This window comes from Ranitomeya variabilis, chromosome 1, assembly GCF_051348905.1.
Source record: "Ranitomeya variabilis isolate aRanVar5 chromosome 1, aRanVar5.hap1, whole genome shotgun sequence".
NCBI lineage: Eukaryota > Metazoa > Chordata > Amphibia > Anura > Dendrobatidae > Ranitomeya > Ranitomeya variabilis.
Window position 1 is genome coordinate 763,507,739 of NC_135232.1, and position 59,562 is coordinate 763,567,300.

Consider the following 59,562-nt stretch of genomic DNA (forward strand, 5'->3'; position numbering starts at 1 on the left):
AAAGGGGTTAATCTACCTTGGAGGACACCCTCACAGCACTGCGGGGTGGGTGGGGATCCCTTTTACTGGTTGCTATGGGATTTTACATGGCCACTTTATCCTAGCAACGCCCTGGATACGGTTGGAAAAGGGGTTTATCTACCTTGGGGGCACCCTCACAGCACTGCGGGGAAGCCGGGGAACCCTTTTACTGGTTGCTATGGGATTTTACATGGCCACTTTATCCTAGCAACGCCTTGGATACGCTTGGAAAAGGGGCTTATCTACCTTGGGGGCACTGTCGCAGCATTGCATGGAGGCTGGGGAACTCTTTTCCTGGTTGCTAAGCGATTTCAAATGATCAATCTAAGGTACTTACACCATGTAAAACCCTATAGCAAGCAGGGTGCCCCCAAGGTAGATAAACCCCTTTTCCAAGCATATACAAGGCATTGCTAGGATAAAGTGGTCATGTAAAATCCCATAGCAACCAGTAAAAGGATTCCTCGGTGTAACAGGCCAAAGTAACCCTGTCCCAGATTAACCCCGGGTATAATTTGGTCTATGCCAGAGTATACCCGGGCATAAACTGGCCTAGGCCAAACTATACCCCGGGGTGTAAAATAGCCTAGGCCAAACTATACCCCTCCAGGCCAGATTATGTAACTAATCTGGGGTTAAAGTTGCCTAGCCCAATTTATACCTCTCAGCTCATATTATACCCCAATGAAATCATTTGCATTGAGTGATATACACAAGAATTACTTAATGCTTCAACATTTTATTGAGAAACCAAACTGACAATTCTTAAAGAGTACCTCCCACTATACAAAACTTTTGCCCATGGCAAAAGTAGTTGTAAAGGGGGGTATTTGTAATGCATATGCATTACAAATACCCCCCCATTTTATAGTTACCTTAGGGGGGCTGCCCGATTACCCCCCCTCGCTAACCGCCGCTGCCCGTCTCCTGGTAGACGGGGTCCCCCTCCTGCCGCTAGGTGGCGCTGCCTCTCCATGCGCCGACGTCACAGCCAGGCGCCATAGAGGAGAGCGGCACCTGGCTAGTGCCGTTGGAGCTTGTAGAAGCAGAGCCAGCACCACCTAGCGGTGGGAGGGGGGGCAATAATTTCTCATTAGCTATAAGTCACTTATCATGCAATGCAATTATCTGGGGCAACAAATCGCCCAACAGTCATTCTGTGTATTATGACATTTAGTCTAGCATGTCCTTGCTACCAAATTAACGTTTAAAGCTAAACACTGATAACAACATTGAAATGATCGTGCTTATTTTCAAGATACAGTGCATGTTCAGTTGTTGACTGCAGATTGAAGCTTGCAGGATATGTCAACCAATCCATGGAGTCACCGACGTTTGTGTAGATTATTATGTCGCAACTCAACAGATTCGCCGTGGTCATGATCTCTGCATCAGTTGCCCAGACTCCATCACGAGAGATTCCAGAGATGTTCACATATTCATTCACATTTTGGTTCAAGTAGTCCTGTAGTTTTTTTGTCAAGTCAGTTTTCATATGGTGGATGACTTTATCTCTGAGAAGGGAATGGTTGTCCTCTGTTCCTGTCAAGATGTAGCTGATGGCCCGGAAGAAGCAGTTTCCATCACCTTTGGTTTTATATGTACGCCGTGGTTGTTCAAGGTCTCGTCTGCATCCACAGTATACAACCTTACTAAACGTAAGGCCAAGAGTGGTGCTAAGATACTTCCTTCTTGAACTTGGTAGTAGGTTGAAAGCCTTAGTTTGCTTATTTTTCTGTGTGGCAGAGTCACTGGAATAATCATCATCGGATGGTGGAGAAGCCTCTTTATCCTGGTAAATCTTTAGGTTGCTGGTGTGGTATGTGTTGCTTAATATCTTGCCAGTTTTGTTGTTCTTAAGTTTTACTCGTCCCTTGGTCAAGGATTCCACAACTAAATAAGGTCCAATCCAGCGTGGTTCCATCTTTGAACCTATGCGTTGAATACGGCGCTGATTCTTGATATAAACTATGGTACCAGCAGTGATTTCTTTGTTGCTTTTGTGTCGGCGATCAAAGGCACACTTCTGGTGTTCTTGAGCAGAGTGGATGTTGGTACTGACGTCTGAGTGCAGCTTTTTAAGAATGCTTGACAGTGTATTTAGCACATCAGGGGTGGCATGATCTGAAATGGGCATGGGATCCACCGTATCATCTTTTGAGGGATTAAGGTCCATGGGAAGCTTGGCCTTCCGTCCATACATGACCTCAAATGGAGTAACCTTGGTTGAAGCATGCACAGATGTGTGATAGGCAAACAGAACACCAGGGATGAATTGATCCCAGTTGTTTCCTTGGTCATTGACAAGCTTACTAAGAGCTTCTTTAAGTGTCCGATTATCACGTTCCCGCTGGCCATTTGTTTGTGGGTGGTATGCAGATGAAATACGGTGATCTGTTTGAAAATGTTCCATCAGGTTGTCAATGATCGAGTTTACAAACTCTCGTCCCTGGTCGCTAATCAGAGTCTCCATACAGCCAAGGCGACAGATAACGGAGTACAAAAAATTTGCCACTGACTTGGCACTCTTATCTGGGACAGCTGTTGCTTCAGTCCATTTGGAGAAATGATCAGTGGCAGCAACTATATATTTGTTGCCATTTGATGTTTCCTGAAGAGGGCCAATCATATCAATTACAACTAAGCTCCATACTTTTCCAGGCACTGATATACTGTTGAGTGGTGGAGCTTCCTTTGTGATTTTGGGATTTATAACAAAACATTTTTGACAGGCTTTCACATACTGGTGAACGTCATTTTTCATTCCCTTCCAGTAAAACCGGTCAGAGATTTTGGCTAAAGTTTTATCTCTGCCAAAATGGCCCCCAGATATTGGGTTGTCATGACAGGCCTTCAGGATATTTGGCAGTCGACTTTTAGTAAGAACCTCCTTTTCCCTATGATAAACAATTCCTCCTTGGGCTCGATATGGCTTTGCTGTTTGTCTAAACTGGGACTTGGCATTTGCACGTTTCTCAGGAGGTAGATCGTAGGTATACTGAGGGTACCTTTGTTCTGTTGCAGTGTAGAATCTCAAAAGCTGGTCATACAATTGATCTTCCATGGTTGTCAAAATTGGAAAAGATTTGGTGTCATAGAGAGCAGAGAGGTGTCATAGAGAACATACAAAACAAGTTATCATTAACTATGCACTGACAGGACAGCGCCATCTACTGTCAGTTCAGATCTGCACACTTTTCAACAAATAAGCAATAGGGTGAGAAAAACAGTGAAGTGATAACATTATGGCCTAGAGAAATACTATAAAAACTATTTTATACCCCCTGGTATAAAGTTTATCCCCCGGGGGTATACTATGGCCTAAGTCAGCTTTTGAATTTTTGTGCTGTTTCCTTCCTCAGTAAAAGGGTTCCCCGGCTTCCCCGCAGTGCTGCGAGGGTGCCCCCATGGTAGATAAACCCATTTTTTAAGCGTATCCAAGGCGTTGCTAGGATAGAATGGCCATGTAAAATCCCATAGCAACCAGTAAAAGGGTTCCCCACCCACCCCGCAGTGCTGTGAGGGTGCCCCCAAGGTAGATTAACCCCTTTTCCAAGCGTATACAAGGCGTTGCTAGGATAAATTGGTCATGTAAAATCCCATAGCAACCAGTAAAAGGGTTCCCCGGCTTCCCCACAGTGCTGCAAGGGTGCCCCCAAGGTAGATAAACCCCTTTTCCAAGCGTATACAAGCCGTTGCTAGGATAAAGTGGTCATGTAAAATCCCATAGCAACCACCTAAGGGGTTAACCACCTATCCTTAAGTGCTGCGAGAGTGCCCCCAAGGTAGATAAACCCCTTTTTCAAGCGTATTCAAGGCGTTGCTAGGATAGAGTGATCATGTAAAATCCCATAGCAACCAGTAAAAGGTTTCCCCACCCACCCGCAGTGCTGCAATGGTGCCCCCAAGATAGATAAACCCCTTTTCCAAGCGTATCCAAGGTGTTGCTAGGATAGAGTGATCATGCTATATCCCATAGCAACCAGTAAAGGGGTTCCCCACCCACCCCTCAGTGCTCGTCAGTGCCCCCTAGGTATACAAAGCCCTTTTCCAAGCATATCCAAGGCGCCAAGACAACGAGCTGGCACGAGCAGGGCTGAAGATTTCATGTCACATGTGACTATAGGGAGGGGGTGGGGCTTAGAAAGGGAGATCCCTGGCGTCACCAGAGGTGGAGGAGCTTGAAAAGGAGCAGTGCCCGATGGGAGGGGGAGCTGTGACCTAGAAGAATGAGCAGCTTTCCCTCAGCTTACCCTGGGGGGTATAATCTGGCCTGGAGGGGTATACTTTGGCCTAGGCTATTTTATACCCCGGGGTATAGTTTGGCCTAGGCCAAAGTATACCCGGGGTATAATCTAGCCTAGGCCACTTTAACCCCGGGTATAGTCTGGCCTGGGGGTATAATCTGGCCTGTTACACCGGGTGCAACTCCATAGAAAAACAGATGTGTTCCATAGAATGAAAAGAAGAAAAAGCAGAATGCACTCACCGATCTCAAAAAAACAGCTTTATTCAATTTTCATGGATAAAACTTCATGGCCGGGGGAAGAGGAGTGGAGCTCGGGCGAGCAGGAGGAGACGACGACCGTTTCGCGCAGTGCTTGCTCTTCAACGGGTCTGCAGCCGCACACTCCGGTCCCGAGTGCCAGCGGCAGTGCCGGGTATTGAGGTGCGAGACTCGTGCGAGTTTCTCGCTAGTGTGACCCCGGCCTTAAACGCAATATCTGTTTAATTTTTAAAAAAATGACCCAAAAAAAATGGCGTGGGCTTTTTGCCACTGCACTTGGGGACATTTTCAAAGTTTTCCCAATTTTTCGGACTGACTGACCTTCACTTCTTAAAGTAATGATGGCCACTCATTTTTCTTTACTTAGCTGCTTTTTTCTTGCCATAATACAAATTCTAACAGTCTATTCAGTAGGACTATCAGCTGTGTATCCACCAGACTTCTGCACAACACAACTGATGGTCCCAACACCATTTATAAGGCAAGAAATCCCACTTATTAAACCTGACAGGGCACACCTGTGAAGTGAAAACCATTCCCGGTGACTACCTCTTGAAGCTCATCAAGAGAATGCCAAGAGTGTGCAAAGCAGTCATCAAAGCAAAAGGTGGCTACTTTGAAGAACCTAGAATATAAGACATATTTTCATCTGTTTCACACTTTTTTGTTGAGTATATAATTCCACATGTGTTAATTCATAGTTTTGATGCCTTCAGTGTGAATTTACAATTTTCATAGTCAAGAAAATACAGAGAAATCTTTAAATGAGAGGGTGTGTCCAAACTTTTGGTCTGTACTGTGTATTATATATATATATATATATATATATATATATATATATATATATATATATATATATATATATATATATATATATTAGCTGAAGAGCCCGGCGTTGCCTGGGCATAGTAAATATCTGTGGTTAGTTATAGCACCTCACTTCTCTTATTTTCCCATCACGCCTCTCATTTTCCCCCTCACTCCTCTCATTCCCCCCTAACACTTGTCATTTCGACCTCGCATCTGTCATTTTCCGATCACTCCATTATTTTCCCTCACTCCTCTTATTTTGCACTCACACCTTTTCATTTTCACCTCACACCCCTCATTTTCACCTCACACCTCTCATTTTCCCCTCAGTATATACATGTTTGTCATCTGTCTTATATATAGTATACACCTGTATGTCATCTCCTGTATATAGTATATACCTGTATGTCATCTCCTCCTGTATATAGTATGTACCTGTGTGTCATCTGCTCCTGAATATAGTATATACCTGTGTGTCATCTCCTCCTGTATATAGTATGTACCTGTATGTCATCTCCTCCTGTATATACCTGTGTGTCATCTCCTCCTGTATATAGTATATACCTGTATGTCATCTCCTCCTATACATAGCATATACCTGTGTGTCATCTCCTCCTATATATAGTATATACCTGTATGTCATCTCCTCCTGTATGTAGTATGTACCTGTATGTCATCTCCTCCTCTATATAGTATATACCTGTGTGTCATCTCTCCTGTGTATAGTATATATCTGTGTGTCATCTCCTCCTGTATATAGTATATACCTGTGCGTCATCTCCCCTGTAAATAGTATATACCTGTGTGTCATCTCCTCCTGTATATAGTATATATCTGTATGTCATCTCCTCCTGTATTAGACCTCGTTCACACTTATTTGGTCAGTATTTTTACCTCAGTATTTGTAAGCTAAATTGGCAGCCTGATAAATCCCCAGCCAACAGTAAGCCCACCCCCTAGCAGTATATATTAGCTCACACATACACATAATAGACTGGTCATGTGACTGACAGCTGCCGGATTCCTATATGGTACATTTGTTGCTCTTGTAGTTTGTCTGCTTATTAATCAGATTTTTATTTTTGAAGGATAATACCAGACTTGTGTGTGTTTTAGGGTGAGTTGCGTGTGGCGACATGCATGTAGCGACTTTTGTGAGATGAGTTTTGTGTGGCGACATGCGTGTAGCAACTTTTTGTGTCGAGTTGCATGTGACAGGTTAGTGTGGCGAGTTTTGCGCATGGTGAGTTTCGCGCGTGGCGAGTTTTGTGTGGTGCGTTTTGAGTATGTGCAAGTTTTGTGTGAGGCAACTTTTGCATGTGTTGCAACTTTTGTGCATGTGGCAATTTTTCCGCGTGTGCAAGTTTTGCATGTGGCGAGTTTTCCATGAGGTGAGTTTTGCACGTGTGGCGAGTTTTGCATGTGGAGAGTTTTGCGCGTGGCGAGTTTTGAGCGGCGACTTTTGTGTTTCGACTTTTATGTGGCGAGGTTGGTGTATGTGTGGTGAAATGTGCGCTGAGGGTGGTATATGTGTTCGAGCACGTGGTAGTGTGTGGCGTATTTTGTGTGTGTGTGTTCATATCCCCGTGGTGGTGTGGTGATTATCCCATGTCGGGGCCCCACCTTAGCAACTGTACGGTATATACTCTTTGGCGCCATCGCTCTCATTCTTTAAGTCCCCCTTGTTCACATCTGGCAGCTGTTAATTTGCCTCCAACACTTTTCCTTTCATTTTTTCTCCATTATGTAGATAGGGGCAAAATTGTTTGGTGAATTGGAAAGCGCGGGGTTAAAATTTCACCTCACAACATAGCCTATGACGCTCTCGGGGTCCAGACGTGTGACTGTGCAAAATTTTGTGGCTGTAGCTGCGATGGTTCAGATGCCAATCCCGGACATACACACATACAGCTTTATATATTAGATATATTGTGGTAAAGCGACCCCTGTGGCAGCTAGGGGGCGCTGTGTGTGCTCCTTGAGATATGCATTGAGGCATATATATGGTGTGCAAGGACCTGTGGTGATGTCACGCTCACCTGACTAGCCATGTGACAGGTACCTGGGTGTGGTTACACCTATGTAAAGGAGGTGTGTGGAGCACATGGTGGAATGGGAATGTGAGTGTTAGTGAGTAAGTGTCTGTCAGGGTGGACACACTTCCGTGTGTCCTGACAGGACACTGCAGAGTGGCCTGGGTGCTGGACGGTTCCAGGTGGGGACAGACGTCCTGGAAGCACACAGTGCCCATTCCAGGCTGGAGAGCCTGCGTGCTGGACATAGCACGGACGGTTGGTGTTGGAGGCTCATGCGAGTGGAGTCGTCCTGGAAGCACCTGGAGACTGTAGACCTGGGAGGTCTGTGTTGAGGACCTGGGACTGACCTGAAGTCAGTGTGAGTGTGTGGGACGGATGGAGATCCATGTATGATACTGACCGGGGTCAGTGAGAAACGTCTGATGGATACCTCCGTGGAGGAGTGGTATCCGGGAAACCTGTGCGGCACCAACAGGTAATGGGAAGGAACCGTGTGATACTGACCGGGGTCAGAGTGAGAGACATTGTGTATGGGCACCTCGGAGGCCAAGGGGTGTCCAGGAACCCGTAAAGGTTGCCAACGGGTAATGGTCTGAAAACCGTGTATAATGCTGACCGGGGTAAGAGACGAACTGTGGTAAAGAAGAATATTTGCAGACAGTGTTTAATCTGTTACCAAGTTCCTGTGGATATGGTTTACATTGTGTGAAATAAACCGAAAAGACTGTGTTTTGATAGAAAACCGTGCCCGAGTGCTTTGATTCTGCTGCCAATCGAGTGTTCCCCAAGACACGTAGTAGGCGCTATGCTACAATATATATATATATATATATATAATTATATTTTTACAAACAGGTGCACAGAAGTATGTAATACACATAGATGACAGTAAGTCTGCACACATTTTATTACTTACATATGATGTCGCTCTGGCAGGTGCATTCTCCCATCTTCAGTCCTCCTTCAGCACTTTGGCTATGTTTACACGCTGCGGATTTTGCTGCGGGTCCGCAGCGGTTTCCCATGAGTTTACAGTACAATGTAAACCTATGGGAAACGCAATCCGCAGTGCACATGCTGCGGAAAAAAATGCGCGGAAACGCAGTGGTTTACATTCCGCAGCATGTCAATTCTTTGTGCGGAATCCGCAGCGGTTTTACACCTGCTCCATAATAGAAAACCGCAGTGGAATCCGCACAAAAACCACGATTAATCCGCAGGAAAAACGCAGTGTTTTTGCCCTGCGGATTTATCAAATCCGCTGTGGAAAAATCCGCAGTGGACCATTCTACGCGTGCACATACCATTACTGGCCAGATCTCCAGCTGTCACCACCTCCTTTTGCCTCTTCACTACCTCTGATAGCGGCAGAGAACAGCCTCCCAGCAGTCAGAAGGAAGGAGGAGAAGTGTCAGACTCACTAAGTTCTGGCAGGTATCTGACCCATGTGAACGTCGGCCATCACATCACTCTTCCCTCGGGACTCACTAAAAAGAATTAAGAAAAGGAATAAAGAAAAAGAATGAACATAATAACTTATAGGTCCAAAGAGATGAAGAGGTATTATAGATTTCTTATGGATCTTAGAACCAGCATGAAATGAACATTATTTATATGTAGACAATTAGGAAATCAACACATTCCCCATATAAACAGGTGTATATTATACTCCCTGAGCTTTATAGGTGGGGGATGAGCATAAAATATATGTAGATAATAGGAGAATGAACACATTCCCCATATAAATTATTTTTATATAGCACTAACATATTCCACAGCGCTTTACAGTTTGCACACATTATCATCACTGTCCCCGATGGGGCTCACAATCTAGATTCCCTATCAGTATGTCTTTGGAATGTGGGAGGAAACCGGAGGACCCAGAGGAAACCCACACAAACTCCTTGCAGATGTTGTCCAAGGTGGGATTAGAACCCAGGACTGCAAGCGCTGCTATCCACTGAGCCACCGTGCTGCCCCACCTATAAAGCTCATGGACTGTAATATGCACCTGTATATATGGGGAATGGGTTCACTTCTCTATTATCTACATATATTTCATGTTCATTCCCCACCTATAAAGCTCATGGACTGTAATATACACCTGTATATATGGGGAATGTGTTCACTTCTCTATTATCTACATATATTTCATGTTCATTCCCCACCTATAAAGCACAGGGAATATAATATACACCCGTGTATATGGGATCTGTGTTGATTTCCTAATTGTCTACATATAAGTCATGTTCATTTCATATCCAAGATGCATAAGAAATCTATAATACCTCTTCATGTCTTTTGACCTATAAGTTATGTTTATTCCTTTTCTTCATTCTTTAGTACATCCCGTCATGTACACTATATACTATATTCATACTAGTATATACTCTATATACTGTTACATACGCTATATACTGTATACAGACACTTACCTTCGCTGTCGTCGGTCTTCAGAAGCAGTCGGGGTCTTCACACACCTGCCGCCCCCAGTACAGCAGTCATGAGTGGTCAGCAGGATATTGGGGTGAGAGCTGAGCAGCTTCCTGTCACCTCCTCTGCACACAGCTGCCATGTCCGTCCTCCCTCTCCCTCTGTCCCGACTGCCTGTCTAGTGATGGCCGGAGAGGACGGGCTTATGCACAGCAGCTGTGGAGCAGGGGCCCTGCTCTCCTGGAGGTGGGGAGCCTGTGTACTGGGGAGCCTGTGTACTGGGGAGCTGGCACCTTCCTGCGCCCCATACTGCTGCAGAGTTCTCACAAGTCCAATCTCACAAGCAGCAGCAACTGCAATCTGTGATGGCGCCGCCTGCTGGACATAATGATGTTTTCTCTCAGAGAAGACATGAGGTAATTACTGAGGCTACAGGGGCGGCTCAGGAAGTCCACAAAATGAGCGTCCACCATGAACCTGTCCACTAGGGCCTGGTGTGACTACATGGCAAGGCAGACACCTGTACATCATCAAGTGTCAGCCAATCACAGGAGTGCACATAAAGCAGAGACTGTGATTGGCTGACGAGGTAAGGCACAAGTGTACTGCAGCGCAGTATTAGGGGCCCCTCTCCAGTCTCCCCCTCATAGCTCCCTACTGTCCCTCATTGTGCGGGACTGTCCCGGTTTTGATGCTTTGCCCCGCTGTCCAGCACGGGATCCCGACACGCCCCCTTGTGTTAAGCCACGCCCCCTGCAGTCTCTTTTTCTTCCAGTGTGCGCGGTACAGCTCAGAGGGAGAGAGGAGACATGTTTGAGGTACGTGTCACGCCCCCTTGTGTTAGACCACGCCCCCTTCCTCTCCGGTATGTTCCTGAGTGAGTCTCCATTGCGGTACAGACCTTTAGAGAGGGAGACACGGAGAGGGGACACTTCTGTTCTGAGGTACATAAGTTACAACACAGTCAGTCACCACCTCCAGGGCTTATCTGCCGAACACAGCCCTGGGTGCCGCAATAAGCAGACCAGTGGACTGCTGAGCTAATCATGCCTGGATAGTAAACTAATCGTGCGTGGAATGAGTGGGGCTGAGCATGGTGGGATGGACACTGACAGCCTCCTCTGTTACTGGCCTCTGCTGCTGTCATTGCAGATCGACGTATCAGGTATGGAGAAGTCTGTGCAGTTAGCCGTGTGTGTATGAGGTGTACGGAGCGGAGCCGTGTGTGTATGAGGTGTACGGAGCGGAGCCGTGTGTGTACAAGGTGTACGGAGCAAAGCCGTGTGTGTACGAGGTGTATGGAGCGGAGCCATGTGTGTACGAGGTGTACGGAGCGGAGCCGTGCGTGTACGAGGTGTATGGAGCGGAGCCACGTGTTTATGAGGTGTATGGAGCAGAGCGCGTGTGTACGGAGTGGAGCCGTGTGTGCAAAGTGTACGGAGCGCAGCCGCGTGTGTAGGAGTAGCTATGTGTGGCCATTATATGGTACGAAGTATCATGTGCGGCCAATATACAGTATGGAACATCATGTGCGGTCATTATACAGTATGGAGCATCATGTACGGTCATTATACAGTATGGAGCATCATGTACGGTCATTATACAGTATTGAGCATGTGGAGTTATACAGTATGGAGCATCATATGCGGCCAACATACAGTATGGAGCATCATGTGCGGTCATTATACAGTATGGAGCATCATGTACGGTCATTATACAGTATTGAGCATGTGGAGTTATACAGTATGGAGCATCATGTGCGGCCAACATACAGTATGGAGCATCATGTGCGGTCATTATACAGTATGGAGCATCATGTGTGGCCATTATACAGTATGGAGCATCATGTGCGGTCATTATACAGTATGGAGCATCATGTGCGGTCATTATACAGTATGGAGCATCATGTGCGGTCATTATACAGTATGGAGCATCATGCGTGGTCATTATACAGTATGGAGCATCATGTGTGGTCATTATACAATATGGAGCATCATGTGTGGCCATTATACGGTATGGAGCATTGTGTGGCCATATTTTTTTGTTTATAATTATTGTATATGAAACAGTGTGATCAACAGTGCTAAATGGGTGTGGTTGGGACGTGGATATGGGTGTGACTAATCATGAATGGGTGTCATCAGAGGCGTGGCCTAAAATTTGCCTGAAGGAGGGTCTCCTCTCCTCCAAACCTTGGGTACCATCTGCACATGAAGCACTCACTTTATTCACGGTGGGCATAGCCACATGCGTAAAGTGAGCGTTTCAATGCAATCCTATGGCGGCGGAATCGCCGCGATTCCGTAGTAATAATGAGCATGCTGCGGATTTTACCGCTATGCGATTCCTCATCGCAAAAATGCGCAGCATGGGCACAGCAACTGCGGAATCCCATAAGATTGCATAGGAATGCGTTTTTTAAGCGTCTCTGCTGTGGCAAAAACCACGGCGGAAACACATAAAAAACGCAACGTGGGCACACAGCCTTATAGTGGCTAATGTCTTCACTAAGCACAATTATCCCCCCACTGGCCAGTCACTTACTTTACAGATGGTCATGACAGGAGTTCAAAAAGTCCCCCCCTTCACCTGTAGTATGCATGTAGGCTGATGCTCAGAGTGCAGGGCAACCCCGACACCATAGAGACTCCAGCAGGAGGAGCAGAGGGGCTTCTGTAACACCTCAGGATCCTGGTTGTTACAGTGGCATTGCATTCCTCACGAGGAGAGTGATACCATGCTTGGAAGTGAGGAAGGATCCATTTAACAGGTATTCACATAAATGCAACATGTTCTGACTCCAGGCCAGAAGGGGGAGCACTGAGCCGGTTTCAAGGGAGCTTCCCTAAATATAGATATATGTTCTGGCTTGGAGTTAGTTAGTTGGTGCCAGACAGCAGTCTGGGGTAGTCTGTCAGAGGGACAGAGGAGAGGAGGGGCCGTGCAGACCGAATTCTGCAGCTCCAGGAAAGAGAGAACTGGAGGAGGAGAGAAAGAGAACTGAATAGTTGTAGAAACAGTGAAGGAGCAAAGGCGAGTAAGGAGCTGGAGGAGAGCCGCGATTGTGCTCCCTCCAAACTGAAGCGCAGATACTGGTAGCCGGACGACCGAGGCTGTGGGGGTAACTTCATGCCCCACAGCAGAAACCGGCGGACAGCTAGATTTCAAGTCACCTGTCCACCATTAAGACCTGAAGACACAGAAGCACAGAGAGCCCGGCGTCATCTGAGAGACCCTGTAAAAAGGCTCGAGTTACCTGTCATGCGGATAGTGTCCTACCAACTAGGGGGACAGAGAGAAAACGTGAGGACCTTGTGTGAGGCCTAAGGCAGCAAGGGACTACAACAAAGCGTAGTGGAAGGCTTCCAACCCCACCTGGTTAGGGGGATACCTGAGTCGCTTCCAAGCTGGCCGGACCACACCAGCGCCCGTGATCTGGTACCCTGGACTGTGGCTGCCTGAAATCTACAGTAAAAAGGTTAAGAGACTGCAATCCTGTGTCCTCTGTTTCTTGCTGCACCCTCTACCATCTTTATCTATACACCGGTAGCCCTGGGGACCCAACTCCACCTGTGGGAAGCCATACCACCCCTGCTGCCACAACATCACCCCAGAGGACCCCTTTAAGCAGCGTCGGTCATCCCTGACCGAATTCCACAGGTGGCGTCACGAACAAACTTTATTTCCCATTTCAAATCCCCTTTAATTTGGAAGCCCAAGGCCACGGACCGGGTAACTGCCACCGTGACATATCCCTTTAATTACTGGCCCGGTACCAAGTACCCCACAGCCCTGGTGGGCGCTCCAAACTTGCATCATGAACAGGATGGACCGGCCCATTAAGATAGGTCTTGTGCGCCTAAGAGACTCGAATTTGTTGAACTGCTAATTGCCGCCAAAACTGCCGCCATTATAGCACCATGTGGCGTGCAGGAGGAGAAGGGTGTGTTGTCGTTGGCGGTGCTTGGAGGAACTTTTTGGAAGTGCATTTGAACAGCAAGGTGGATTGCTGTTGAGGGGAGACAGAGAAGACAAAAAACAAAAAAAAAAATCTATAAATCTTCAGCTTAGCGAGTGTGAACGAGCTGAGTGTGACCTGAGCGTAAGTGTGACTTGTGATTCAGTGACTTGTGATTCAGTGACTTGTGATTCAGTGACTTGTGTTACCGTGTTACCGGCTCACACTGTAACCCCTTCATACCAAGAGATTGTCAGCTTTTTTTGTTTTAGCATGTTCCTTCTTTGAAGAGCCATAACTTTTTTATTTTTCCGTCCACATAACTATATGAGAGCTTGTTTTTTGAAGGACGAGTTGTACTTGACATCATTCGTTTTATCATGTGATGCACTTACATTTTTTTTATTTACTATGTTCATTATGTGATAAAACTGACAATATCATTATCCAGGTCAGTGAAATTACTCATTCCAAAAATGTATATATTTTTTTTATTTAAGTGGTGAAAAAGAAAATCTTAGATTTGTAAAAAAAAAACAACCTTTACTTGTGTTGCCATTTTCTGAGATCATGATCATGTCATGGGCCCATTGATGGGAGTATGGAAAAACGCACACCCCCGCCTGCACATGTTAAATGCCATTGTCTGAGATTGACCGCAGGATTTAACAGGTTAACGGACGTAGACAGAGCAGTGTCACACCCGCAGCTGATAAAGGCACATGATGGCTCATTAAATCACCCATCATCTGCCGGAAAATATGAAGGCTCTGCGGGTGAGCCCGCATGAAAGCAGAGACACAACATATATCCGGCATGTCCGCCATATGCCATGAAGGGGTTAAGGAGCTATCTGTGGCATTATGGCTGATAGTATTGAGGTGGCGGCTGGCCTTGTCTAATATACACAGAGCAGCTTAGTCCGATGTACTAGATACAACTGATGCGTGTTATGTAATAAATGTAATAAATGCACATAAAATAACACATTTTCCTGTATCATCATTACACATTTTATTAACCCTTTAGGACATCTATGGTCCGGATAACTCAGCATTACACCTGGTCGGCCATAGTTCTCTGTCCATGTAGACATGTAGCCTGGGAAGAGTAGGAGGCTCTGGTCCTCCCATTTGGTGATTGTGGGGTACATAGCAGTGAAGCCCCCGGAGGTCACACATTTCTCACCTTTTCTGGGGATGGGTGATATTTATAATGAAAATCATTTATAGGGGGTTTCTAATACTTTATATTGATGAGCAGAACAGATCATCAATATAAGAATGGTGGGAGCCAACACCCGGCAGTCCCACTGATTAGCTGTTATCACCTCCGCCGGTGGTATAACCAATACACAGGCGTCACAACTCCCTACACTGGTTAGTGGCCATTGCTGGTACTACAGATTAGTCCCTACTGAAATGAACACGGTCTGATCTGCAGTCCTCAGTACTGACCACTAAACAGTACAGAGGTGCGATGTTCTGCTCTGGTTGCTTCTGTAAGAACAGCTAATCAGTGGGATCGGACCCCCAATGATTTTATATTGATGAACGCGCATAAAGCATAAAGCTAATCAATGTGAAATTACCTGAAAAACCTTTTACCGTATTTTCCGCTTTGTAAGACGCACTTTATTTCCCCCAAATTTGGGGGGGAAATGTGAGTGCGTCTAACAAAGCGGATATACCGCTTACCATTACAGGCTGGGATGAGGGGGTGTCCGCCGCCGCTACCGCCCGCCTCCGCTGTCGTCCGCCGCCGCTGCCGGGGTTGTCCGCTGCTGCCCCGGGTGATGCTGGAGTCATTCGTCCATGCGTTCCAGTATGACTAATTCCGGGAAAATGGCCGCCGGAATCTCGGTAGATGAGATTTCAGCGCTGAGATCTCATCTCTCAAGATTCCGGCGGCCATTTTCCCGGAGTCAGTCATACAGGAACGCATGGACGAACTGCCGGGGGCTCTGGCCTTTCACAGAATGTCGCCAGAGACACCGCAGCACCGGAGACAGCCCTGCAGCACAGGAGCCCCCTGCAGACCCCTCATCCCAGCTTGCAGCACAGGAGCTCCCCTGCAGACCCCTCATCCCAGCTTGCAGCACAGGAGCCCCCCTGCAGCACAAGAGCCCCCTGCAGAACCCCTCATCCCAGCTTGCAGCACAGGAGCTCCCCTGCAGACCCCTCATCCCAGCTTGCAGCACAGGAGCCCCCCTGCAGCACAGGAGCCCCCTGCAGAACCCCTCATCCCAGCCTGCAGCAATGCTCCACTCCTGCCTCCAGCAACGAGCCTGGGACCCTGATCCACCACAGCCACAACCCCTGGTAAGTAATAAGACGCATGGATTATAAGACGCCCCACCAATTTATTAAAAAGTTTTTTCCTATTTTTCTCCTCAAAATTTGGGGTGCGTCTTATAATCCGGAGCGTCTTACAAAGCGAAAAATACGGTATATACAAAAAATAAAAACATTCTATTCTCACCTCAGGAGCCATGTCGCCTATTGTTCCAGCGAATCCGGTGGCTGTTTGGTCTCCGTGCATGTTGTCAAGTGCTAGACCGTAATCCGTGATCTTAATATGGCCCGTCTCAGCCACCAGGATGTTCTCGGGCTTTAGGTCTCTGTAAGAAAAAGAAAAATAACCTGAGTATAAAGTAAGTGTTCTTCTTCTATCTGTGGTCACATGATGACAGATGGGAATAAACCGCTTTTCTCTTCCTGCTGTACTTTGCTCATCTGAGATGACTCCATTACTATGTACCGTACCTGCGCACTGTAGGGATCACTGTATGACATGTGACGGCCGCTCATCTGCAGCTTCCTGTCCGTGACACCAGACAGGACGACTAGACCCCAGGTACAGCGCATCATTCTGTCACTGGGTGACAAAACATCAGATTGCACTCGGACCAATGTTATTCTATGGGGCCGTGTACATGTCTGATTGTTTCCGATTGCAACATGCCCGAGTTGGATCAGATTATCGGATCATGCTTCAATATGCAAGTCAATGAGTCCATGGAAAACATCACACTACACTCGGATGACATCTGAGTGCAGTCTGATTGCAGATGATGGAGACTTTTTTTTCCCATCTTCTCCTCATCCGAAAAAATGAAATCACACTGTGATCACTCTGATCAAATTCTGTTCAGAGTTTAATCAACGTGCGATTTGGATAATCGTCCGGATTCTCTTAGATGAGAGAATATACGCTGGTGTGACCCGGCCTAACACTGACTAGATTACCTGTGGATGACGCCTCTTGAATGGAGGAACTGGATCCCACACACCAGTTCGGCGGTATAGAATCTGACAAAGAGAAAATGAATAAATATCAGATCTCAGAGAGGAAACCTGGCAATCATATCAGTCATTAGAAGCATTATTCTATATTATTCCTCTTAACTTAGAGGGTTTTATAAAAGGGTTGTCCGGTCTCAGAAGAAAAGTCTGCAGTCACTGTATATGACCGCCGAATCGTGACGGTGTAAGAAGTGCACACTATCAGTACTGCAGTCTCGAGAAGGTAGGAATGAATGAATGAATGAATGAATGTATGAAAATTACATATTGGCGATTATGTTCTGACTGTACCCTGCACGTCTCTCAATTCTTTACTACTGAGAGAAGCCGGGTGAGACTAGTCAGCACGTGACCACAAATGTGCAAATTGTACACAGGATCGCCCACCTGATTGGGGAACACAGGGAGGTCGTGACCGTGTGCGCATTGCCCCCTGTCACAATCTGGCAGTCTGCAGTCATGTACAGTGACTGATGACTTTTCTTCTGAGATCGGACAACTCCTTTAACACATTACCTGGCACTGGCGATGTCTAGTGGCCCATTCCTTTCTAGAAGTTGGTGAAAGTCCCCACAGCGCATGTACTCCATTCCAAAGAAAATATTAATCTGTAATATGGAACATTTGCATTTATTATACACTAAAGACAAATACAGATTTTACTACTTAAAGGGGTTTTCTATCCAAGAAAGTTAAATGAAAGCATATTGCTGTGATATGTAGTCACTCATTGAATGAAAAAGGTGTTTTAACTGCTGGGACCCCTAAAATTCGAAACAATTATGTAGAATACTAGATTGTGGCCCGATTCTAACGCATTGGGTATTCTAAAATATGTATGTCCACGTAGTATATTGCCCAGTGACGTAGTATACAGCAGAGCCACGTAGTATATTGCCCAGCCACGTAGTATATTGCCCAGTGACGTAGTATATTGCCCAGTGACGTAGTATATTGCCCAGTGACGTAGTATATTGCCCAGTGACGTAGTATACAGCACTGAGCCACGTAGTATATTGCCCAGTGACGTAGTATACAGCACAGAGCCACGTAGTATATTGCCCAGCCATGTAGTATATTGCCCAGCCACGTAGTATATTGCCCAGCCACGTAGTATATTGCCCAGCCACGTAGTATACAGCACAGAGCCACGTAGTATACAGCACAGAGCCACGTAGTATATTGCCCAGTGACGTAGTATATTGCCCAGCCACGTAGTATACAGCACAGAGCCACGTAGTATACAGCACAGAGCCACGTAGTATATTGCCCAGTGACGTAGTATATTGCCCAGCCACGTAGTATATTGCCCAGCCACGTAGTATACAGCACAGAGCCACGTAGTATACAGCACAGAGCCACGTAGTATACAGCACAGAGCCACGTAGTATACAGCACAGAGCCACGTAGTATACAGCACAGAGCCACGTAGTATATTGCCCAGCCACGTAGTATATTGCCCAGTGACGTAGTATACAGCACAGAGCCACGTAGTATACAGCACAGAGCCACGTAGTATATTGCCCAGCCACGTAGTATATTGCCCAGTGACGTAGTATACAGCACAGAGCCACGTAGTGTATTGCCCAGCCACATAGTATATTGCCCAGTGACGTAGTATACAGCACAGAGCCACGTAGTATATTGCAAAGCCACGTAGTATATTGCCCAGCCACGTAGTATATTGCCCAGTGACGTAGTATACAGCACAGAGCCACGTAGTGTATTGCCCAGCCGCATAGTATATTGCCCAGTGACGTAGTATTCAGCACAGAGCCACGTAGTATATTGCCCAGCCACGTATGACAGGTTAAAAAAATAAAAAATAAACATATACTCACTTTCCGCAGGAGCGTTGTAGCTGGTTTTACCATAATCATAAACACCCCGAGAATAAAGGTAACATAATATGTAAGAGCCGTAAAACCTCAAAAACACTAGCAAGCTGGCTATTGTTTTCAATCCAACCTCAAAAAAATGGATAACTATTAGAGCCATTTTGTTCTGCACATTAATACCTCCTACATCACATCTGTAAAGTTTGTCCCTGGCAGAGGTATTGCCCATTGAGCAGTGAGGCTTGTAGTGCAGCGACAATTGATAAAGGGGTTTTTCACTCTTATAATGAGCCCATCCTCAGAATATGTCATTAAAGGGAACCTGTCACTAGCCCCACTACCTACTAAGGTAAAAGAGCCACCTTCAGCAGCACTAAGGCTGCATTCTGTGGAGGTGGCTCTAAGGTCCAATCAGCTGTTACCGTCTCCTCTAAAAGCCGGATGTGAGCAGTGTACGGAGCACACAAGGTTTAGTGGTCACTCCTGGGTCCTGCAGGACAGCTCCCATTCAGATGAACAGGTTACCAACATCAGAGAAGTGGCCAAATCTTATAGCGCTAAGTAGTCACAATGATACCTTGGTCTGAAATGCGAAGGCTGAGTGGACGAGGAAGGGGCTTCCAGATGCCAGCTGCAGAACTCGCCTCTCCACCATCACATCCAGCCTATCCCCTCCGGCCAGCAGGGCTGTTTTGCCGATGATCTTCACTGCAAATTCTTTGCGGGTTAAAGTATCTTCCGCCATCAGGACCTTTCCAAAGCTTCCAACTCCGATCACATGGTGGAATAATAATCTATCCTTGATGGAATGAGAGATTATGCTGGAGCTGGATGGCCAAACACCGCTGCTTCCTACCAGGGGGGGTGAATGGGAAATGTCAGAATAAATCTAACATTTACAGGACATTATTCACACTGAGGAAATCTTCTGTTCTAAGTAAAGCTTGTTCTTCATTTCATAAATTGTGTTAAAGCGAAGCTGTCACCAGGTTTGGCCAATATGAGATATGACACCACCATTCAGGGCTGATATACAGCCTTCTATAATGCGATATATCGGCCTCAACCTGACCCGTGAGACGAGAAAAAGACCTTTTATTAGTCCCACCTGCGGGGCGGTCCGGTCCGAGGGGTGTCGATGTTCTTGGTCCGGCACCTCCCATCTTCCTACGATCCTTGTCCTCCTTCTTGCTTCGCATGGATGACGTGTCCCTGCGTCATCCACACAGTCTTCTCGGCATAGCGCTCCTGTGCAGTCATACTTCTCTGCCAGATTGAGCGCAGAATAAAGTATTTCAGTGCGCAGGTGCCGGGAAAAGACAAAGAACCTTGACGTACGCGCACTGCAGTACTTCGCTCTCCACTCAAAAGGGCTGAGAAGTATGACTGCACAGGAGCGCGATGCCGAGGAAACTGTGCGGATGATGCAAGGACGTGTCATCCACACAAAGCAAGGAGGACGGCGATCATAAGAAGATGGGAGGTGTCGGATTAAGAACATTGTCACCGTTTGGACCGGACCGCCCTGCAGGTGAGTATAATAAAAGGTCTTTTTCTCTTACAGGTCGGGTTGAGGGCAGATATACCGCACTATAGAATACTGTATATCATCCCTAAAAGGTGGTGGCCGTATCTCACACAGGCCAAACTTGGTGACAGGATCCCTTTAATGGATTTTATTAATAAGCAACTTAGTATTCATGTAATTAATCTTATACGGTTCTGTCTGTTAAAGAGAACCTGTCACTCCCAAAATCGAAGATGAGCTAAGCCCACCGGCATCAGGGGCTTATCTACAGCATTCTGGATTTTACCTGGACATTCGATTTACAGTGAATTTATTCTCAGCTAATTCGATTTCCTTTACTAAGCTCTCAGGTACTGGGGTATGGAAAGACTCCCCAAGCATAATATGCAGGAAAAAATACCCAGAAAATTAATACTCCCCTCACAGCTCCACTTTTCTGCTCTTTGTCATCCACAAGGTCCTTGGCGCTGCTCCTTACTGCCAGCATGCGCTGATGGAACCCGGTCATCTTCACACTAGGCCGGGACTTCTGTCCGTGACTAGGCCTGTGAATTCCCTGCTCATGCAAAGAGATGTCCTGGGGCCTACTTGCAGCTGGAAGTCCCTTGCTAGAGTCATGAAGCAAGTCATCATGTTACGACATGTGCCACAGCCTTACAACGAGTACTGTAGACCAGGACTTCCAGACTCAGGGACACCCAGGGTCTACTCCCAGCCTAGTGTGAAGATGCCTGAGGTTTCATGGCACAGTGATGGTAAGTAGAGGTGTTGAGGACCGTAAGGGGGACAACAAGCAGCAGAGACATTAGTTTTTTAACCTTCGGCCGACTCTGTACAGTTCAACAAAAATTGTGGAAACTATTTTACTGAATTCCTTAGGAGCAAACTACAAAAAATATGGAAAAGAATAGTGATGTTTGTAAAATTGAACTTCACTTGAATACATTTTCCTGACTCTACTTATCACCTATCTTACTCTGGGACTCTCATGATCACTAGAAAAGGACCCCTGCAGTCGTCCATTGACGAGGGTTTTTGTATATGATAGTGGTGAAACATGCATATTGCTATTTTCAACTCAAAATTTATGGGACTGATGGAAACAGCAAAGTGCTACAGTATTGTGCTGGCAGCTCTAGATGGGAGATCTGAAAAGGTGCTTAAAGGGATCCTGTCAGCAGGATTGTGCACAGTAACCTACACACAGTGTCAGGTTGGCGCCGTTATACTGATTAGGCCAAGGTCACTCTTGTGAGTGCAATGTGAGAAACCGGCGCGAGTTTCTCGCCTCAATACCCAGCACTGCTTCCGGCACTTGGGACTGGAGTGTGCGGCTGCATGGATTTCTATACAGCTGAACACTCCGGTCCCAAGTGCCGGCAGCAGTGCCAGGAATTGAGGTGAGGGTCTCGCATTGCACTTGCAAGTGTGACCCCGGCCTTACAATGATACCTTGGGCGATGTGGTTGTTCTTTAATCTGTATTTTCAGTTTTGTGTTAATGAGATTCTCATGCCCTAAGGTGTGTTTGGTGTATATGGTGTCTGATAATATATTAATAATGCCGACTGCTGACAGGTCACTGATCCCTCACTGACCTGCCCACTAGTTTGCATATTGAATATCTGTATATACATAAAAAGTGCTTCTGCAGGAAGGTGCCGGCCGTACCACCTGCACTGCAGCATAATCGCATGTTTACTGTGACACGAATACATTTTATTCATGTTATTCAGCTTGGAGAAAAAAAAAAAAATTGAAAATGGCACTTGCCGCACCTGCGCAGTAGCAGCTACCGGTGTATATAGAGATCCGATAGCTGCTATTGTGCAGGCCCCGGCGGCGCAATCTAGCTGGAGAAGAAAGAAAAGATTTCCTCCTCCAAGATAGTGACGCCAGCGCCTGCGCAATAGCAGCTATGGAATCTATACATACTGATAGCTGCTACTGCGCAGGCATGGCGGGCGCCATTTTCAAATTGACTTGCATCTGGAGGGGCATCTAAACGGGCATCTGGACGAATGCTACAACTGTCACTCCAGAGCAGAGGTGTGGTAAAGCACTTACTGCAGAATGCCAGGGGCATGTCATAGTCACAGAATTCCCAAAACTCGGGAGCAACGTAAATCAGATTAAAGCTACATTTTCTCAGTTATGATGCAGCTAAAAATATAAATTTGCAGACAAACCTGCTGACAGTCTCCTTTTTAGAAAATCGCTCCAGTATATTTTTTCCATATATAAAGATCACTCGCCTTCAGTATTCTAGCTGTTTAACCAGTTTGCAACCAGGCTGCACCCCCCCATTCCTGACCATACACTTTTTTGGGTTTTCTCATACATGCGCTTATAAGTGCTCTAAAAAGAATGTTCTCACTTGGATTTTCAAAAGTTTTGCCTTTTTTTGCCTTACATGGGGCTTACTTTTTATGGCATTTTTTAGATTCCCTTTTCTTGTTCATATGGGGGGAATGTGTTTTTACTGGGTACAATGGTCCATGGGAGACTAGTAGCTGCGATCCTCCGATCACCTGTGCTACACATGGCAGGGCGTTTCTGTAGCTAAAATACTCACAGCAGTTTGGGTGATGACAATGACAGTGGTCTCCGCAGACTCTGGGTTGTCATGCCAATTCATTAGCAGCCCGCGGTCATGTGACGTGGGTGTCGATGGGCAGGGTTTGTGATGCGCTTCCGGCACGATCATGTTACATTCCGCTGTCAGAGATTGACAGCGGCATTAAACATGTTAGGCTACTTTCACACTGGCGTTAACTGCAATCCGCCACAATGCGTCGTTTTGCCGAAAAAAACGCATCCTGCAAAAGTGTTTGCAGGATGCGTTTTTTCCCCATAGACTAACATTACGCGACGTATTGCGACGGATTGACACACGTCGCAACCGTCGTGCGATGGTTGCGCCGTGTTGTGGTGGACCGTCGGGACCAAAAAACGCTACATGTTACGTTTTTTGCTCCCGACGGTCCGCTTTTTCCGTCCGCGCATGCGCGGCCGGAACTCCGCCCCCACCTCCCCGCACTTCCCCGCACCTCACAATGGGGCAGCGGATGCGCTGGAAAAATGCATTCGCTGCCCCCGTTGTGCGTCGGAGACAACGCTAGCGTTGGTGACTTCGGCCTGACGCTAGTGTGAAAGTAGCCTTAACAGCCGCGGGTGGATAGCGATTCCAACCGCAGCTGTTAGGGTCACATGTCAGCTGATAAAATCAGGGGGAGACGACCTTGGACGTACCAACATTTCCACGGTCATAAAGGGGTTAACATTCTTATTAGTGCTAATTTACCCTGTAGCTTAGGCTGGTATATTCTCCCCAGTTACAGGAGAATTTCAGCCTCCGGCCTGCATGGCAGAGCTGACCTGACCTACAGCCAAGCAGCTCCTGGTCCCTCCCTACATCTAGCGTCACATGTTCTCTGGATCTGGAGAAGGAAGCACAGTCCATGTCTTCTAATCTCTTCTTACTCTGTATACAGAAGCGCTGGTTTAGCACAGTGTATTCAACCATGGAGATGGTGAGCATGGTAATAAGCCAGGTTTTACCTACTGTCTGGGAAGTCTGGCTGACAGTCTGCTCGCCACCCCACAGCTTCACCATCTTGTGCAAGCTGCTTACACTCCATTGATGTTTTAGACCGTCAGTGCAGAGTAATGAGTGGACTGCCCAGAAATGTATAATGTAAGGGTCGTCCAGAAGTGCTTTCTTTCATCCCACATCAGTTACATTGACACATCCCCCCTTCATTATAGGGAGTTGGGTCATGTGATCTCCGGTCTGATAACTATTACAGTACATGCACTAATGTGTTGACAGTGCAGCGCCCCAGGGTCCTGGTCGTTGCAGTAATATCATTCTCCTCTAGGGGGAGTGGTGTTACGGTTGGAGGCGATAAAGGAGATCTCACTACCAGGTAACACCAACACACAACACATTTCACACTCCAGTCCACCAGGGGGAGCTATGCTCCTATTTATTAGGGCACTCTTCACAATTAGGTAAAACTGGTGGTCTGGATAGGAAGTTAGACAGAAGCTGGCTGAGCTCCGCTCAGGCAGTTGCTATCTGAGCTCTGCTCAGGTAGTTGGGGTGGGATCCTGTCCGAGGCCTAGACAGAAGGACACAGAGCTGCGCCTGCCCCACGTGCGGCAGCTTCCAGAAAGAGACACGAACAGAGAACTGTATTGTAGAGAGTGAGGAGAAGTCATAGCAAAAGGAGAGAAAACCTGTTCTGCCCTACACAGGCTGCCTCCTTCTGAGGCGCAGGATCCCGGTAGCCGGAAACCGAGGGAGCAACAGTTCACTATGCCTTGCTCCAGAGACCGGCAGGACAGCTAAATCCACGTTACCTTCCCGCCCTATACCCAGGAGGCAAGGTGGCACCCACGAGAGGCTGGGGCATGATAGAGGCCCTGTAAAAAGCCTCAGGCCACCGGTCATACAGGTTTGTCCTATCCATCTGGGGGACAGAGAGAGACACAACATCTAGAATATCTACAACAGTTGTGAGGACCTTATGAGAGGCTCAGCAATAAGGTACTACAACACCCAGGCGCTAGAGGAAGGCTACTGATTTCCACCTGGATAAGGGGACTCTAGATTTGCCTCCAAACCGGGCGGACTCTGCCTGCCCTGTGATCTGGTGCTCTGGACTGTGGATGCTGAAGTCTTCAGTAAAGGTAAAGAGACTGCAACCTTGTGTCCTCGTTCTTCACTGCGTCTCACACCATCCACCATCTACACTCTGGGAAGCCCTGGGGACACACTTCACCTGTGGGAAGGTATACCATCTAGCTGCCATATCATCACCCCAGCGGACCCCTAGGCAGCGTCGGTCACCCTGACCGAATACCACAGGTGGTGTCACGAACATATCCCTTTAAATACCTTTCCCCTTTTACAACGGACCTCCCGAGGGCCACGGACCGGGTCAGCCACTGTGACATCCCCCTTGAGAACCGAAGGACCCGATGTCGAGCACCCCTAGCCCTTGGGGGCGCTCCAACAGGAAGTCAGTCTCTGATGTCATGTGACCTGTAAGATGACCTCTCCAGCTATGAATCCCTCCTGACAGCTCAGACTCTTCCCCGGACCCCCAGCTTCACCCTCCTTGTCACTCTGTATGTCTCCCATGCAGCTATAGAGATGGTTGAAGACTTGTCTAAAAGAAGTCATGTCAGGTAAAACTCTGCGGCAAAACGCGCATTTTTGCTGCATTGTTTAGGCTGCTTTCACACTAGCGTCGGTACGGGGCCGTCGCGCTGCGTTGGCCCGACGTACCGACGCATACTGTGAAGAAAATGCCCGACGTTGGCAGCGGAAGCAGTCTTAAGACGCTTCCGCTGCTTCATTGTAAGGTTCGGGGAGGAGGGGGCGGAGTTTCGGCCGCGCATGTGCGGTCGAAAATGGCGGTCCCGACGCACAAGAAAACGTTACATGTAACTTTTTTTTGTGGCGGCGGTGCGCGAAAACACGACGCAACCGTCGCACGACGGTTGCGACGTGTGGCAGTGCGTCGCAATGCGTCGGTAATGTTAGTCTATGGGGAAAAAACGCATCCTGCAGACAACTTTGCAGGATGCGTTTTTTCTCCTAAACGACGCATTGGGACATGCAGCCAAAAACGCTAGTGTGAAAGTAGCCTTACTTGTGAGTTCGGGGCAGATTTTTCCCCACTCAGAATGAGTGAAATCTGCAGGAAAAACGCTGAAAGAATTGACATGCTACGGATTTATATCTGCACCAAATCTGCAAGTCACAGATAAGCAAGGTGAGCATGAGACTTCAGGATTCTCATTCACTTTTCTGGAATCAAGAAACACTTTACGTTTTATGACAAATCTGCACTGAATAAACGCAGCAAAAACACAACGTGTGCACATAGCCGTACATCAGGACTATCTACTGTGCTCATAACAACCAATCAGTGATCAGCGGTCATTTTACCTAAGCATTTTGAGAAATGAAAGCTGAACTCTGGTTGGTTGCTATGGGCAACAAAGACAATTTAATGAACAGTTTTGATAAATGAGGATGAGACCCTGAATTATACATTAGGGGACAGCAGCTCCATGTCACTGGTCTACCACTGCTGTCAGGAGAAGGAGCAAGGACAACGGAGGAGAACCCAGCAATATGGGTAATATACTCTGCATTACAGGAGCCATATAAGCAGGGGCGTACATAGAAATCATGGGGCACTGGAGCAGAAGTTCCAATAGTTCCCCCTTAAAAAAAAAACTAAATAAAAAACTGCTGGGGTCACAGAAAAGCGTATCTCCCAACTTGCCAGCCTTTACAAAGTAATTTTCCGCCTGCTGAAGTCTTAGACCCACACAGCCTCCCAATGTCCAGCAAAGAGCCCCACACAGCCTCCCTATATACTGCATGAGCCCCACACAGCCTCCCTGTATACTGCATGAGCCCCACACAGCCTCCCTATATACTGCATGAGCCCCACACAGCCTCCCTATATACTGCATGAGCCCCACACAGCCTCCCTATATACTGCATGAGCCCCACACAGCCTCCGTATATACTGCATGAGCCCCACACAGCCTCCCTATATACTGCATGAGCCCCACACAGCCTCCCTGTATACTGCATGAGCCTCACACAGCCTCCCTATATACTGCATGAGCCCCACACAGCCTCCGTATATACTGCATGAGCCTCACACAGCCTCCCTGTATACTGCATGAGCCCCACACAGCCTCCCTGTATACTGCATGAGCCTCACACAGCCTCCCTGTATACTGCATGAGCCCCACACAGCCTCCCTGTATACTGCATGAGCCCCACACAGCCTCCCTGTATACTGCATGAGCCTCACACAGCCTCCGTATATACTGCATGAGCCCCACACAGCCTCCCTATATACTGCATGAGCCTCACACAGCCTCCCTGTATACTGCATGAGCCTCACACAGCCTCCCTATATACTGCATGAGCCCCACACAGCCTCCGTATATACTGCATGAGCCCCACACAGCCTCCCTATATACTGCATGAGCCTCACACAGCCTTCCTATATACTGCATGAGCCCCACACAGCCTCCCTATATACTGCATGAGCCCCACACAGCCTCCGTATATACAGTATGAGCCCCACACAACCTCCCTATATACTGCATGAGCCCCACACAGCCTCCGTATATACTGCATGAGCCTCACACAGCCTCCCCATATACTGCATGAGCCCCACACAGCCTCCGTATATACTGCATGAGCCCCACACAGCCTTCCTATATACTGCTTTGTGCAAAAAGAAAAAAAAGAGCATGAACCGCACATCCCAAAATCAACCATTTGGCTCAGGTGATTTTAATTAGCAGGAGACTGCAAAGTAAGGGGTCTAGCCCATTTTGGCTCTCACTGAAGAGCTGGAGGAAGGTGAGTTTAAATGCTCCCTTCATTTTGGTGCTGGTGCTGTGTGGCGGCCATTGTTGCTGTGGCTTTGTGCTGGTGGGGCGGCGCGGTCTGGAGTCTTGGGGACTCAGTCTCGCAGCATGGGTGCTGTGGGGCAACAGGCCGTCCGCCCTGCTGGTGCATGGCCGCTGCGGCGGTGGTTGCCGCACGGCTCCGCTCCGTTAGGGCGTTAGGACCCACTACGAGGTTTGCCGTGAAGGGGCAGTGGGCTTCATACAGTCTGATCAGAATGTTAAACTGAAAACCTCATGTTCAGTATTTAAATTTTTGCCTAGCGGCTTTAGATCAACGTATGATTTTGGGATGTGCGGTTCATGCTCTTTTTTTTCTTTTTGCACATAGCTTCCTATATACTGCATGAGCCCCGCACAGCCTCCCTATATACTGCATGAGCCCCACACAGCCTCCCCATATACTGCATGAGCCCCACACAGCCTCCGTATATACTGCATGAGCCCCACACAGCCTCCCCATGTCCAGCAAAGAGCCCCACACAGCCTCCCTATATACTGCATGAGCCCCACACAGCCTCCCTATATACTGCATGAGCCCCACACAGCCTCCGTATATACTGCATGAGCATCACACAGCCTCCCCATATATTGCATGAGCCCCACACAGCCTCCGTATATACTGCATGAGCCCCACACAGCCTTCCTATATACTGCATGAGCCCCACACAGCCTCCCTATATACTGCATGAGCCCCACACAGCCTCCCTATATACTGCATGAGCCCCACACAGCCTCCGTATATACTGCATGAGCCCCACACAGCCTTCCTATATACTGCATGAGCCCCACACAGCCTCCCCATATACTGCATGAGCCCCACACAGCCTCCCTATAAACTGCATTAGCCCCACACAGCCTCCCTATATATTCCATGAGCCCCACACAGCCTCCCATATACTGCATGAGCCCCACACAGCCTCCCTATATACAGCATGAGCCCCACACAGCCACCCCATATATTGCATGAGCCCCATACAGCCTCCCCATATACTGCATGAGCCCCACACAGCCTCACTATATACAGCATGAGCCTCACACAGCCTCCCTATATACAGCATGAGCCCCACACAGCCTCCCTAAATACAACATGAGCCCCACACAGCCTCCCTATATACAGCACGAGCCCCAAACAGCCTCCCTATATATTCCATGAGCCCCACACAGCCTCTCCATATACAGCATGAGCCTCACATAGCCTCCCGATATACAGCACGAGCCCCACACAGCCTCCCCATATACTGAATGAACCCCACACAGTCTCCCCATATACTGCATGAGCCCCACACAGCCTCCCCATATACTGCATGAGCCCCACACAGCCTCCCCATATACTGCATGAGCCCCACACAGCCTCCCTATATACAACATGAGCCCCACACAGCCTCCCTGTATACAGCATGAGCCCCACACAGCCTCCCATATACTGCATGAGCCCAACACAGCCTCCCTATACAATGCATGAGCTCCACAAAGCCTCCCCATATACACTGCGTGAGCCCCACACAGCCTCCTATATACAGCATGAGCCCCACACAGCCTCCCCATATACTGCATGAGCCCCACACAGCCTCACTATATACAGCATGAGCCTCACACAGCCTCCCTATATACAGCATAGCTCCACACAACCTCCCCATATACTGTATGAGCCCCACACAGCCTCTCTAAATACAACATGAGCCCCACACAGCCTCCCTATATACTGCATTAGCCCCAAACAGCCTCCCTATATATTCCATGAGCCCCACACAGCCTCTCCATATACAGCATGAGCCTCACATAGCCTCCCGATATACAGCACGAGCCCCACACTGCCTCCCCATAAACTGCATGTGCCCCACACAGCATCCCCATATACTGCATGTGCCCCACACAGCATCCCCATATACTGCATGAGCCCACACACAGCCTCCCTATATACTGCATGAGCCCCACAGCCTCCCTATATACGGCATGAGCCCCACACAGCCTCCCTATACACTGCATGAGCCCCACACAGCCTCCCTATATATTCCATGAGCCCCACACAGCCTCCCCATATAATGTATGAGCCCCACACAGCCTCCCTATATACAGCATGAGCCCCACACAGCCTCCCCTTATACTGCATGAGCCCCATACAGCCTCACCATATACAACATGAGCCCCACACAGCCTCCCTATATACAGCATGAGCCCCACAGCCTCCCTATATACTGCATGAGCCCAACACAGCCTCGCTATATATTCCATGAGCCCCACACAGCCTCCCCATATACTGAATGAACCCCACACAGCCTCCCCATATACTGCATGAGCCCCACACAGCCTCCCTATATACTGCATGAGCCCCACACAGCCTCCCCATATACTGCATGAGCCCCACACAGCCTCACTATATACAGCATGAGCCTCACACAGCCTCCCTATATACAGCATGAGCTCCACACAACCTCCCCATATACTGTATGAGCCCCACACAGCCTCCCTAAATACAACATGAGCCCCACACAGCCTCCCTATATACAGCATGAGCCCCACACAGCCTCCCTATATACTGCATTAGCCCCAAACAGCCTCCCTATATATTCCATGAGCCCCACACAGCCTCTCCATATACAGCATGAGCCTCACATAGCCTCCCTATATACAGCACGAGCCCCACACAGCCTCCCCATAAACTGCATGAGCCCCACACAGCATCCCCATATACTGCATGAGCCCCACAGCCTCCCTATATACAGCATGAGGCCCACACAGCCTCCCTATACACTGCATGAGCCCCACACAGCCTCCCTATATATTCCATGAGCCCCACACAGCCTCCCCATATACTGTATGAGCCCCACACAGCCTCCCCTTATACTGCATGAGCCCCATACAGCCTCCCTATATACAACATGAGCCCCACACAGCCTCCCTATATACAGCATGAGCCCCACAGCCTCCCTATAGACTGCATGAGCCCAACACAGCCTCCCCATACACTGTATGAGCCCCACACAGCCTCCCATATACTGCATGAGCCCAACACAGCCTCCCTATATATTCCATGAGCCCCACACAGCTTCCCCATATACAGCATGAGCCCCACACAGCTTCCCCATATACAGCATGAGCCCCACACAGCCTCCCCATATACAGCATGAGCCCCACACAGCCTCCTTATATACAACATGACACCTACACAGCCTCCCTATATACACAGCATGAGCCCCACACAGCCTCCCTATATATTCCATGAGCCCCACACAGCCTCCCCATATACTGTATGAGCCCCACACAGCCTCCCTATATACAGTATGAGCCCCACACAGCCACCCCATATATTGCATGAGTCCCATACAGCCTCCCCATATACTGCATGATCCCCACACAGCCTCCCTAAATACAACATGAGCCCCACACAGCCTCCCTATATACTGCATGAGCCCCACACAGCCTCCCTATATACTGCATTAGCCCCACACAGCCTCCCTATATATTCCATGAGCCACACAAGCCTCCCCATATACTGTATGAGCCCCACACAGCCTCCTATATACAGCATGAGCCCCACTCAGCCTCCCTATATACAGCATGAGCCCCACACAGCCTCCCTATATACAGCATGAGCCCCACAGCCTCCCTATATACTGCATGAGCCCCACACAGCCTCCCTATATACTGCATGAGCCCCTCACAACCTCCCTATATGTTGCATGAGCCCCACACAGCCTCCCTATATACTGCATGAACCTCACACAGCCTCCCCATATACTGTATGAGCCCCACACAGCCTCCCTATATACAGCATGAGCCCCACACAGCCTCCCTATATACAGCATGAGCCCCACACAGCCTCCCTATATACTGCATTAGCTCCACACAGCCTCCCTATATACTGCATTAGCCCCACACAGCCTCCCTACATACTGAATTAGCCCCACACAGCCTCCCTATATATTCCATGAGCCCCACACAGCCTCCCTATATACTGTATGAGCCCCACACAGCCTCCCATATACTGCCTGAGCCCAACACAGCCTCCCCATATACTGTATGAGCCCCACATCCTCCCATATACAGCATGAGCCCCACACAGCCTCCCTATATACAGGATGAGCCCCACACAGCCTCCCTATATACTGAATTAGCCCCACACAGCCTCCCTATATATTCCATGAGCCCCACACAGCCTCCCTATATAAAGCATGAGCCCCACACAGCCTACCCGTTAACTGCATGAGTCCCACACAGCGTCCTCATGTCCAGCAAGAGCCCCAAACAGCTTCCCTATATACAGCATGAGCCCCACACAACCTCTATATATTCCATGAGCCCCACACAGCCTCCCCATAAACTGCTTTGGCCCCACACAGCCTCCCCATATACTGTATGAGCCCCACACAGCCTCCCTATATGCTGCATGAGCCCCACACAGCCTCCCCATGTCCAGCAAGAGCCCCAAACAGCTTCCCTATACACAGCATGAGCCCCACACAGCCTCCCTGTATACAGCATGAGCCCCACACAACCTCCCTATATACAGCATGAGCCCCACACAGCCTCCCTGTATACAGCATGAGCCCCACACAGCCTCCCATATACTGCATGAGCCCAACACAGCCTCCCTATACAATGCATGAGCTCCACAAAGCCTCCCCATATACACTGCGTAAACCCCACACAGCCTCCTATATACAGCATGAGCCCCACACAGCCTCCCCATATACAGCATAAGCCCCACACAGCCTCCCTATATACAGCATGAGCCTCATACAGCCTCCCCATATACAGCATGAGCCTCACACAGCTTCCCCATATACTGCATGAGCCCCACACAGCCTCCCTATATACTGCATGAGCCTCCACAGCCTCACCATATACAGCATGACCCCCACACAGCATCCCCATATACACCATGAACCCCACACAGCCTCCTATATACTGCATGAGCCTCACATAGCCTCCCCATATACTCAATGAGAGTCCCATATCCTTCTTATGTCCAGCATGGACATACAATACAATATATTGCTCTCCCCATGGTCCTCAATAGAATAAAATTGCACCGCCTATGATCCTCCTTACAATAAAATTTAGCCCCTCTTGTCCTCCATACAATATAATGCACTCCCCATGGTACTCCATACAGTATAATGCATTCGCCATAGTCCTCCATATAATAAATAACGTACCCCCCATTGTCCTCCATAAGATAGAATGCACCCTCATACTCCTCCATGTAAGATAATGCACTCCTCATGGCCTCTATACAGTACAGGTCCTTCTCAAAAAATTAGCATATAGTGTTAAATTTCATTATTTACCATAATGTAATGATTACAATTAAACTTTCATATATTATAGATTCATTATCCACCAACTGAAATTTGTCAGGTCTTTTATTGTTTTAATACTGATGATTTTGGCATACAACTCCTGATAACCCAAAAAACCTGTCTCAATAAATTAGCATATTTCACCCGTCCAATCAAATAAAAGTGTTTTTTAATAACAAACAAAAAAAACATCAAATAATAATGTTCAGTTATGCACTCAATACTTGGTCGGGAATCCTTTGGCAGAAATGACTGCTTCAATGCGGCGTGGCATGGAGGCAATCAGCCTGTGACACTGCTGAGATGTTATGGAGGCCCAGGATGCTTCAATAGCGGCCTTAAGCTCATCCAGAGTGTTGGGTCTTGCGTCTCTCAACTTTCTCTTCACAATATCCCACAGATTCTCTATGGGGTTCAGGTCAGGAGAGTTGGCAGGCCAATTGAGCACAGTAATACCATGGTCAGTAAACCATTTACCAGTGGTTTTGGCACTGTGAGCAGGTGCCAGGTCGTGCTGAAAAATGAAATCTTCATCTCCATAAAGCATTTCAGCCGATGGAAGCATGAAGTGCTCCAAAATCTCCTGATAGCTAGCTGCATTGACCCTGCCCTTGATGAAACACAGTGGACCAACACCAGCAGCTGACATGGCACCCCACACCATCACTGACTGTGGGTACTTGACACTGGACTTCAGGCATTTTGGCATTTCCTTCTCCCCAGTCTTCCTCCAGACTCTGGCACCTTGATTTCCGAATGACATGCAAAATTTGCTTTCATCAGAAAAAAGTACTTGGGACCACTTAGCAACAGTCCAGTGCTGCTTCTCTGTAGCCCAGGTCAGGCGCTTCTGCCGCTGTTTATGGTTCAAAAGTGGCTTTACCTGGGGAATGCGGCACCTGTAGCCCATTTCCTTCCACACCAGACTCAGTCCACTGCTTCCTCAGGTTCCCCAAGGTCTGGAATCGGTCCTTCTCCACAATCTTCCTCAGGGTCCGGTCACCTCTTCTCGTTGTACAGCGTTTTCTGCCACATTGTTTCCTTTCAACAGACTTACCATTGAGGTGCCTTGATACAGCACTCTGGGAACAGCCTATTTGTTGAGAAATTTCTTTCTGGGTCTTACCCTCTTGCTTGAGGGTGTCAATGATGGCCTTCTTGACATCTGTCAGGTCGCTAGTCTTACCCATGATGGGGGTTTTGAGTAATGAACCAGGCAGGGAGTTTTTATAAGCCTCAGGTATCTTTTGCATGTGTTTAGAGTTAATTAGTTGATTCAGAAGATTAGGGTAATAGGTCATTTAGAGAACCTTTTCTTGATATGCTAATTTATTGAGACAGGTTTTTTGGGTTATCAGGAGTTGTATGCCAAAATCATCAGTATTAAAACAATAAAAGACCTGACAAATTTCAGTTGGTGGATAATGAATCTATAATATATGAAAGTTTAATTGTAATCATTACATTATGGTAAATAATGAAATTTAACACTATATGCTAATTTTTTGAGAAGGACCTGTATAATGCACCGCCCATGGTTCTCTATACAGTATATTGCAATCCCTGTTATCCTTCATAGAATATAATGCATAGTCCTAGTCCATGGTCATCTATACAATATAATGAATCTCCAATTGTCCTCCATACAATACAATGTACTCTCCATGGTCCCCCATACAATATAATGCACTCCCCTTGGTCCTCTATATAGTTTAATGCACTCTCCATGGTCCTTCCTAAAATATCATGCACCTCCCATTGTTCTATATACAACATAATGCATTCCCATGGTCCTCTATTCAATATAATACACAACCCAAGGTCTTCTATAAAATATAATGCACCCCCCATGGTCATCCGTACAATATGATGAACCATTTCCTTTTGTCCTCTATACAATATAATGACCTTCCCATGGTCCTAAATACAATATAATTCACCCACCAATGTCATCTACACAATATAATGCGCTCCCTATGGTCGTCCATACAATATAAAGCACTCATCATGGTCCTCCATATAATGCAATGCACTTGCCATGATCCTCCATACAATATAATGAACCTCCTATTGTCTTCTATACAATATAATTCAATCCCCCATGGTCCTCCAAACAATATAACGCGCTCCCCATAGTGCTCCATAGAATATAATGCGCTCCACACAGCCCTACAGAGAATATAATGTACTCTCCATGGTCCGCCATAGAATGTAATGAGCTCCCCATGGTCCTCCATACAATATTATGCTCTCACATCAAGGAAAATAGAAAAAATTGGAATCCGGCTCAACAGGCCTGGATTTTCCTTTTCTTTTTACTTTTCAAAAGAAATATGGTGCATACATAAGAAAAATTTACATGGTCGACATGACCCAGTGTCTGAGCCCCAGATGGATGAGCATAGAGCAACTGGGTGAGCTGGAATTAAGTTTCTATAAATATAATGCTCTCCCCATGGTGCTATATACAATATAATGAACCTCCTATTGTCCTCTTTACAATATAATGAACCTCCTTTTGTCCTCTATACAATATAATTTCCGGGACAGACAGACGGAAGTGACCCTCAGACAATTATATATATAGATAATGAACCCACAAATCACCTATACAATATAATGCACTCCCTATGGTCCTCCATATAATATGATGCACTCCCCATGGACCTCCATGCAATATAATATACTCCCTACGGTCCTCCATACAACATAATGCCCTCCCCACGATTGTTCATAGACAATAATGCACTCCCCATGGTCTATTATACAATATAATGCATTCCCCATGGTCCTCTATAGAATATAATGCACCTCCCATGGTCCTCCATACAATGTAATGCACTTTCAATGGTTCTCCATAGAATATAAATCTCCCTCCCCATAGTCCTCCATACAATATAATGCACCCCTCCATAATCCTCCATATAGTATAATGCACTCCCCATGATACTCTGTACAATAAAATGCACCCTCCATGGTCATCCACACAATATAATGCACCCCCGTGGTCCTCCCTACAATATAAAACACCCCCAAGGTCATCTATACAATATAATGCCTTCCCTATGGTCCCCCACACAATATAATACACCCCACGGTCCTCCATACAACATAATGCACTCCCCATGGTCCTCCATAGAATACAATGCATTCCCATGGTCATGTATGCAATATATTGCACTCCCAATGGTCCTCCATAAAATATAATGCGCTCTCCTTGGTCCTCCATAGAATATAATGCACATCCCCATTGTCCTCTATACATTATAATGTACCCCTTTGGTCCTCTTTATAGTATAATGCACGTCCCATGGTCCTCTATACAATATATTAAACCCCCTATGGTCCTCTATTCAGTATAATAAACCCCCCCATTGTCCTCTATACAATATAATGCACTTTCCATGGTCCTCCATACAATATAATGCACGCCCTATTGTCATCTATACAATATAATTCACTACTTATGGTCCTCCGTGCAATATAATGCCCTAACTTGGCCCTCCATACAATATAATGCACCCCTATGGTCCTCCATACAATATAATGAACCACCTATAGTCCTCTATAAAATATAATACAATCCCCCATGGTTCTTTATACAATATAATGGACCCCCCCATGGTCCTCCATGCAATATAATGCACTCTCCATGGTTCTCGATTCAACATAATGCACCCCTCATGGTCATCTTTACAATTTAATGCACTCCCCATAGTCCTCCATACAATAAAATGCAGCCCTTCATAATCCTCCATATAGTATAATGCACTCCCCATGGTACTCTATACAATAAAATGCACCCCTATGGTCCTCCACACAATATCACCCCCCCCCCCCCGTGGTCCTCCATACAATATAAAGCACCCCCATGGACATTTATACAATATAATGCCCTTCCCATTGTCCACCACACAATATAATGCACCCCTATGGTCCTCCATACAATGTAATGCACTCCCACGGAACTCTATATAATATACTGCACCACCATGGTCCTCCATGCAGTATAATGCACCCCCCATAGTCCTCTATACAATATAATACAAGCCACGTGGCCCTCCATAGAATTGAATGCGCACCCCATGGTGCTCCATAAGATATAATGCGCTCCCCATGGTCCTCTATAGAATGTAATGAGCTCCCCGTGTTCCTTCATACAATATAATGAACCTGCAATTGTCCTCCATACAATATGATGGCCTCCCCATGGTCCTCCAAAGAATAGAATGCACCCACCCAGCTGATCTATAAAATATAATCCACTCCACATGGCTCTCCATACAATATAATGCACTTCCCATGGTCCTAAATAGAATATAATGGGCTCCCTATGGTCCTCCATAGAGTGTAATGTGCTCCCTATGGTCATCCGTAGAATGTAATGTACCCCCATTGACCTCCATACAATATAATGCCTTCCCCATGGTCTTCCATACAATGTAATGGACACCCCATTTTCCTCCATAGAATATAATGCGCTCCACATGGTCCTCCATAGAATGCAATGTACCTCACCATGGTGATCCATACAATATAATGCGATACAATAATAAAGAGGCTAAGGACACTTCATCAATATATGACTAACATCATCTACTATGGTAAGGTGCCATATAGAAGAGAAGTGATATGAAACAACATGCAAATAAAAGAATATCTTTATAAAATAACAATAGTATAAAAACAAATTTGAAAAGACAGGGCAAGAAAAAAGGGCCTCCAAATGATGGGGAAAGGGGGAAAGGAAGCTGCAGCAAGTAATGATAAAGCGCACAGCTAAACAATATAATGCGAGCACCATGCATAAAAGAAGCAGGCGAATGTATAATCCTTACATTCATGAAGGGACAGGAACGGAGAGACTTAGCAAGCACTACAAAGTTGCTTTATATGCTAAGTTTTGCAGATGCAATATTAAATAGCTGCCTGCAAGAAGGAAAGGAAAGAAACAAAGTCCAGGAGGAGTGAAGACAAGGTGAGGTGCTTATGGATTATATGCCATAGAAGCTAGTTCCTTCACATCACATGTGCTGCTGACAGATCTCAGTAAAAAGGTGTATTAAATGTCCAGGAAGTTCAGAATGCTCATATAGTTAGATACCTGCTAGAAGACTGGAACTGTCAGACTGTGCGGTAGGGCCAGCTGCTGCTAGAGATCCCCTTGTCCGACGTGCACAGTTTTGCAAGGTTGCTTCTTGGGGCCTGACCATGGTCCTCCATACAATACAATGCAGTCGCCATGGTCCTCCATAGAATATAATGCACCCCCCATAGTCCTCCCTAGAATATAATGCACTCCCCATAGTCCTCTTAAAAATATAATGCACACCCCATTTTCCTCCTGGGAATATAGTAGACTCCCCATGATCCTTCATAGACTATAATGCAGCCCCCATAGTCTTCCCTAGAATATAATACGCTCTGCGTGGTCCTCCATAAAATGCACTCCCCATGGTCCTTCATAGACTATAATGCAGCCCCCATAGTCCTCCATAGAATGTAATGCGCTCTCCGTGGTCTTCCATAAAATGCACTCCCAATGGTCCTTCAAACAAGCTTATGCACCCCCCATGGTCCTCAATAGAATATAATGTTCTCCCCATGGTCATCCATAGAATGCAATGAGCGACCTATGGTCCTTCATACAACATAATGCCCTCTTCATGGTCCTCCATACAATATAATGTACTCCCCATGGTCGTCCATAGGCTATAATCCACCCCCATAGTCCTCCATAGAATATAATACACTCCCCATGATCCACCAAACAATTTAATGTACACCCCATGGTCCTCCAGAGAATTTTATGCACTCCCCGTGGTCCTCCTAAGAATATAATGCACCCTCAATGGTCCTCAATACAATATAATGTACCCCATGGTCCTCCATACAATATAATGAACCTCTTATAATCCTCCATACAGTATAATGCACCCCTCATGGTCCCCCATACAATATAATGTACTCTCCATGGTCCTCTATAGAATACAATGAACTCCTCATGGTACTCTATAGAATAAAATTAACTCCTCATGGTACTCCATTGAATATAATGCACCTCCCGTGGTCCTCCAAACAAGATAATGCACCTCCCATGGTCCTCCAAACAAGATAATGCACTCCCCATGGTCCTTCATAGAATATAATGCACTTCACCTAGTCCTTCCATGGATTATTATTATTTATTATTATAGCGCCATTTACTCCATAGCGCTTTACATGTGAGAAGGAGAATACATAGTAATAACAGGTGCAATAATCCTGACCAATACGAGTCAGCGACTGGTACAGGAGGAGCGAGGACCCTGCCCCCGAGGGCTCACAGTCTACAGGGGGTGGGTGAGGATACAGAAGGGAGGGCAGCGCTGGTCGTGCAGCGGTGTGGTGGAGCGAGGGTTACTGCAGGTTGTAGGCTTGTCGGAAGACGTAGGCCTTCAGGTTCCTTAGGAAGGTTTCCACAGTAGGTGAGAGTCTGATATGTTGGGGTAGAGAGTTCAAGAGTGAGGGGGGATACACTGGAGAAACCTTGTATGTGAATGTGGAAAGACTAAACAAAAGGGGAGTAGAGGAGGAAATAGTAACATTATAACATTGGCAACAAATGTGGCAACTTCTAGGACCTTTAAGAGAAAGTCATTTAAGGAGTTATTCACTACTGGTCAACCCCTTCTGAGTGCTGCAGAGCAACAAAGTAAAAGCACTCCATGTTTACAGGAGACTCAGTGCCAGCATCGTGGGAATGGCGCCATTCCAGGAGGTGTGTGTTTTTTATTTTATTTCAGATACTGCAGCATTTAAAGGGGTTATGTCACCAAGGTTTTAACGCCTAATCTGAGATCTAATATACCGTATTTAGAATTATATATCTATATACTGTAATATATAAAGAGAAATGTATCACGTATTGAGCTGCTTGCTGTAGTTTTTATAAAATCACTGTTTTATCAGCAGGAGATTATCAGTAGAGGACTGCTGCAAGCTAGTTATCCATATTCATGAGCTCTGTATAACTCGACCACTGATTCGGAGCTTTCTGCCTATGCACAGTGTACACATACACAGAATACTTCCAATCAGTGTTGTTAGCAGGGTTATACAGAGCTCAGCATCGAGAGAACTGGTAAATCTGCAGCTGACAAGACTGTCATTTTATCAAAATTACACCATGTAGTCCAATAAGTAGTATATCATTGGTATAAGGGTCTCTGCCCCTATATCATGCTGACAGATTCCCTTTAAAAAGGTGTCAGCCTTTTCCATATCTTGTGGTAAATCTCATCAGAGCTGAACCTGGACATTACACAATGATAAGAACATGTCACCATGAATTGGGAACAGATAACTCTGACCATGTTACGATACGATACGATACGATACACTTTATTGATCCCGTGGGAAATTATGTTATCACAGCAGCACAACTTAAATCATAAAAATCATAAAATGAATTAATTGACATGACAGTGGAGTTGACAGAAGAACATTATACATTAGAATAGGACATACACAACGGGTGAACTGAAATGTAGAGAAATAAAGTAGACATTCACCTTGATGATTTAACCCTAATGTTATTGTTGTACATTCCCATTGGTAAACTGCCTACAACACCTGTAATCTTCTGCACTAATATAAAACTGGTTTTGGTAATTTTTCATTATAAAAGGTTCATTTGATGTAGAATTATTTTGCTGACTTTTTTCCCCGGATTACTTGTGGAGATATAAAACATGTACAATAACTTTCTCTGTAATTGATAGTTCTTTATCTCTACTTACCTGAGCCTCCTGGGTACTTCTGCAGGTCTTTTTTTTCCTGAATGTTGGTCTTAACAATTGGTGTCTTTCCTTCCTCTGCACAGTCCAGGCCGATTCTTCTTTTCTTTGGTCCTATCCTCTGGACAATGATGTCTTCATCCACTCGGTCCATCTCTGGGGTGGGAGACATCTTCTGTCCTGCGTCTGGATTCTTCCTCTTTTTGCCCTTCCTTTTGGGCTCTTTGATTGAAGACTTCTCATCAGCCGATGAGGCGAAGTCTCTTCTGTTCTTTAGCCCTTCACTCTGGGCAATGACGTCCTCATGCACTCGCTCCATTTCTGGGGTGGGAGACGTCTTCCGTCCGGAGTCTGCTTTTTTTGTTTTTTTGATTGAAGGCTCGTCATCAGATAATGAATCCAAGTGTCTTCTTTTCCTCGCTCTCTTCCTCCCTACAAACTCTTCTTTCTCCATATTAGCGCTTTGCTTATAATCCACAGACAGATTCTTCACCTTCACCATCAACTCCAACTGTCACTTTCCTCAACTGTCAACTGAGCGCACGGGCACCTGGATGACACTGGTCATGTGATTAGTAACTGACCAATAGGATTCCAGGGTATATGCTATAGGAATGTATCAATTTGATATACGGGTTGGAATACAATTACCGTATATACTCGAGTATAAGCCGACCCGAGTACAAGCCGACCCCCTAATTTTGCAACAAAAAACTGGGAAAACTTATTGACTCGAGTATAAGCCTAGGGTGGGAAATGCAGCAGCTACCGGTATATGTCAAAAATAAAAATAGATACCAATAAAAGTAAAATTAATTGAGACATCAGTAGGTTAAGTTTTTTTGAATATCCATATTGAATCAGGAGCCCCATATAATGATCCATGCAGTTCTTTATGGCCCCATAGATGCTCCATATAATGCTCCATGCAGTTATGGCCCCATAGATGCCCCATATAATCCTCCATGCAGTTATGGCCCCATATAATGCTCCACATAATGCTCTCCATGCAGTTATGGCCCCATAGATGCTCCATGCAGTTATGGCCCCATAGATGCTCCATATAATCCTCCATGCAGTTATGGCCCCATAGATGCTCCATATAATGCTCCATGCAGTTATGGCCCCATAGATGCTCCATATAAAGCTCCATGCAGTTATGGCCCCATAGATGCTCCATATAAAGCTTCATGCAGTTATGGCCCCATAGATGCTCCATATAAAGCTCCATGCAGTTATGGCCCCATATATGCCCCATATAATCCTCCATGCAGTTATGGCCCCATAGATGCCCCATTTATTGCCCCATAGATGCCCCATATAATGCTCCATGCAGTTATGGCCCCATAGATGCCCCATATAATGCTCCATACAGTTATTGCCCCATAGATGCCCCATATAATGCTCCATGCAGTTATGGCCCCATAGATGCCCCATATAATGCTCCATGCTGTTGTTTATGGCCCCATAGACGCTCCATATAATGCTTCATGCAGTTGTTTATGGCCCCATAGACGCTCCATATAATGCTCCATGCAGTTGTTTATGGCCCCATAGACGCTCCATATAATGCTCCATGCAGTTGTTTATGGCCCCATAGACGATCCAATTTAATGCTCCATGCAGTTGTTTATGGCCCCATAGACGCTCCATACAGCCACATGTAATGCTGCTGCTGCAATATAAAAAAAAAAAAAAAAGAATCACATACTCATCTCTCGTCGCTGCTCCTCAGCATCCCGTCTCTCCGCACTGACTGTTCAGGCAGAGGGCGGCGCGCACACTAATACGTCATCGCGCCCTCTGACCTGCACAGTCACAGCAAGAGGACGGGAAGACAGAGCGGCGCCCGGCGAATGGAACGCGGACAGGTGAATATGAAATACTCACCTGGTCCCGGCGCTCCTGACGCTGTCCCTGCCTGTCCCATGGTACCGCAGCTTCTTCCTGTAATCAGCGGTCACCAGTACCGCTGATTACAGTAATGAATATGCGGCTCCGCCTCTATGGGAGTGGAGTCCATATTCATTACTTTAATGAGCGGTACCACGTGACCGCTGAATAGAAGAAGAGCTGCAGCCCTGGAGACCATGGGACAGGCTGGAACAGCGTTAGGAGCGCCGGGACCAGGTGAGTATGTGACACTGCTCTCTCCCCCTCACCCGCCGACTATGACTCGAGTATAAGCCGAGAGGGGCACTTTCAGCCCAAAAATTTGGGCTGAAAATCTCAGCTTATACTCGAGTATATACGGTAAATCTGTTTCTGTTTCACTGTTGTTAGTTAGTTGATCTAATCTTTATCTTTGCAATTTTCCATCACTTGAGTATTATCTCACAGATAATGTTAGGATTGTTGGGCCCATTTTAACAATGTTCTGTATTATTGGTCCACACAACCATCAATAAACTGTATACCTGACCATTGTACGTATTGAGAATCAGCTGAGAGCTCAACATTATTTGCATCGAGTGGATGTGAACAAAGCAAGCAATATTAGTTTCTCAGCTACTGCTGTACTCAGTATAAGCAGTGGCTGAAATGACAAAGCTAAGGATAATAATGTTTGTTTTGATTCCTGCCTATGCAGAGCACAGCAGTCTGTGACAAACTGATTTCGACTTCAGTGCCATGTATAAGCAGTGACTATGGTGACAGAAGATGAGCAGCTAATTATTGGAGACAGCTCTAATCACGTGCAGTGCATATAACCAGTGTTTATTCATTAGCTATTTATTTTCGGTTGTCTTTGTTTCTGGCTATGTAGAGTAGACCACTCCAGATGAGTTTGCCATAGGCTGCTGTACTCTGCTTAGGCAGCATCTTCTATGATAAAGCTCACTTCATTATACTGAGATTTGTAATTTTGGTCTTTGCTTATGTAGAGAGCAGCAACCACTGGCAAAATCATCCCACCTTGTGCGCTCCGCATAAGTAGACTTAGGTGGGCATTCGCTTTGCCGCTCAATACTGTCTTCATTTATTAGTTAGAGCTGCTTTTATACTTTTACATTATTTCTAATCCAAGCTAGTGTTACAAGTAAGGAAAGGGACTTATCCAGGGTTATGGTTAGGCCCGGGACTGGGCTTAGGGCTGGGGTTAGGGACCAGATTAGGAATAGAGTTAGGATTATATATGATTAAGAATAGGGCTAGGGCAATAAAATTGTTACATAAAAAAATGTAGTAAGAAAATGAAGAACAAACAAATATAATAATGTATAACGTTTAATATTTTGAAAATTTGAGATCTGATTTCAGCAAAAAGCAGAATTTTTTTTTTTTTAAAAATAAGACATAAAATCTCAAAGTATAATTACATCAGTATTTTCCCATAGATTACAATTTACTGGTAATACTGGGGTTTTGGAAAGGACTCGGAGTACTAATGCTTCACGGGTTAGGGGGCACACACTTGTATTGTGCTGGGTGCCTGTAACCCACGCTGTACCAGTGTGCTATCAGCATAGTGTACAGCAACCAGCAAGTTTTCGTATTTCACATTTTCTGCATTTTTTCATCTGTCGCCTAAAAGACAACAGGTAAATATTAAATGTACTACCAACATCAGGCTTATTATTGTGAGATGCTCACTTTAACTGAGTTTATTTTACAAAAAGCCCTAAATGTGACGTTTCATTCATGTGTTTTGCCAAAAGTTTCTTTGTAGGACTTGTAAAGGAATAAAAAGACATAAACATATCTGAATTAAATAAAATATCATCTGGGAAGAGCTGGTAATAATATGAATGAAAACAACAGAGTTTCCTACAATCAAAAAAAATTCCACAAAAACTATGGGTGAAAATAATCTACTGTTGGTCTTTATAAAAGATGTTTCTGTGCTCTTAACGAGGTTGTCTCATCTTATCCTCTGAAGGACACTGCTTTCCTGGCTTCCTGCTCGTTGGGGGTATTGCGCTGTTGTTTAAAGGGATTTCCCACTACCAGGACAACCCCTTCTCAATCTAATTATTTGCCCCTGTTAAAATAAAAACACCTGTGCTCCCCTCCCGTGCCAGCGCAGATCCAGTAGTGTCACCGCTCACAGAGATAACCTTTATTATGTAAATTGCTCTGATATTGTGAAATCGGCTCTGTGAATTGGCTGTTATGGGCAATTGTATGGTGCAATTTCTCCTGTTATCCTTGTGAAAATGCAATATTTGGAGCTAAAAATAATTTTTGTTGGGAAAATGTGATTTTTTTTTTTTATTTTCATGTTCTGTGAAGCACCTGGGGTTTCAAGGTGCTCACCACATATCTAGATAAGTTCCCTAAAGCTATGTGCACACGTAGGTCGGGTCTCTGCGGGTTCTCCCGCAGCGGATTTGATAAATCTGCAGGGCAAAACCACTGTGGTTATCCCTGCAGATTTATCGCGGTTTGTTTTGCGGTTTCCGCTGCGGGTTTCCACCTATACTATTGATGCTGCATATGCAGCAATATGCAGCATCAATAGTAATGTTAAAATAAATAAAAAAAAAGGTTATATACTCACCCTCTGACGTCCCGATCTCCTCGGCGCTGCACGCGGCGGTCCGGTTCCAAAGATGCTGTGCGAGAAGGACCCTTCGTGACGTCACGGTCATGTGACCGCGACGTCACCGCAGGTCCTGCTCGCATAGCAACCCTGCGACCAGACGGCCGCGTGCAGCGCTGAGAGGTGAGTATATCATGATTTTTTATTTTAATTCTTTTTTTTTTACCCAAATATGGTTCCCAGGGCCTGCAGGAGAGTCACCCCGGGTACCATCCGCACATGATCCACTTACTTCACGCATCGTGGGCACAGCCCCATGCGGGAAGTAAGCGAATCAATGCATTCCTATGGGTTCAGAATCGCCGCGATTCTGCACAAAGAAGTGACATGCTGCGGAATGTAAACCGCTGCGTTTCTGCGTGGTTTTTCCCGCAGCATGTGCACAGCGGATTGCGGTTTCCATAGGGTTTACATGTAACTGTAAACGCAATGGAAACTGCTGCGGACCCGCGGTAAAACCCGCAAAGTGTGAACATGGCCTAAGGGGTCTTGTTTCCAAAATGGTAAACAAACAAAGTTCTAAATCATTTCAATATGAAATACAGGGGCGGACACAGACAGCTTGGGGCCCCAGTGCAAGAAATGTATCTGGGCCTCCTCTCCTTTTAAGGCTACCAAGCTACAGATATACCGTATATACTCGAGTATAAGCCGAGAATTTCAGCCCTTTTTTTTAGGCTGAAATTGTCCCTCTCGGCTTATACTCGAGTCATTCCCATTGGTCGGCAGGGAAGGGGGAGCGGCAGCTGTCTAATAATACTCACCTGCTCCTGGCACGGTCCCTGCACATCCCTGGTTCTCCGGGCGCTGACAGCTTCTTCCTGTATTGAGCGGTCACATATTCACCTGTCCCACGTTCCACCGTCGGCGCCGCTCCGTCTTCCGCATCCTCTGCAGTGACACTCAGATCAGAGGGCGTGATGACGCGATTAGTGTGCGCGCCGCCCTCTGCCTGAACAGCCAGTGCAGAGGACGTCGAAGACACAGCGGCGCTGATGGTGGAACATGGGACAAGTGAATATTGCAAGTGCCGGGGGCCTGGGCGACGAGAGGTGAGTATGTGATTTTTTTTTTAATCGCAGCAACAGCATATGGAGCAAATATCTCTATGGAGCATCTTATGGGGCCATGTGCAGCGTTATATGGGACAAATATTTCTATGGAGCATCTTATGGGGCCATGTGCAGTGTTATATGGGGGCAAATATCTCTATGGAGCATCTTATGGGGCCATAATAAGCATTTGTGCAGCATTGTATGGGGGCAAATGTGTTATGATCTGGTGGCCTAGGAGCAGCATGAGATGTACTCTGGAGAAGGTGGTACCTGTACTGACTGCAAAACCTGAACTTAACACTGCAACTAGAAGTAGCCTTGGGATGTACCTGATATCCTAGACACCTCGACACAGCCGGAGGACTAAATACCCCTAAAGATAGAAATGGGAAAGCTATCTTGCCTCAGAGAAAATCCCCAAAGAATAGACAGCCCCCCACAAATATTGACTGTGAGAGGAGAGGGAAATAACATACGCAGACTGAAAACAGATTTAGCAAAGGAGGCACTTCTAACTAAATAGAAAGGAAGGACAGAGAACTGTACGGTCAGTATAAAAACACTAGAAAATATCCACCACAGACAATACCAAAAATCTCCACATCTATCTAAAGATATGAAGGGGGCAAATCTGCATCTCCAGAGATACCAGCTTGGCTGAACAAATCCTTACACTGACCAAGCTTGACAAGAAAAAACATAGAAATGCACTGAACTAATAAGCCCACAACACGTGGACAGCAAAAAACAAAGCCAGAACTTATCTTTGTTGACTTGGACTGCATAGCAGGAGAAACCAGGCAGAGATGTGAATCCTCCAGAAAACAATGGACAACTGGCACTAACCAAAGGATCCAGCTGGACTAAATAGCCCAGTCATAATTGCAATAGGTGAACGCACCTGATAAATGCTGTGATTCAAAGACAGCAGCCGTACCACTTACAACCACCGGAGGGAGCCCAAGAGCCGAATTCACAACAGTACCCCCCCTTGAGGAGGGGTCACCGAACCCTCACCAGGACCCCCAGGCCGATCAGGACGAGCCAAATGAAAAGCACAAACTAAATCGTCAGCGTGAACATCGGAGGCAAAAACCCAAGAATTATCCTCCTGGCCATAACCCTTCCATTTGACAAGATACTGAAGCTTCCGCCTTGAAAAACGAGAATCCAAAATCTTCTCAACCACATACTCCAACTCCCAATCAACCAACACCGGGGCAGGAGGATCAACAGAGGGAACAACAGGCTCCACATATTTCCGCAACAAAGATCAATGGAAAACATTATGGATGGAAAACGAGGCTGGAAGGGCCAAACGAAAAGACACTGGATTGATAATCAGAAATCCTATAAGGACCAATAAACCGAGGCTTGAACTTAGGGGAAGAAACCTTCATAGGAACATGACGGGAAGACAACCAGACCAAATCCCCAACCCGAAGTCGAGAACCAACACACCGACGACGGTTAGCAAAATGCTGAGCCTCCTCCTGAGACAACACCAAATTGTCCACCACATGAGCCCAAATTTGCTGCAACCTGTCGACCACAGAATCCACACCAGGACAATCAGAAGGCACAACCTGCCCTGAAGAAAAACGAGGATGAAAACCAAAATTACAAAAGAAGGGCGAAACCAAGGTAGCAGAACTAGCCCGATTATTAAGGGCAAACTCGGCCAATGGCAAGAAGGCTACCCAATCATCCTGATCAGCAGACACAAAGCATCTCAAATAAGTTTCCAACGTCTGATTAGTTCGCTCGGTTTGGCCATTTGTCTGAGGGTGGAATGCGGAAGAAAAAGACAAATCACTGCCCAGCCTAGCACAAAAGGACCGCCAAAACCTAGAAACAAACTGGGAGCCTGTTGTGAACTCTGTTCTCGAACTCCCTCCTGTGGTCAGGAATGGTACTTCTGTGAGTTCTGTCCGTGGACTCCCTCTGGTGGCTGAAAGTGGAGCTGCTGGTCTTGAAGTGGCTTCCTCAGCTGCATCATTTAAGACTGGGCTGGTTCCTCTATTTAACTCCGCTCAGATCGTTACTTGATGCCAGCTGTCAATGTATCAGTACTGGTTCAGATCTCTCTTGGATCTCCTGATGACCTGTCTACTTCAGCAGAAGCTAAGTCCCTGCTAAGCTCATTTGTTGTTCACTTGTGTGCTGAATATATTTCTTAGTACCTGCTAAGTTTCTGTCCAGCTGGCTATCATGATATTATCTCGCTAGCTGGAAGCTCTGGGTTGCAGAGTGGCACCACCGCACCGTGAGTCGGTGCGGGGGTCTTTTTGCTCACTCTGCGTGGCTTTTTGTAGTTTTTGTGCTGACCGCAAAGATCCCTTTGTCTATCTTCTGTCTATTTAGTAAGACTGGCCTCCTTTGCTGAAACCTGTTTCATTCCTGTGTTTGTGCCTTCCTCTTAACTCACAGTCAATATATGTGGGGGGCTGTCCTTTTCCTTTGGGGAATTTCTCTGAGGCAAGGTGAGGCTTTATTTCTCTTTAGGGGTAGTTACCTCTCAGGCTGTGAAGAGTCGTCTAGGCAGAGTCAGGCACGATCCACGGCTAATTCTAGTGTGTGTGATAATAGGATTAGGGTTGCAGTCAGCAGAGCTCCCACTTCCCAGAGCTCGTCCTATTTTGCAGTTTGACTATCAGGTCATTCCAGGTGCTCCTAACCACCAGGTCGGTAACAGTACAGCTGGCCACAAAGTGTTAATGCATCTCAATAGAGGGATCAGAGAAGTTCTGAGACCATTTTTTTTTCTCTGCAGTGTGTTTTGTCTTTCTTTTCCCCTTAACCTCTGGGTGGTTCAGGACTCAGGTGCAGATATGGACATTCAAGGTCTGTCCACTTGTGTGGAAAATCTCACTGCAAGGGTACAAAGCATTCAGGATTATGTAGTTCAGAATCCTATGTTAGAGCCTAGAATTCCAATTCCTGATTTGTTTTCTGGGGATAGATCTAAGTTTCTGAATTTCAAGAATAATTGTAAACTGTTTCTTGCTCTGAAACCTCGCTCCTCTGGTGACCCTAGTCAGCAAGTAAAAATCGTTATTTCCTTGTTGCGTGGTGACCCTCAAGACTGGGCATTCTCCCTTGCGCCAGGAGATCCTGCATTGCTTAATGTAGATGCGTTTTTTCTGGTGCTTGGATTGCTCTATGACGAACCAAATTCTGTGGATCAGGCAGAGAAAATCTTGCTGGCTCTATGTCAGGGTCAGGATGATGCTGAAATGTATTGTCAGAAGTTTAGAAAGTGGTCTGTGCTTACTCAATGGAATGAGTGTGCCCTGGCAGCAATTTTCAGAAAGGGTCTTTCTGAGGGCCTTAAGGATGTTATGGTGGGGTTCCCCACGCCTACTGGTCTGAATGAATCAATGTCCTTGGCCATTCAGATCGATCGGCGTTTGCGGGAGCGTAAAGTTGTGCACCATATGGCGGTGTCCTCTGAGCAGAGGCCTGAGCCTATGCAATGTGATAGGACTTTGACCAGAGCTGAACGGCAAGAACACAGACGTCAGAATGGGCTGTGTTTTTACTGTGGTGACTCCACTCATGCTATCTCTGATTGTCCTAAGCGCACTAAGCGGTCCGCTAGGTCTGTCACCATTGGTACTATACAGCCTAAATTTCTTTTGTCCGTTACTTTGATTTGCTCTTTGTCATCCTACTCTGTTATGGCATTTGTGGATTCGTGCGCAGCCCTGAATTTAATGGACTTGGAGTATGCCAGGCGCTGTGGTTTTTTCTTGGAGCCCTTGCAGCATCCTATTCCGTTAAGGGGAATTGATGCTACGCCTTTGGCCAAGAATAAGCCTCAGTACTGGACCCAGTTGACCATGTTCATGGCTCCTGCACATCGGGAAGATATTCGCTTTTTGGTGTTGCATAATTTGCATGATGTGGTCGTGTTGGGTTTGCCATGGCTACAGGTCCATAATCCAGTATTGGACTAGAAATCAATGTCTGTGTCCAGTTGGGGTTGTCAAGGGGTCCATGGTGATGTTCCAGCGTTGTCAATTTCTTCTTCCACTCCTTCTGAAGTACCTGAGTTTTTGTCGGATTACCAGGATGTATTTGATGAGCCCAAGTCCAGTGCCCTGCCTCCTCATAGGGATTGTGATTGTGCTATTAATTTGATTCCTGGTAGTAAGTTTCCTAAAGGCCGACTTTTCAATTTATCTGTGCCAGAACACGCCGCTATGCGGAGCTATATAAAGGAGTCCTTGGAGAAAGGGCATATTCGCCCGTCGTCATCACCGTTAGGAGCAGGTTTCTTTTTTGTGGCCAAGAGGGATGGTTCTCTGAGACCTTGTATAGATTACCGCCTTCTTAATAAAATCACGGTCAAATTTCAGTACCCTTTGCCTGTATTGTCTGATTTGTTTGCTCGGATTAAGGGGGCTAGTTGGTTTACTAAGATAGATCTTCGTGGAGCGTATAATCTTGTGCGTATTAAACGGGGCGATGAATGGAAAACCGCGTTTAATACGCCCGAGGGCCATTTTGAGTATCTGGTGATGCCATTCGGGCTTTCTAATGCGTCATCTGTATTCCAGTCCTTTATGCATGACATCTTCCTAAAGTATCTGGATAGATTCATGATAGTATATTTGGATGATATTTTGGTCTTTTCGGATGATTGGGAGTCTCATGTGAAGCAGGTCAGAATGGTGTTCCAAGTCCTTCGTGCTAATTCCTTGTTTGTGAAGGGGTCTAAGTGTCTCTTCGGAGTTCAGAAGGTTTCCTTTTCGGGCTTCATTTTTTCTCCTTCTACTATCGAGATGAATCCAGTTAAAGTCCAGGTCATTTATGATTGGACTCAGCCTACATCTGTAAAGAGCCTTCAGAAATTCCTGGGCTTTGCGAATTTTTACCGTCGCTTTATCGCTAATTTTTCTAGTGTTGTTAAACCACTGACTGATTTGACCAAGAAAGGTGCGGATGTGGTGAATTGGTCCTCTGCGGCCGTTGAGGCATTTCAGGAGCTGAAACGTCGTTTTTCTTCGGCCCCTGTGTTGTGTCAGCCAGATGTTTCGCTCCCTTTTCAGGTCGAGGTTGATGCTTCTGAGATTGGAGCAGGGGCTGTTTTGTCTCAGAGAAGTTCTGATGGCTCTGTGATGAAGCCATGTGCTTTCTTTTCTAGAAAGTTTTCGCCTGCTGAGCGTAATTATGATGTTGGCAATCGGGAGTTGTTGGCTATGAAGTGGGCATTCGAGGAGTGGCGTCATTGGCTTGAGGGCGCCAAGCTTCGCGTGGTGGTCTTGACGGATCACAAGAATCTGACTTATCTTGAGTCTGCCAAGCGGTTGAACCCTAGACAGGCTCGATGGTCACTGTTTTTCTCCCGTTTCGATTTCGTGGTTTCATACCTTCCGGGTTCTAAGAATGTGAAGGCTGATGCCCTTTCAAGGAGTTTTGTGCCTGATTCTCCGGGAGTTTCTGAGCCGGCTGGTATTCTCAAAGAGGGGGTAATTTTGTCTGCCATCTCCCCTGATTTGCGGCGGGTTCTACAGGAGTTTCAGGCGGATAGACCTGACCGCTGTCCTGCAGAGAGACTGTTTGTCCCTGATAGATGGACAAGTAGGGTTATCTCGGAGGTTCATTGTTCGGTGTTGGCTGGTTATCCTGGAATTTTTGGTACCAGAGATTTGGTGGCTAGGTCCTTTTGGTGGCCTTCCTTGTCACGGGATGTGCGTTCTTTTGTGCAGTCCTGTGGGACTTGTGCTCGGGCGAAGCCCTGCTGTTCTCGTGCCAGTGGGTTACTTTTGCCCTTGTTGGTCCCGAAGAGGCCCTGGACGCATGTTTCCATGGATTTTATTTCAGATCTCCCTGTCTCTCAAAGGATGTCGGTCATCTGGGTGGTTTGTGATCGCTTCTCTAAGATGGTCCATTTGGTACCCTTGCCTGTTATGACCCCAATGGCAGAGGGTCTCAGAAGTAATTACCAAGTCTGCAAACACAAAAAAACAGCTCATAGGACAGTGGTAACTGGGCTGACCGTATAACTAATCCTAGCACCACAAATAGCAGCAGCCGGGGAACGTGCCTACGTTGGTTCTAGACGTCTCGCGCCAGCCGGAGAACTAACTAACCCTAGAAGGGAAAATATAAGAAAAGACAAACGCAAGAATGAACTAGATATTTAGCAAAGAGAGGCCCACTGACTAATAGCAGAATATAGTAAGATGACTTATACGGTCAGCAAAAACCCTATCAAAATTTCCACGCTGGATATACAAGAACCCCCGAACCGTCTAACGGCCCGGGGGGAGGATACCAGCCCCCTAGAGCTTCCAGCAAAATCAGGAATCACATTTAGTACAAGCTGGACAAATAAAAAAGAGCAATGCAAATAACCAAAAAACAAGGAAGCAGGACTTAGCTTAATTTTGCAAGAACCACGACCAGCAGACAGGAGCAAACAGAAAGGAACTGATTACAACGATGCCAGGCACCAGACTGAGAATTCAGGAAGTTTATATAGCAACACCCCTGGACTAACGACCCAGGTGGGTGCCAAACTAGGGAAAGACAATCCCAGAGTCATATCACTAGTGACCACAAGAGGGAGCCAAAAAAGTCTAATTCACAACAGTACCCCCCCTTTAAGGAGGGGTCACCGAACCCTCACCAAGACCACCAGGGCGATCAGGATGAGCAGCGTGAAAGGCACGAACTAAATCGGCCGCATGCACATCAGAGGCAACCACCCAGGAATTATCCTCCTGACCATAGCCCTTCCACTTGACCAGATACTGAAGCCTCCGCCTGGAGAGACGAGAATCCAAGATCTTCTCCACCACGTACTCCAACTCGCCCTCAACCAACACCGGAGCAGGAGGCTCAACAGAAGGAACCACAGGTACAACGTACCGCTGCAACAAAGACCTATGGAACACGTTGTGAATGGCAAACGACACAGGAAGATCCAAGCGAAAGGACACGGGATTAAGGATTTCCAATATCTTGTAAGGACCGATGAAGCGAGGCTTAAATTTAGGAGAGGAGACCTTCATAGGAACAAATCGAGAAGACAGCCATACCAAATCCCCAACACGAAGTCGGGGACCCACACCGCGGCGGCGGTTGGCAAAACGCTGAGCCTTCTCCTGTGACAACTTTAAGTTGTCCACCACATGATTCCAAATCTGCTGCAACCTATCCACCACAGAATCTACCCCAGGACAGTCAGAAGGCTCCACATGTCCCGAGGAAAAACGAGGATGGAAACCAGAGTTGCAGAAAAATGGCGAAACCAAAGTAGCGGAACTAGCCCGATTATTAAGGGCAAACTCAGCCAACGGCAAGAAGGTCACCCAATCATCCTGATCTGCAGAAACAAAACACCTCAAATAAGCCTCCAGAGTCTGATTAGTTCGCTCCGTTTGTCCATTAGTCTGAGGATGAAAGGCAGACGAAAACGACAAATCAATGCCCATCTTAGCACAGAAGGATCGCCAGAACCTGGAAACAAACTGGGATCCTCTGTCAGACACGATATTCTCAGGAATGCCGTGTAAACGAACCACATTCTGAAAGAACAAGGGAACCAGATCGGAAGAGGAAGGCAGCTTAGGCAAAGATACCAAATGGACCATCTTGGAAAAGCGATCACATACCACCCAGATGACAGACATGCCCTGAGACACCGGAAGATCTGAAATGAAATCCATGGAAATGTGTGTCCAAGGCCTCTTCGGGACAGGCAAGGGCAAGAGCAACCCGCTGGCACGAGAACAGCAAGGCTTAGCTCGAGCACAAGTCCCACAGGACTGCACAAATGACCGCACATCCCGTGACAAAGAAGGCCACCAAAAGGACCTAGCCACCAAATCTCTGGTGCCAAATATTCCCGGATGCCCTGCCAACACAGAGGAATGAACCTCGGAAATGACTCTGCTGGTCCACTTATCAGGAACAAACAGTCTGTCAGGTGGACGAGAGTCAGGTCTACCAGCCTGAAATCTCTGCAACACACGTCGCAAATCCGGAGAAATGGCTGACAAGATTACTCCCTCTTTAAGAATACCAACAGGTTCTGCGACTCCAGGAGAGTCAGGCACAAAGCTCCTTGAAAGAGCATCAGCCTTCACATTCTTTGAACCAGGTAAATACGAGACCACAAAGTCAAAACGGGAGAAAAACAATGACCCAACGGGCCTGTCTAGGATTCAGGCGTTTAGCAGACTCGAGATACATCAGATTTTTGTGATCAGTCAAGACCACCACACGATGCTTAGCACCCTCGAGCCAATGACGCCACTCCTCAAATGCCCACTTCATGGCCAACAACTCCCGATTGCCAACATCATAATTCCGCTCAGCGGGCGAAAACTTCCTAGAGAAAAAAGCACATGGTCTCATTACAGAGCAACCAGGGCCTCTCTGCGACAAAACGGCCCCTGCCCCAATCTCAGAAGCATCCACTTCAACCTGAAAGGGAAGTGAGACATCAGGCTGGCACAAAACAGGCGCCGAAGTAAACCGGCGCTTCAACTCTTGGAAAGCTTCCACGGCTGCAGGAGCCCAGTTAGCAACATCAGAACCTTTCTTGGTCATATCCGTCAAAGGTTTAACAACGCTAGAAAAATTAGCGATAAAACGACGGTAGAAGTTAGCAAAACCCAAGAACTTCTGAAGACTCTTAACTGACGTGGGTTGAGTCCAATCATGAATAGCTCGGACCTTGACTGGGTCCATCTCCACCGCAGAAGGGGAAAAAATAAAACCCAAAAAGGGAACCTTCTGTACTCCAAAGAGACACTTTGAGCCCTTAACAAACAAAGCATTCTCACGCAAAACCTGAAACACCATCCTGACCTGCTTTACATGCGAGTCAGTCCCAATCATCAGAATAAACCAGAATATCATCCAGATAAACAATCATAAATTTATCCAGATACTTCCGGAAAATATCATGCATAAAGGACTGAAACACTGAAGGAGCATTAGAGAGCCCAAAAGGCATCACCAAGTACTCAAAATGACCTTCGGGCGTATTAAATGCAGTTTTCCATTCATCTCCTTGCTTAATGCGCACAAGGTTGTACGCACCACGAAGATCTATCTTGGTGAACCACTTGGCACCTTTAATCCGGGCAAACAAGTCCGACAACCGAGGCAAAGGATACTGAAATTTAACAGTGATTTTATTCAGAAGCCGATAGTCAATACAAGGTCTCAAAGATCCGTCCTTCTTGGCCACAAAAAAGAATCCCGCACCAAGAGGGGAAGAGGATGGACGGATATGCCCCTTCTCCAGAGACTCCTTGATATACGAACGCATTGCGGTATGCTCAGGTACAGACAGATTGAATAGTCTTCCCTTAGGAAATTTACTACCTGGAATCAAATCTATGGCGCAGTCACAGTCCCTATGAGGAGGTAGAGCACTGGACCTGGACTCGCTGAATACATCCTGATAATCAGACAAATACTCAGGAACTTCCGAAGGAGTAGAGGAAGCAATAGACACCGGCGGGGAATCACCATGAATTCCCTGACAGCCCCAACTTGACACAGACATTGCCTTCCAATCCAAGACTGGATTATGGGTCTGTAACCATGGCAGACCCAAAACGACCAAATCATGCATTTTATGCAGAACAAGAAAACGAATCACCTCCCGATGGTCAGGAGTCATGCACATGGTCACCTGCATCCAAAACTGCGGTTTATTTTCCGCCAATGGCGTAGCATCAATACCTCTAAGAGGGATAGGATTTACCAACGGCTCAAGAACAAAACCACAGCGCTTGGCAAATGACAGATCCATAAGACTCAGGGCAGCACCTGAATCCACAAACGCCATAACAAGGTAGGAAGACAATGAGCAAATTAAAGTCACAGACAAAATAAATTTAGGTTGCAAATTACCAATGGCGACAGGACTAACAACCCTTGTTAGGCGTTTAGAGCATGCTGATATAACATGTGTAGAATCACCACAGTAAAAACACAACCCATTCTGACGTCTATGATTTTTCCGTTCATTTCTAGTCTGAATTCTACTACATTGCATTAAATCAGGTGTTTGTTCAGACAACACCACCAGAGGATTAGCGGCTTTGCGCTCCCGCAAACGCCGGTCAATTTGAATAGCCAGCGCCATGGAATCATTCAGACTTGTAGGAATGGAGAAACCCACCATCACATTCTTAATGGCTTCAGAAAGGCCATTTCTGAAATTTGCGGCCAGAGCACACTCATTCCACTGAGTAAGCACGGACCATTTCCGAAATTTTTGGCAATACACTTCAGCTTCATCCTGGCCCTGAGAAATAGCCAGCAAGGCTTTTTCTGCCTGAACTTCAAGATTGGGTTCCTCGTAAAGCAATCCGAGCGCCAGAAAAAACGCATCAATATTTGCCAATGCCGGATCTCCTGGCGCTAGCGAGAAAGCCCAATCCTGAGGGTCGCCCCGTAAAAAAGAGATAACAATTTTTACTTGCTGAGCTGAGTCTCCAGATGAACGGGGTCTCTGAGATAGAAACAATTTACAATTATTCCTGAAATTCCTAAACTTAAATCGATCTCCAGAGAACAGTTCAGGAATAGGTATTTTAGGTTCAGACATTGGACTACTGGTAACAAAATCTTGTATGCCCTGCACACGAGCAGCAAGCTGGTTCACACTTGTAATCAAGGTCTGGACATTCATGTCTGCAGCAAGCTCAAGCCACTGAAAGGTAAAGGGGAGGAAGAAAGAGAGGAAAAAAAAAAAAAAAACTCAGAATTTCCTTTCTTATTATCCCACTTCTGCAGTGCATTAAACATTCAATGTTGGCCTGGCATACTGTTATGACCCCAATGGCAGAGGGTCTCAGAAATAAATACCAAGTCTGCAAACACAAAAAAACAGCTCATAGGGCAGTGGTAACTGGGCCGACCGTATCTCTAATCCTAGCACCACAAATAGCAGCAGCCGGGGAACGTGCCTACGTTGGTTCTAGACGTCTCGCGCCAGCCGGAGAACTAACTAACCCTAGAAGGGAAAAGATAGACCTTTCTTGCCTCCAGAGAAAAGACCCCAAAAGTTGGATACAAGCCCCCAACAAATAATAACGGTGAGGTAAGAAGAAAAGACAAACGTAAGAATGAGCTAGGTATTTAGCAAAGAGAGGCCCACTGACTAATAGCAGAATATAGTAAGATGACTTATACGGTCAGCAAAAACCCTATCAATATTTCCACGCTGGATATTCAAGAACCCCCGAACCGTCTAACGGCCCGGGGGGAGAATACCAGCCCCCTAGAGCTTCCAGCAAAATCAGGAATCACATTTAGTACAAGCTGGACAGAAAATATGAGCAATGCAAATAACCAAAAAACAAGGAAGCAGGACTTAGCTTAATTTTGCAAGAACCAGGACCAGCAGACAGGAGCAAACAGAAAGGACTGATTACAACGATGCCAGGCACTGGACTAAGAATCCAGGAAGTTTATATAGCAACACCCCTGGACTAACGACCCAGGTGGGTGCCAAACTGAGGAAAGACAATCCCAGAGTCATATCACTAGTGACCACAAGAGGGAGCCAAAAAAGTCTAATTCACAACAGAGGTGCCCCTGCGTCCCCGGCTGCGGCCTCTTCCTCCGCTCCTCCCGACTCGGACATGGCTGGCCATTCCTCCACTAACCTGCTGGGGGTCGGAGTTCCTCTTCCGGGATTGGCACGTTACCGCGCTTTCTCGTTCCGCGCTTCTTTTTGGCCGGTTCCGCCCACGAAGCTGAGGCTCCTCCCTCCGCACACCGCGATGGCGAATCGTGGCGGGAACTCCTGGCGGCAACCGCCAACGCACAGTCTTTGCAAAAAGTTACAGTCCAAGCACAATAAATCACAGTTCCAAGGCACACATGACCTGACTCTTCAGGCTTAAGTAGATCCTGTTCGTGACGCCAAAATGTAGCGCCCCCACTGCCGCAGGGCCAAGGGGTACCCGGTACCGGGCCTCTGAGTCTCTGCTCTGGGGTTGTCACGGTGGCTAGACCCGGTCCGTAACCCTGCTGTGGGGCGTACAATAAAGGTGGAGGTATGGGATGATGTTGTGGTGCAGTGTAGGTCGTAGTAAATAACGAGGACACCAGGTTGTAGTCTCTTTACCTCTTTACTGAAGGTTTTAGAGTCCTCAGTCCAGAGCGCTGTCAACAGGGCTGTCAGAGACCGGCCGGTCCAAAGGCACATCAGGAGTTTCCTTTACAGGTGGGAATCAGTGTCTACCTTCTAGCGCTGTGTGTTGTAGTCCTTCCCTGCTGAGCTCCCGGGATAGTCCTCACAACTGTTTCTGTCTGTCTCTGATGTTCGTTCTCTCCGTCCCCCAGATGATATGGTAGGACGCACCCGTATGACGGGGTAGGCCTGGAGTTCTTCCGGGACCCTAGAGTCGCCCCTCTCCCACAGCTGCCTCCGTTGTCTGCTTAGGTGTTAAGTGAGACAGCCAACCTATAATTGGCTGTCCGGCCGTGGTTTGCAGTAGTACTTAGAGTCTCTTACTTGCTCGGCGTTCCAGCCACCGACTGTTTGCGCCTCAGAAGGATGTTGCCTCGGTCTAACAGCACGACTCCTTCTGGTCCTAGTTCCTCTTTACTGTATTCCCGTTGTGCACTGGTTAGTTCTGCTCTGAGGAGTCTGCCAGGATCCCATCCCTGACAGGTCCTCTCACTAGCTCTTCCCAGCTACTTCTCACTGTCTTCCTGTCCAACCCCCAGTTTTACCAGAGTGTGAGGAGTGGCCTACTAGATAGGACCACCCCCCCTGGTGGCCGGAGTGTGAAGTGTAGTGTGAGTGTTACCTGGTCAGAGAAACTCCCTTAGTGCCATCAGACGTACCATAGCTCCCCATAGTGGCGGAGCCACAGCACTGCAACGACCAGGACTCTGGGGCGCTGCATATCCCCTACTGAGGAATCTCATCTGAAGCTCTTTCGCCTGTCGCTCAAAGTCCGATTCAGTGGAGCAGATCCTCCGCAAGGGGAGGAACTGCCC

The 59,562-nt window shown here is 46.8% G+C and overlaps 1 protein-coding gene across 1 annotated transcript; it reads right to left on the reverse strand.

Moving 5' to 3' along the window:
* Positions 1-15,931: 15,931 nt before the first annotated feature.
* On the reverse strand, positions 15,932-41,507 carry LOC143766329 (protein kinase C delta type-like). The gene is made up of 5 exons (XM_077253963.1): positions 40,978-41,507; positions 19,486-19,760; positions 17,587-17,678; positions 17,014-17,076; positions 15,932-16,385 (listed from the first exon to the last, which is right to left on the reverse strand). Exons 1-5 carry the CDS (start codon positions 41,474-41,476, stop codon positions 15,947-15,949), a joined length of 1,368 nt encoding a protein of 455 aa, XP_077110078.1. The 5' UTR covers positions 41,477-41,507; the 3' UTR covers positions 15,932-15,946.
* Positions 41,508-59,562: the final 18,055 nt, after the last annotated feature.

Coding starts and splice junctions, on each gene's coding strand:
- LOC143766329 (XM_077253963.1), bottom strand. CDS start 41,476: ATGGTGAAGGTGAAGAATCTGTCTGTGGATTATAAGCAAAGCGCTAAT. Junction 17,077..17,586: donor CTAGACATCGCCAGTGCCAG/GTAATGTGTTAA, acceptor TCTCTTTGTCAG/ATTCTATACCGCCGAACTGG. Junction 16,386..17,013: donor TCAAGAGGCGTCATCCACAG/GTAATCTAGTCA, acceptor TTTTTCTTACAG/AGACCTAAAGCCCGAGAACA.